At 53.7% G+C, this 63,079-nt stretch overlaps 1 protein-coding gene and 2 long non-coding RNA genes across 3 annotated transcripts; 2 read left to right on the top strand and 1 right to left on the bottom strand.

Moving 5' to 3' along the window:
• Positions 1-11,337: 11,337 nt before the first annotated feature.
• LOC144313462 (uncharacterized) lies at positions 11,338-13,926 on the top strand. Its single transcript, XR_013379109.1, has 2 exons — positions 11,338-12,282; positions 13,050-13,926. It is a non-coding gene; the product is annotated as an uncharacterized LOC144313462 (long non-coding RNA).
• A 575-nt stretch (positions 13,927-14,501) lies between these two features.
• Positions 14,502-17,120, bottom strand: LOC144314263 (uncharacterized). The gene is made up of 2 exons (XR_013380088.1): positions 16,058-17,120; positions 14,502-15,876 (listed from the first exon to the last, which is right to left on the bottom strand). It is a non-coding gene; the product is annotated as an uncharacterized LOC144314263 (long non-coding RNA).
• A 1,065-nt stretch (positions 17,121-18,185) lies between these two features.
• Positions 18,186-29,949, top strand: ENC1 (ectodermal-neural cortex 1). The gene is made up of 3 exons (XM_077898184.1): positions 18,186-18,337; positions 21,535-23,347; positions 27,421-29,949. Exon 2 carries the CDS (start codon positions 21,548-21,550, stop codon positions 23,315-23,317), a length of 1,770 nt encoding a protein of 589 aa, XP_077754310.1. The 5' UTR covers positions 18,186-18,337; positions 21,535-21,547; the 3' UTR covers positions 23,318-23,347; positions 27,421-29,949.
• Positions 29,950-63,079: the final 33,130 nt, after the last annotated feature.

Below are 63,079 nucleotides of genomic sequence, written 5' to 3'. Positions count from 1 at the left end.
GCGGGAGGCAAGACCTCGGGGGGGAGGAGGCTGCACTGGGTGGTGGCCACGGGCCCTGGCCCTGGATCTGCTTGTCCTGCTGTGTGTCCTGCTGTCACCCCTCTGCGGGGACCCCTGGGCTTGGGCACGGGCCTCTCGGGGGCTTCCAGGGCGCGGCGGGCATGGTGCATGGAGTGGGGCGCTGGCAGCCGGGCAGGGCCACTGCGGTGGTGGACCACGGACAAAGACCACGGACACGGACAAGGACCATGGACACGGATACGGACCGTGGACACGGATCGCAGACACGGACCGCGGACATGGACATGGACCACGGACATGGACATGGACCACGGACACAGACATGGACCTTGGACATGGACCGCGGACACGGACCACAGACACGGACCATGGACACAGACATGGACAAGGACCACAGACAAGGACCATGGACACGGACAAGGACCACAGACAAGGACCACGGACAAGGACCATGGACAAGGACCACCGACAAGGACCACGGACAAGGACCACGGACACGGACCACGGACACAGACCACGGATACGGACCACAGATACGGACCACGGACATGGACACGGACCACGGATACGGACCACGGACACGGACCATGGACATGGACATGGACCATGGACACGGACCATGGACATGGACACGGACCACGGACACGGACCGCGGACATGGACCACGGACACGGACCACGGACACGGACCGCGGACACGGACCACAGACATGGACCATGGACACAGACCATGGACCACGGACACGGGCCACGGACACAGACACGGACCACGGACATGGACCAGGGACACAGACCACGGACCACGGACACGGGCCACGGACACAGACACGGACCACGGACTGACAGACCACGGACATGGCCTCCAGGGGCTCAGGCTAAGGGGCCGGGGGGTGGGGCTGAGCAGAAAACTCATTTCTTTTTCTTACTATTTTAAAGATTTTACTTCTTTACCCAGGAGACACAGAGAGAGAGGCAGAGACCCAGGCAGAGGGAGAAGCAGGCTCCATGCAGGGAGCCCGACGCGGGACTGGATCTGGGGACCCGGGGTCACACCCTGGGCTGCAGTTGGACGCTCCCCCGCGGAGCCACCAGGTGCCCCAAGACATCTTCTTAGGACGGTCTTTAGCTCTGTGGCTGCCCTTGGCTACCGCGGGGAAGGGGGCACCCGGGGCGGCCCCCCTACAGCCTTTCAGGCCCGGGGCAGCCGCGGGCCGGGCTTCCAGCGTTAGCGGTGTGGCGGCTGGTGTCGCTGGTCGTGTGGCCCAGGCGGCAGGGCGGTCGCGCAGCTCCAGGTCTGGCCTGAGCTGGACCTAGCCTCATCCATCTCTTTTGACCGAAGGGCCAAACATTTTCCAGAAGCCTCCTCGCAGGCGCGCTTCTTCGGGTCATGGCTGGGGAGGAGTCGCAAGGCTGCGCTGCCCGCAGGCCCTGGAGTCCCCTCGGACGCGCATGGAGCGGCAGCCCCCCCACCCCGTGACCTTGTGGCCTGCCTCTTCTCCCCTCGCTCCCTGCTTCCCGGGGTGCAGCCCCCCTGCCCCCCTCCCCGCCCCTCCAGCCCCCTCCCTCCCGGCCCCCTCCCACCCCCTCCCACCCCCTCCCCTCGGCCCCTCCTTTCCCGCCGTGGATAAGGTCCTGGTGTCGAGTTGACTTCGGAGCCGTGATACTAAACCCCCGTGTTCGTCACACCTTTCGGGGTTAAATTCCCTTATTCTCCCCGAGACGCGACTGTGTGGGTCGCCGGTGGCAGAGCCGCGCTAGTTCCTGCTGGAAGCCCCCGTCGAGGTCGGGACGGATGTCGGGGGGAAGCCCGGGCACCCCTGGGCCGCCATAGGGTGGCAGCGACCCCCGCGCCCTCTCCCCTCGGCAGTCGCCCTCGGGTGCCCCTTCTCTGTGCCTTTCCTCGCCTCGCCCTCGTTCTTTCTGCTTCCTTGGCCCCAGCCGCCCGGGACCTGGTGGCTGATCTCATGATCCTGCAAGGTCAGCGCCACCCGAGGCCCCTCCGTCCTCCCCTCCATCACCCCTCTGTCCCCGCTCTGTTCTCCCCTCTATCCTCCCCTCCGCCCTCCCCTCCGTCCACCTCTCCGTCCTCCTCTCTGTCCACATCTCCGTGCCCCCTTCGTCCTTCCCTCCGCCCTCCCCTTTGTCCTCCCCTGCGGCCGGAAATCATTCTGAAATTCAGTATTTTAAAAGTCTCTTGGGACCTAACGACACAAAGATGAGTACTACCAATGACACGTTTTTCTCCCGTTTTAAAAGTCTGTTCCGGCTCTGAACGTTTTTAAATAGAACACAAAGAAGTATCAGGATGGAAGGCAAGCTAGACGGAGCAGGGCGGGCGCAGGCGCCCAGCTGGCTGAGCCCCGACTTAGGGCTCAGGTCGTGGTCCCGGGGTCGTGGGATCGAGCCTCACGCCGCTCGTGGTCGTGGGTGTCCGCCCGAGACTGTCTCTCCCTGCCCTCCGCCGCTCCGCTCCGCTCTCGCACTTTCTCAAGAAACAACCTTTGAAAGTAGGTAAATACACGAGTGGAGCAAGGAGCCGCACCGTCCGCAGGCGCCTCGCGTGGGGGCTGCTCCGGGCGCCCCGGCGCGGGGGGGGGGGGTGCTGAGGGCGCGGTCCCCAGGGACGTCTTCACCTCCCTCTCCGTCCTCACTGCCGCCCTCCGTCTGGCTAATGCCCCGCGGCAGCCGTCTACACCCGCGGAAAACTGCTGGGTGCACAGGCTCAGCCGCCGGGAGAGGGCGCAGTGCAGACTCGGCGCAAGGAAGAGCCGCGTGGCGCGCGGGGTGCGAGGGCCCCAGAGGCTCGGGCCTCCATGTCCTCCACGCGAGGTGGGCGGCCTGCGGGCGTCGGGGGCCGTCGGGGGGCCCGTGCCCGCAGCCCGCGGTCGGGGCCTCCAGGACGTCTCTGAAAGCCGGACCTGCCATCAGCCACCGCGGCGTTGGGGCCCCCGGGCTGCAGACTCAGGGGGTGAAGGCCTAGGGGATTGCGGGGGCGCGCGCTGCTGGCGTCGGAGCTCGGCCAGGAGCGCAGGACCCTGCGTGCGGCACCCGGGACAGCTCGGCAGGGACGTCTCCAGGGACAGCTCGGCTGGGGACGGTCTTCAGGGACAGCTTGGCTGGGAACGGTCTCCAGGGACAGCTCGGCCGGGGTCGGTCTCCAGGGACAGCTTGGCCAAAGACGATCTCCAGGGACAGCTTGGCCAAAGACGATCTCCAGGGACAGCTTGGCTGGGGGACGGTCTCCAGGGACAGCTCGGCCAAAGACGATCTCCAGGGACAGCTTGGCTGGGGGACGGTCTCCAGGGACAGCTCGGCCAGGGACGGTATCCAGGGGATGGTCTCTAGGGACAGCTCAGCTGGGGGACAGTCTCCAGGGACAGCTCGACCGGGGACGGTCTCCAGGGGACGGTCTCCAAGGACAGCTCGGCCGGGGATGGACTCCTGGGACAGCTTGGCTGGAGGACGGTCTCCAGGGACAGCTCACCCAGGGATGGTCTCCAGGGACAGCTTGTCCAGGGACCATCTCCACCTCGTGAGGTGCGGAGACGCCAGCCCCGAGGAGCACGGCAGAGACTCGCCCGCGTGTCACAAGGAGCACAGTGTCCACGGAGGGGAGGACTTCCCGCCCCAGCCCCGGTCTGCAGAGTTTGCTCTGTTCACTGAGTGCTTCCTGAGCTTCCTGAGCGTGAGCGAGCTGAGGACGCAGCAGAGACGGAAGGGGACAAAATCGCTCCCCTCGTGGAGCTTGCTTCCCCATGGAAGACGCGAGTGGTATGTGGACGCACAACGCAGGAGGAAGCAGGAGGAAGGGGGGGGACACAGGACAGCGAGCGCTCATCTCAGGCCACCCGGAGATGCCCGAGGAGACTCTGACCACGAGGAGGGCCCGTCACCTGGCATCCACGGACAGCGTTCCAGGAGACCAGGAGGTGCAAAGTGCCTGTGGCCGGGGCTGACCGAGGTCGCCAGAGTGGCCAAGCAGGGGCCACACCAGGTGAAGGGCCCCTGGGCTGCGGAAGGAGGTGGAGCCGCTGCAGGGGGACCACTGCCCGCGGGTGGACGGGCCGCACCTCCGGCGGCTCCTGGTGGCTCCCCCCTGAGCAGGGGTCACCCTGAGCCATAGGGCGGGTGACAGGCTCACAGACTGGCCCTGGCAGGGACGGGCGTGACCCTGGGGAGTCACGGGCTGCAGCCCAGGGCCTCGTCCTGCTCCTCCAGGAGGCCGCCTGCGGGAAGCGCAAGGCTCCTTGGAGCTGCCTTGGGTGTCATCTGAGTGTGACATTGGGGAGCCCCGCCCCAGGTGGCCCAGCCTCGCTGCCCTTGTGGTTCTGTGCAGTGTCCGTGAGGTGCTTGAGCAGCTATTTTATAGCCTTTTTCTATCAACTCAAAATATTTTCTTTTCCCTTGAACAATTAAAAACACCCCTTGGTTTCACTTCAGAATGTTTATGCAGCAGGTGACCTCAGCTGGAGGCTCAAATTTGCTGTTTCCAGCCCTGTGATCGCAGGCAAGTCACCTGATCTTTTTAAGCTCACGTACTCTTACCTGTAAGCGGCGGTCATTTTAAAAAAATTCTTATGAAGAGTCTCAAAAACGAAATGATACTCTGTGTATAAAAGTACTGTTTTGACTGATTGCTGTTTTTGGGTGGCCAATTTGGATGCTAACATGTGCTCACCAAATATATATGGAATAATTCAGTAATTAACGTGAATGATTATAGACCGTGTCAACTTAGTGCTGCGTAAATGTCACAAATGTGGGCTCATTTGGCCAGAGGAGACAAATGTGTGCCTCAGGGTGCAGTAAACTTTATTGAATTGCTAGAAATCTCTTTCCTGTCCTACACGAGTCAAGAGAGGCACAGCAAGTGCTGCTTCTCTTTTATATTTCACACTATGCCATCTGGAGAATTAATTTCCCTTATTGATAGTAAAAATAAATTCTCCCAAACTGTAACTTAGGTATCAGTGATATATAATCAATGGTTTGATTGATGATGTATCAATTATAAATTCATATAATCAATGAACTTATAATCAATGATCTTTGAAGTTACAACTTAAACATCAATTACATGTATATATGTTCATTATCTCTCTCTGTATATGAACAGGTTCTGGAAAATAACAGAGAGAAGCAAGAATAATCATTGGTTCAAAATTAACTTTGTCTCTGGGTCTCCCATAAGACCGATGAGCACCGATCTGTACCTCTGAAACCAATAATACATTATATGTAAATTAATTGAATTTAAGTAAAATTTAAAAAAATTTTTTAGACTGGCTTTGTTGTGAAAATATTTTGCCCCCTTAAATATAGTGAACTCTGATTTTTTTCATCACTTAAGTTATTTGCATTTAATAATAGGGCAGTAAGTGTGTGAAGTAGCATTAAGAATGACAGCGGACGAGTTCTAACTGGCTCTGCCGCACGGTAACGAACACAGGGTTTTACAGACTCTGAGAGATCGATGGTCAGCAGAGTAGGACTCTCCTCAAAGTCTAAAAACAAAAGTTCAATAATGTAATAGTACGTCTGTCCTTGTCGGAATGTTGGTTTGAACATTTTTTTTTAAGAGTTTATTTACTGATTCATGAGACCCAGAGAGAGGCAGAGACCCAGGCAGAGGGAGAAGCAGGCTCCATGCAGGGAGCCCAACGAGGGACTCGATCCCGGGACCCTGGGGTCACAGCCTGAGCCGAAGGCAGATGCTCAACCAGTGTGTCCCCCAAATTTATTTATTTATTTTACATTTTTTAATCCAATTAAGTAACATATAAAATACTATTAGTTTCAGAGGTGGAGGTTAGTGATCCATCAGTCTGCTATCACACCCAGTGCTCATCCCATCAAGTGCCCTCCTTCATGCCATCACCCAGTTACCCTGTCCCCCATCCCTGCTCCCCTTTCAGTGACCCTCAGTTTGTTTCCTAGAGGTAAGAGTCTCTTATGGTTTGTCTCATCTTGATTTTGTCTTGTTTTATTTTTCCCTCCCTTCCCTTATGATCCTGTTTTGTTTCTTAAATTCCACATGAGTGAGATCATATGATAATTGTCTTTCTCTGATCGACTTATTTCACTCAGCATAATACCCTCTAGGTCCATCTGTGTTGTTGCAAATGGCAAGATTTCCTTTTCTGACGGCCGAGTAGTGTTCCCGGGAGCGTGTGTGTGTAGCACATCTCCACCCATCATCTGTCGACGGACATCTGGGCTCTTTCCACAGTCTGGCTGTCGTGGACATGGCTGCTGTGAACACTGGGGTGCAGGTGCCCCCCTCTGGATCACTATGTTTGTATCTTTGTGGAGAAAAGCCCTTTCTCAATGTAAAAAAATTTGCAGAATGTCCTCAAGCATGAGAGCTGCTGTAATTTCAGCATCCACCGACTGAGGAAAGACATGAAGGCAAGAAGCTAGTCTGTTTTCAGGAGGTGCATACGTCTCGCACACTTAGATTTGCTGATCAGTAGGCCCACAAACTAGAGAGAGCACGGGTCCTGAAGAAGGAAGTCGGGGCTCCAGAGTCTGCCATTTACCAAGTGTGGGCTCCTGGAGAAGTTAAACTGTGCTGTCACTCCTGTTTCCTCATGAACAAAGTGGGGCTAATGATAGTACGTACCACCCAGGACGACGAGCGCATTCACCCACTCCGTAAGCCACGTGTGGTTGTAAGTGGACATTAATTATTGTTTATAGATGCTCCACGTATGTGTATGATCTACGGACATAAAAGTGAGCATTAGTTTAATATCCGTGTCCTTACTCCAGAGTTAAGTATTAAACCAGGCAAAATGATTTCGGGTTAGACTATTTAGGGAATTCCTAGCCTGTCTGGCATGAGGGGAATATTACACCGAGCTGGTGAAGACTCTGCCTGTCGGACCGCAGGCCCCGTGGGACGCCTTGTGCTGGCACGTTCAGGTTAACAACCCACCACTTGCCGTGGAGCTTTCCCACCAGGGAGACGCGCTCTGGGTTTCCATTGTCGAGTCTCATCGTCATTTCTAGCACCAAAGAATACAGACCAGTCAATCACCAGGGAGCAGAAATGCATGACCTCACCTCACCTTTGGGTGATTTAGTACTTCTTATGTTGAGAGGAAAAGCACGGCGACGCTGATTAGTCCACAACGGGAATGCCCGTGCTGCCAAGGAGACCCGAGCGATTGTGAGCACGCGTTGCTCGCGGGCTGGTGATGCTTCCTGTGTGGAGGTCTGCAGGAAGTTTCTACTGGTTCACACTCTGAATGTGGTCCTATTTCTTGAGGCATCCATGAAACTCTGATTACACAAAATATTGTGAAAATGGGGTTTTCCAGATAAGGTAAGGCAACCGTCTGAGTTTAGCCCAAGTTGAAAATGGATTTTCAAAGCTTCGTTAGACTTTCTTGCCTTAGCAAGTACAGCAATGAGTGTATTTCGGATATTTCTTTGTGAGATAGTTGAAAGAGTCATTCATTCATTTGTTAAACCATTCATTTATTCTTTCCACAAATATCTATTGTCTTACTACTGACTTCTGGGCTAGGGGTACTCACATGGCGCTGAAAGGACAGAGAAGGTCTAAGCGTCTGACGGAGGCCAGCAGAACCCGCGTTCAGACTGCAGCACCACCACGTAGCAACCATGGGATCCCGGGCAACTTCCTTCTTCTAACTCAGTTTCTCATCCGGGAAGTAGGGCCCAAGAACTCTAATATTAGCTTGCCAAAGACATTTGAAGATTATAAAGCATAAAACACTCTAAAAACTGCGGTTCTCTATGAATGGTTGTTGTATGTGATGACTGAGAATCCTGCCTGGCTGTATGAAAATCATCGTAAATGGCCCAAACCATTACATCGTCTTAAGGGATGAAGTCATTTCTATGTGGACTCTATCTTGTATTAATGGCTCTTGTGGGGAAGAAAACTATCTGGCTCAATTCCTTCCTTTTACAAATTAGAAAACCAAGGCCTCAAGAGGTGGACGGGTCTGCTCAAGGACTCTGTTAACAGATAAACTGAGGCATGTTAAAAATTTCAAGAGTTTTGGGACACCTGGGTGGCTCAGTGGTTGAGCATTTGCCTTCAGCTCAGGGCGTGACCCCGGAGCCCCGAGATCGGGTCCTCCATTGGGTTCCCCTGCAGGGAGCGTGCTTCTCCCTCTGCCTGTGTCTCTCTCTATTTCTCTCTGTATCTCATGAATAAATAAATACTATCTTTTTTTTAAAAAGTAAAACAATTTCAAGAGTTTATTTGGGCAAAAGTTGATTCAAACTGGGCAGCATCCAATCTCACTGATGGGAAAAAACCAGCTGTAAGAGACACTGTACAAAAAACAAAAGGCTTTCATAGACAAAAGGGACCAGGGATCAGGAAAATCCTATTAAGCAAAAAGCAGGATGGTTATTGCAAAGTTATTTTCCTTTAGGGGATGGCAGGTCTCTCTCAGGGAGATGACCTGGCTAGTGCTCGTCAGGAGATTCCTGATGGTTTCAGATTCCATTTCTGGGAGACTTGAAACTCTAAGTAAGTTAGGTCTTGGTTTGGTGACATGCGGTTTAACATAAGCAACTTCCTTCTGGGCCCGTTGTTTTGAACAACTCCCAGAGCTGTCACCAGAGCTCGGTAGGTCGTGTTCCTCCAACCTGGTCTTACAGCTCAGATTGTGTCTCAGACCTGTGGAACCTCAGGATGATACTAGCTGATGAGTAACAGCAGCCTGGCTGCCGAAATTGGGCTGTAGCTTCTCTCCACTTGAACCTGTCTTCAAGGAAGAATAAAGTTATTGTCTCTTCAATCCATTTCCAAGAACTGTTGATTTTATCTTCCTATTTGAGTGAGTCAGGCAGCATTTTGGGCCTCATTATCCCTGCCCTCCAATGTCATCCATGGTTATATTATATGGATAAAGGGTGCTGCAGATATAATCAAGGTCACTAACCAGCTGGCCTTAAGATAGGGAGATTATCTTGTATTATCCAGGTGGGTCTAGAGTAATCACAGGAGCCCCTAAAAGCAGAAAAGGAAGCCAGAAGAGGGCATCAGGTACATGTAGCAAAAGGCAAAGTTGAGACGCCAAGCACGAGAGGGGTTCCCTGTACCATCATTGGCGTGAATCTGAAGGGGGTCGAGTCAAGGAAATGGGGATCACAGAGCTCCCACCTCAAGGAACCGAACTCTGTCAACAACCTGAAATGCATCTGCAAGTGGAATCCTCCTCAGAGCCTCTAGAGGAGCCCCCAGACCCCGAGCCCAGACCTCAGCCTTGGGAGGCCCTGAGCAGAGAACCCAGTTGAGCTGCTCTTTGCTGGGACTTCTGACCTAGTGTGAGATACTCCATGGGTATCGCTTTACAATTTCTTTCTTTTATTTTTGTTACTGACTTTAAAATATTTCTAATATTAGGGGCACCTGGGGTGCTCATCGGTTGAGCGTCTGCCTTTGGCTCAGGATGTGACCCCGGGTTCCTGGGACCGAGTCCCATGTATGGCTCCCTGCATGGAACCTTCTCCCTTTGCCCGTGCCTCCGCCTCTCTCTCTGTACCTCTGATAAAATCTTAAATATATATATATTTCTAATGTTACTTGAAGTAGTGAATACAGATGGATACACAAATACTACAGAAAGATGAGAGGAAGGGCAGCCGTCCCCTGTTCAGTAAGCCCTCCCAGCGTGCCTGCCATGCAGAGACAGCCGCGTGGGGCAGTTGTTCTAGTCCACATCTGTCAGTACCATCCCTAAATTACTGCTTTTAAAAAAATATTAGATATTACTGATTGTTATGTAGGTGGGTATCGTTTACTTTTTAAAGAAAACTCCAACAAGGACATCTTTTCTTTTGTTTAGAATTTTTGCTTTAAAAGTTCAGGATAAGAAAAATGTTTTATTTATCGTTCTAGTGACTTGGCTTCTACGTGATTGAGATCTTACTGTGCTGGGCTTCTTCGAGGCCTGAAAAACACCATCACATGCTCCAGGAAGCTCCAGACCTCCTCACTGACGATATCCCTCCCATCTGCGAACTGTTGTGCAACACGAAGATTTCAAACTTTCGCATAATCTGTGTGTCTTGGGTTTTCACCCATCATGTCATGGTTGCTGCATGCAGCCAAGGGATTAAATACTTCCTTTATTTTCCATTGCATTTTCTCCCGAATCCTTCCAGGAGGACACCCGGAGCTCCCCCAGACGTTTGGACTGCAGACGCTGCGGCGGGCAGAAGATGAGACGCCGACATTTGGAGTTGAATCATGGCCGGGGAAACAGTGCTTCATTCCACGGTTAAGAAACTACATCTGCGCTAAACTTAAAAGGGAAAACCGGATTAGGACATGATTTTGCTTGGTTTTGCTTGAGCTGATGCGCAAGGTCCAGTGGGTATAGCGTGCCCGGATGAAAGGGTGATCCGGTGCGGCACTTCAACTATGGGTAGAGGCTAAAAATTGATTAAGAGGAACCCACATGATTTTAATCAGTTGATTTCAGCTTCTCACTTGCCACACCTTGATCAGACCGGTCAACACAAAGCAAACCAACCAAGTGATTCGTTTCCTCTTCTCTTGTAAATAGTCTGCTTGGGGGCCGGGTGCCCAGAGCGGGCCTTCCGGGGATGGGACAACAGAGGCCTAGTCAATCAGGGGCACCGAGGAGGCAGCGGGGGTCAGGGCTGGGGACTCAGCTCTGGTGGGTGCGAACCGCTTTGGGTTCCCGCTCCAGACCTTCAGTCTTTTAGGGTTGCTGTGGGATCAAGGCTACGGCCGCCCGCCGGGAGGACTAGATAAACGGCAGGTCTCCCGTCACCCTTATCGCTGCGAGAGCATCCCTGCCGCACGGGGCCCTGCACGGAGAACGCAGCGAGGATGCTCCCCGCAGGCCCAGGGCGCCGGCGCGTTCTGCGCACGCACCACGCTCCTCTTCTTCCACATGTTGGGACTTAAAACAACAATAACAAAAAAACCCTTTTTACTTAAAAAACAGCCCACTTCACTGAAGTGTGATTGACCTACAGAAAGCCTACGCATTTTACACATGCGACTTGGTGAGTCTGGGTAAGCGCTCGAGGGACCCACGGCCACATGGCGGCACAAGCGGAGCCCTCGGCTGCAGGTCCCCCTCCTTCCTCCTCTATTATCCCCGCGACACTACCGCCCGCAGTGGCCACGGGGCATGCGCGACCCTCGTCCCCTGGGCTCGGTCCTCCCACGCGGTGTCCCCCGGGCGTCGTTCCCAGCGCGGCCAGCAGGGGGCGCTGCGGGGTCACCCACCCTGCGCTGTGCCGCGGAGCTACAAGCTGGGGTCCCCGGGGCGTCGTTCCCAGCGCGGCCGGCAGGGGGCGCTGCGGGATCACCCTGCGCGGTGCCGCCGAGCTACAAGCTCCGACTCCTCCAGGCTGCTGGGGCCGCAGGGGAACAACCGACAGGAAACAGGAACAACCTTTTGTCTGCAGCGGGACACACACAAAAACTTGATACTGGACAAACTTTAGGCATTTTTGAGATCCTGCAAAATCGTGTATGGGATTTGAAAAAACACAGCAAGCGCAACAGAGAGCATGCGTTCTTTGAAACCGACCGGGGATTTTTCTGCAAGCACCATCTGAAAAATCAAAGTGCAACTTGGTGCTCGCTTTAGGCATCACGCGGGACCCCGAAAAACCAAGAGATGGGCGCCCGGTGTCGAGGAGCTGGGGTCCCCGTGACCTCCCGGGCACTCAAGTCTCTGCTGGGAGCAGAGGTGTGAGGCCTTTCCCTTGGCCAGTGTCATTAGGAGCCACTTTGCTGTTTTTTTTTTTAAACAGGTCAGCTTTTAATGAGGCAATAATGGCTTTATTTATAATCCTTGGGTGAAAAATGGCAATTGGAGACGACGTTTCACCACCCAGGCGGTCCACACCCCAGACTGGCACCTGCTAGGGTGACAGAAATTGAGCTCCGTTTTGGCCGGCAGATGTTCTTTCCCCTACTGCTCTCGAGTTTCTCTGTGTGTGATTTCTTTCCTTGGCTTCAGAGTCGGAACGACACATTCAAAATGCAAATACAAGGACGTGGACGGCAGGCCAGGCCCACAAAGTGTAAAATCACCGTGTGGGCTGAAAGCCTAGTGCGAGTGGAGGATGCCGCGGCCCGGGTACCAACAGGACGCCTGTAAATGAGTATCTGCTGCACAGCCCGATGCAACCACTAACTTCTCAAGATCACTGTGGGCGTGTAAACTGATTTGTGATTGTTTGAAGGTCCATTTCCTTCAGATATTTAAATATCTTCAGGTAGCCTCAGGTAAGGGAATAGTGAGTCTTTCAGCTCGTTTGTGTACTCAGGTGTATGTGAGTTCTTCAAAGTCACGAAGGGAACCAGTGGTGGGAGCTCTGGCGTCTGTCTGCTTTCATCCTTTCTTCATGCTGGTCATGTTAACTTGCAGCTTCTTGGGGTTTTTTTTCTTCTTCCAGACTCCTGTCCCAGCTGAACTGTATGTAAGTGACTAGAGCCTATGCTCACAGAGGGCCATAAAATCCTTTTAATATTCATTTGAAGGTACGAGCTCTTGGACCACAAAGGTCCCTTCTTCTGGTCCCGTCTTCGTGCCCGGGCTTGCTCGGGGCCTTGGCATCCTGCCCTGGAAGCAAGGCCTATAGGCCAAACAAAACCCTCATTTTCAGTGCTTGGAACAACGGTCAATTCTTTAATGTAATTACTTAGAACAAATTAAGAGTTTAGATCCAGGAGCCTTGGGGCACTCAAAGATTATGGAGAATAAGGGGGTGGGGAATGGGTTAAGATGCCCCTGGGCCGTGAAAAGCCACACATCACAGAGGCCGGGTGTGATTTTCATAGATATGAGAGAGCCTTTGTCAAGTGGCCCCACGAGATCTTCAGGGCAGGAAAAGGTAGGAGCCTGTATTCCACACAGGCTGTGTCTTGGATGGGCCACCCTCTTCTAAATATAGCTAGCTGCTGCTTTTTAAAAAATGTGTGACTTCTTAAATACTTTCCCCTTTGCAGCACTTTAGTTTCTTTCTTTCTTTCTTTTTTTTTTTTTTTTTAAGATTTTATTTATTTATTCATGAGGACCCAGAGAGAGGCAGAGACCCAGGCAGAGGGAGAAGCAGGCTCCCTGCGGGGAGCCCAACGTGGGACTCAATCCCGGGACCCCGGGGTCATGCCCTGGGCTGAAGGCAGGCACTCAACTGCTGAGCGCCCCCCCCCCCCCCCCCCCCCCCCCGGGGCCTGCAGCACCTTAGTTTCTTAAGCTGCTGGAGAGTAAAGGGTTGTTGCTGCATCATCCCCCGAAGCCCCAGGGCCCCGGTGTAAAGCGGGAAGACAGCAACCATCAACCATCAACGAGAGGTGGAAGGAGGCAAAGGCACATCCCAGACACTCCAAAGAGCGTCTGTAACTTCCTTCAGGACAGGAAGTGTCCCTTGAGCCACTGCCACTGGGCACGTGTGAGAACAGGATTCGAGTGACTCGAGGGGGAGGACACGCTGTGGGGCGGTCACACTAGCGCTCTGGGCTCTCCTCTCAGCTCGGCTCAGGAGGGAACCAGGAAAGCCGGCCTTGCACCTGCCAGCTCACTGATCAGCAAGACAATGCCCGAGCAGTGCTCCCGCCACCGCCACCGGCCTCCTGCCACCGCCACCGGAACCCGCCCCCAGACTGCTCAGGGCCCGGCCCCAGGCCTCCAGCGCTGCAGAAGCCGGAATCCAGCCCAACTCCAGTCTCTGCCCTTAACTGTTTAACTGCTAAAAATAAGACACTATGTGGCTATAAAAGACTGGAACCCAAATGCCAAACATCACTGTCTTCCAAATGGCAAGTTTGTGGTTAATTTTTTTCTTTTACTTTCCTGGGTTTCCTCCACATTACTACTATGTGTTGCTTTCATAATCAGAGAAAAAATAATAAATGCTGCTTTAAAAGTCTGACCCTAACGTGTGTCCCCGTGAAGGTGACTGTGCTGGGCCCCAGAGGCCCCAGCCCGCATAGCTCCGTGCCCCGGCGGCAGCTCCGAAGCACCCTCGGTGTCCCTGCAAGCCGGCCCGCACCGTTGGACGGGGGCATGGGGTGAGGGATGGGGTGCTCCTGCTGCAAGGACTCCGAGGGGGACTTCAGCAGGATGCGGGCTCGGCTCGGAAAGGACACAAATACACGTCCACGCACGATTTTCTATTAAAAGTCATCATGCAGGGGCGCCTGCAAGGCCCCGGCAGTTGAGCCACTGCCTCTCGGTTTCAGCTCAGGTCGTGATCTCAGGGGCATGGGATCCAGCCCTCACCCCTCCCGGCCACCCCCCCCCCTCGCACACCCTCTCTCTCAAATCAATCAATCTGGAAAAAAGTCATAATCCATTTTTTCCATATAGATAAGCCACGAACAACTGGAATTTGAAATTAAAAAGTAATAGGATAACCCAGAGTAACTCACAAAAACGCCTGAAACCCCTATCATGTGTGTAGGAAGCAACTGAAGTTTTAAAATACGACACGGTCACATTTCAAGAATATTCTCAAGGTTTATCACAAGAAACACTTAACACGAATACAGTTAAAAAGACAAATACAGAAGGTGGCAAATCAAAATTTAGAAAACGGTCTGTTCAGACTTCTTGTCTGTTCCCAGAGAAAGACACTGACTTACCTGATGCGGAGAGCTTCTCGCACCGACTGCCTTGCTCTTCAGTTTTCCTTGTTTTTTTTTTTTTTTTTAAGGTAAGAGGTGTGCTGGTAGGAGCTGAGGTCTCATTTCTCTAGGTTTGATTCTCTGTTAGAGGAAGTGTCGAAGGGGGCCCTGCGCCCATGGCCTCACTCCTCCAGGGAGACTAGACACCCCCCCGCCCAGCTGCTGGGGGTACGGGCAGTAGGAGGCCCTGGGCCCCTGTCCCTGGAGGGCTGAGGACTCTGTGGGATCGGGCCACTGGACCCAGGCCTTGGTCCCTCTCCTGGGGAGCCTGTACTGGGGAACTGGCCCAGGCAGCCTCATACAACCGGGCCTTCTCACTTTTCCTGGGGGCAACTCTGAGGGGTGTTTCGGCTCCAGCCAGGGCCTCAGCTGAGAGGCATCCCCGAGAAGCCCCCGCTCCTTCCGCTGGTGTTGATCCCAGGACAAGTGCAGCCAGGGGAGTCTGTCCCTGGCTCTGTGGCCATTTCCCCGCGGGAACCTGACACAGGAGGGAGAGCACCGGGCCTCCCTGCTGCACCGATTCTGCAGGCCACAGCCTTGACGACCGGCGGACATGACCCGAGGAAGGAAGGCAGTGCCATTTTCCTCACACAGATTCAGGAAGTGGATCAAAGAACAAAGAAGACACTTGGAAGGCGGGCAGGGCAGGGACGGGTGTGTGTGAAGTTCGGGTGGGGCCTCGGGGGGACCACAGGAGGCTGGACGGCAGCTGCCTGGCCCACTGTCTGCTCTAATCCCCTGAGCTGTCCTATCCCTGGTACCGTGGTCGCACTGTGTTAATTAAATCATTCTCATTAATTCAGCCCGAGTGTAAATTAGGAAGGAATGAAGATAAATTAGGTTTGAAGGCAGCTAATACATTTAACCCCATGCTGCTTATTTTGCAGCCAAACAAAATAACGTTGTTAAGGGAGATAACAAGGCCAAAGCCTTGGGCACAGCTTCTTAATAGCATTAAAAATGAGACCTTGGTTTGGTGTCACAAGGCAGAGGCGAAGACCAGCTCCCAGGGGTCCCCGGGACCGGCCTAACATCTTGAGTCAGGTGGTGGCCATCGTGCGACACGGACCCACAGCACTTCTTGACTTGCTTGCACCTCAAGACATCGGCCACGTGTCCGGCTGTCCGGCTTGGTCACAGCGCTGTCTAGAGACCTCTTCCTGTGCACGCTCACGACCTGCTCACCCTGTCACCCTGCAAGGAAGTGATAAGAGTCACTTTAGGACTGGCTAGCTGTGGGCGACGCTGGGCAGTTACAGTTTGAGTCGCTGTGATGGGAAGCACACTAACAGTAGGAGTGCACACGGGCCTGAAAGCCTGTCACACGTTGGTTCAAGGAAACCAGCGTGGTTTGTAGGTCATGGAGAGCACGCACCTTTCCCCCAAGATGCCAGTTTAGTCCCCATATCTCTCAGCAGGAAGAGATTTTCCATGTTTATGGCCTCCAGAAGCTAATTTCTCTCCCTTGCCTCCCATCGCTTATCTCCCTGAGGCAGACGAAGCAAACGTCTAAGGTCACTGAATACATTTCAAGATTTCCCAAAGCTACAACTTTTTTCCCCCCTTCTCTTCTCTCAAAGCCCAGAAAGATGGCAACGTGAGAGCAGACCAGGAAAAGGGCATCAGGAGCGATGGATGAGGAGCGAACGTGCTGAGCATCCCTGCGGCTTAGCAAGGTCCCGCAAGGAGCAGTGAACGCTGCTGTCCCCGTGGTCAGGGACACTCCGGTGTCCGGGTGGTGGAGATGTGAGTCGGATGCCCTGTTCCTGACTCAGGGGCTCCCGGAGACAAAATCCCCCCCGACCAGCGAGCTGGGACGGTGTTTTATTTCTCAGCAGAATCCTCTAGGTGCAGCTCCCCGGAGGTTTAGGAAAGAAATACTTCCTCCTAGAAGGACAAAGTCTTGATCTCTTCGTTTACACAGAACTTCCCCCAGAGGAAGCCCCGAATACCTGGCCTCCCAAGGCCCCACCGGGCCCAGGGCGCTTCCCCAGAGACGGGCCTGAAAGGCAGATGCGCGCTGGCTGCACAGAACCGGGTCCTCGGCCTCGTCCTCGGCCCCACACATCGGGCCTCCCGGGCATCCCCATCCCGTGTCCCCCAGCACAGGGCGCCCTGCGGGGGCCGCTCCTCTCCCGGCCGAGCCCCAGAGCCGCTGCCAGGATTCTCACCCAGGACCCAGCCCGCCGTCCCCTCCTTTGGGGGCTCCGCACGCAAAATAACACAAAACAGGCTCCAAGACCCCTGGGGAGGCTGCCAGCCGATGCGGACCAGGGCTTCAGAGGGCCCTGCGCTCCTTGGCGGGGCCGGGGTGGAAAGTAAAGTGGGGTCGGGAGATCCCACCCGCTCGGGGAGGGCCGCGTGGGGAGGGCCGCGTCTGGGGCGCAGCGGGGCCTCAGCAGCTTGAACCACTTTTGCACCTGGTCGCGGGAGCGAAGGGGGTGGGTGGGTGGGAGGGGGTGGGAGGGTGTGGGGGGGCCCGGGGCCGGTGGGAGGGGTGGGGGCGGGTGGGAGGGTGTGGGGGGGCCCGGGGCAGGTGGGAGGAGTGGGGGCGGGTGGGAGGTTGTGGGGGGGCCCAGCAGGTGGGAGGGGTGAGGGCAGGTGGGAGGGGTGAGGGCGGGTGGGAGGGTGTAGTGGGGCCCCGGGCAGGTGGGGGGGGGTCCGGGGACGCCTTGCGGAGCTGCAGACCCGCGCCTGCCCCGCGGCCTGGAGCTGGGCCTCGGCTCCCCCCACTCGTGTAGTAACCCCGAGCAGCCGTGGGCCGCGGGCAGCCCCGGCCTCGCTGCGAGGATCGCGCGCGGCCGCGCGGGGGCGCTCGCCTTGCGGGTCACGGGTCCCGTCGGGGCCTCCGCGCCGCACCACGGGCTCCGGGGCTCGGGGCTGCTCCGGGCGGCGGGCGGCGTGGCCGCGGCTGCGAGCGGGTCGCGGGGACTCCGGCCGCGGTCGGCTGCGGAGCACGTGGTGGGGCGCCCGGCGGCTCCCCGGCGGCTCCCCCGGCGGCTCCCCCTGCGCCCGGAGCGCCCCGAGAGCCCCCGCACAGTGCGGCCGCCGGAGCCCCGGGTGGGTACCGAGGTCGCGCCCCCCGCCCCCGGCCCTCCAGGTGCCCCGCGTCCCCTCCCCCGGGCCGCCCCTCTCCCCCCTCTCCCGGGCGCACCCTGGGCTCCGGCCGCGCCAGGCCTCCCCCCGCGGCCCCGGGGAGCGCAGCTGCGAGCTGCGGGGCCGCTTTGTCTCCCCCCGCCCCCGCCCCCGCCCCCGCTTCCTCTCCCGGCGCGCTCGGCTCGGCCCCCCCTCCTCCCCCTCCTCCCCCTCCCCTCCCTTCCTCCTCCTCCTCCTCCTCCTCCTCCTCCTCCGCCCCGGCGGCCGGCATTCACTGGCTTCCTCCCTCGCCGGGTGTCACTCCGGCATCCGCGCCCTCCCCCCTCCCCCCTCCCCCTCCCTCCGCCCCGCCCCGCCCCTCCCCTCCCCTCCCCGCCGCTTATAGGCGGGCGCGCGGCCGCGGGGCGCACACTGCTCGCAGCCGGATAGGAGGCGGCGCGGCCCAGGCGCTGCGCACCCCGAGTCCAGCCGCCGGCGCTGCGCCCCCCGCGCCCCCCGCGCCCCCGCGCCCCCGCGCCCGTGACCCAGGCGAGGACCCGGCTGGCCGCGCGCCGCCGCCGTAAGTTCGCCCCCGCCCCGCGGACCTGTTGCCGCGGCCGCCGGGCTGTGCGCCCGGAGCTCGGGGGGTCGGGGGGGTCGGGGTCGGGGGTCCTGCCCCGGGGTCCCTCGCGGCCCGCGCAGGTCGCGCCCCCAGGCCGGAGCGCGGGGTGTGGGCACTGGAGGGCGCGGGGTGTGGGCGCGGGGGGCGCGGGGCCTGGGCACTGGGGGGCGCGCACCCGCCCGTGAGGGCGCCCTCCCCGCGGGGAATGAACGGGGCCTCGCCCGGGACCGGCGTCCGCTCCGCAGCCGCGCGTGGCCGTGGGCGCCCCCAAGGCGCGGGTCGCCGGCTGAGGCCTCGCGCCGCCTGCAGGTCCGCCCCGGGGCCGGGCGGGTCCCCGGTGTCCCGGCCGCGATGCCCGCGATGCCCGATGCCCGGGCCGTGGCCGGTCCGCAGGCGGGGAGCCGCGCCCGAGCCGGGAGCCCCGAGTGACCCCAGGTCACTGTGCAGAAGCCCCCTCGATGCTGGGGCACCGGCAGCCCTTGCCCCGTGTCCTCTGCGGACGCGGTGAAGTGTGCGTGTGCATTTGGGGGAGGCTGTCTCCCCGGCACGCAAATATTATTCCTCTGGGGGCTTAAGAAATGCCAGAGGAGGATTCCTTTTCGCCCGAAGGTGTGTTCAGGGACTGCCTAAAGGGCTCCTGCCGATATTTTGATGTCTGCATAGCTTCAAACCGGAAGGCAAGTTGTGTCCCTTGGGTCTCTAAGTTTTCCTTTCATTTTAAGCAAATATTGCCGCGAGAAGGTTGGATTTCGCCCGTGACACGCTTCTCTATCGGGGCGGTGTCCAGGATGACAGGGTAACCAGCCTCTCTTCCTCCTGGTTTTGTGGGACAACCTGCAAAGTACAGGAGCTCAGACACAGGGTGCATAGGGATGCAGATCCTGTATCCTGAGGTCTTCTTAACAAACTGTTTCAGTGTAAGCCAGGCCGCCCCCCCCCCCCCCCCCCCCCCAGTGAATGTTGTTTCACTCTGTCTGGAGTTCGATGCTCTGGGAAACATGTTCTGGGCCCCACTGTGGTTCACACTCTCTGCGGGCACTTTGGTGCTCACGTGCCCTGTGCCAGGAGCCTCATGCTTCAGTTAGAGGCGTGTCCTCTCTTAGCTTGAGACAAGGCAGCTTTGGAGAGAAGCAGCTCGGGAGGGAAGCGTTAGCTTGAAAAAGAAAGCAGAACTCATTTGGAGTGATTGAAGTTTCTAGGTAAGACATCAGAGGATGTAAAAGACCTCTTGTGAGGTTTAGGCTTAAAATCTTCCTCGAGTACCTCAGATTGAATGTATGACTTCACAGCTCTCAAGGTGGGGTGTCAGGGATGCTAATAGGTGCGCTAAGGCTTTGGAAACTTGGTGCACTCCCCTGGTGTCAGGTCGACGGTTCTGGGCCTCGTAAACACACACCGGACGGTAGAGGCCTTGTCTGAGATAAGGGGGATGCCTGGCTCCTCACCGCCCGTCTATCTGTCCTGAAGTAGCCGCAGTGGACACTGGTGTTGTCTTCTAAGGACATTGTTACTTACTTTCTTCCACTAAAGCCATGTTTACTCCTAATGAAAAGTTACATTCCCCAAATAAAAGAAAACAAGTTGCATCACCTAATGTTGTGTGGCTAGTGTGTCACGGGCCCATCTGGCACCCGCCTTTGTTGTGCGCCGTGCTGTGCCACAGCTGGTCGGGAAGTGCCGCTTGGTATCTAGCCCTTGAATTTGTGGAGAGTCACTCATTTCTGTTTATTAGCAATTACTGCAATATAGATTGAAAAGAAATAACTAAGGGAATGTTGAAGGAAACAACAAGGAGGCCCGCTTGGAAGAACTAGCTGTTCTGAGTTTGGAACAGATACTGTAACTTATACAGTTTAGCCTCTTGGCATAAACAGCTTCCTTAGGAACCCTTTGACGGGCAGGTTCTTGAAGGCTTTATTCTTTTGAAGTAACAGAAGGATAGAAAAGAAAAAAAAAAAAAAAAGCATGTGATTCAGTGTTTGAAGATGGGTGACAGGTATTTCCCAGATCCTGAACCTACAGCTGACTTACTGAGGAAAGCCAAAGACAGCATTAGATTTTGCTATGATTTTAGTAATTCGGAGGAAAGGACTTTACTTGGCAAATAAAGACGAGGGTGGCCCTAGCACAAGAGCACAAATGCGTGTGCTTTTGACTTACATAAAACAGTGTTTGCATTTTGAACCCCCCCTGCACGTGGCGGTGTTTGCAGGTCCGTGAGAATGAGCCTGGTGATGCACTCACTGTTCAATCCGAAGAGGGGGACGGATAGATCCTTTGTTCTTGCAACTGGTTTTCCAAGAATTGATATAAAGCAGGAAGAACAGAAAAACAGCAGTGATGAGTAGGCTGCTCAAAATATTCTTCCTTTTATGTGTGCAAATCCTCATTTTGGAAGCTGTCCAGAGCCAAGACACATGGGTGGTGATTGTGGCCAGAGTCTGTTCTGTGTTTTCACAAAAGCCTGCTAATCAATATATGGTAATGTTTATGTTGGTGCTGTTTGAGGGCCCTGTCCTGGTGGCGTTGTCGGCCAGAAGTTATTTGTAAGGTTTTAATAAAGATCTGATCTTGGAAGGAGTTGGCCTAAGCCTATGACCCTAATATTACGTCTCCCATGTACCGTGGTACACAGAGACACCGGCTCTTACTAAAGGAATTCTTGATGGAATTAATTAGTAGGTATTTGTTTTACACATGGCTTTATGTTGCATAGGGCATGAGAGCTGGTGCCCATGCCGGCGTTACGAGAGCTGGAAGGCTGGCATTCTAAGTGGCCTGCAGTGAATCAGCTGGACGAGGACCGGGAGCCCTGCGAGTCAGACCTCCCTCCTCTGGGGTTTTGCCGTCTTACATTCTCAAGGACTTCAGTCTCCTCAAAGTTGGCAGTCAGGTTTTCCAAGATGAACCTGCTTCCGAGCCGTGATTTTTTTTTTTTTTAAACAGTGCTCGAGCAGCTCAACAGCATTACAGGGAGATGCTTTGGCTGCTGGGTGGTGTCTGTGGCTCTGCGGGAAGGGCTGCCCATTACTGCAGGCTAACGGCAAAGCCCTGTGTTTTCTCCGGTCACAGCCATTTGTTTGCTTTGCTGTGCTGTTCTGAACGTCGAGAGCGTCCCCCGTTCAATGGCCTGTTTTGCTGTGTCTTGGTTTTAGGAGAGGAAACACAATGTCGGTCAGCGTGCACGAGAACCGCAAGTCCAGGGCCAGCTCCGGCTCCATCAACATCTACCTGTTCCACAAGTCTTCCTACGCCGACAGCGTCCTCACGCATCTGAACCTTCTGCGCCAGCAGCGCCTCTTCACTGACGTCCTCCTCCACGCGGGGAACAGGACCTTCCCCTGCCACCGGGCCGTGCTGGCCGCGTGCAGCCGCTACTTTGAGGCCATGTTCAGCGGCGGCCTGAAGGAGAGCCAGGACAGCGAGGTCAACTTCGACAACTCCATCCACCCGGAGGTCCTGGAGCTGCTCCTTGACTACGCCTACTCCTCGCGGGTCATCATCAATGAAGAAAACGCAGAGTCGCTCCTGGAAGCCGGCGACATGCTGGAGTTTCAGGACATCCGGGATGCGTGCGCCGAGTTCCTAGAAAAGAATCTGCATCCCACCAACTGCCTGGGCATGCTGCTGCTCTCCGACGCACACCAGTGCACGAAGCTCTATGAACTCTCCTGGCGAATGTGTCTCAGCAATTTCCAGACCATCAGGAAGAACGAAGATTTCCTCCAGCTGCCCCAGGACATGGTGGTGCAGCTCTTGTCCAGCGAAGAGCTGGAGACAGAAGATGAAAGGCTCGTGTACGAGTCTGCAATTAACTGGATCAGCTACGACCTGAAGAAGCGCTACTGCTACCTCCCAGAGCTGCTGCAGACGGTGAGGCTGGCCCTCCTCCCCGCCATTTACCTCATGGAGAACGTGGCCATGGAGGAACTCATTACCAAGCAGAGAAAGAGCAAGGAGATAGTGGAAGAGGCCATCAGGTGCAAACTAAAAATCCTGCAGAACGATGGCGTGGTGACCAGCCTCTGTGCCCGGCCTCGGAAAACCGGCCACGCTCTGTTCCTCTTGGGAGGGCAGACCTTCATGTGCGATAAGCTGTATCTGGTAGACCAGAAGGCCAAAGAGATCATCCCCAAGGCCGACATTCCCAGCCCAAGAAAAGAATTCAGCGCGTGTGCAATTGGCTGCAAAGTATACATCACCGGGGGCCGGGGGTCTGAGAACGGAGTCTCGAAAGACGTCTGGGTGTATGATACCCTGCACGAGGAGTGGTCCAAAGCCGCCCCCATGTTGGTGGCCAGGTTTGGCCACGGCTCTGCCGAACTGAAGCACTGCCTGTATGTGGTTGGGGGGCACACGGCCGCAACGGGCTGCCTCCCGGCCTCCCCCTCCGTCTCTCTAAAGCAAGTAGAACACTATGACCCCACGACCAACAAGTGGACCATGGTGGCCCCACTCCGAGAAGGTGTCAGCAACGCGGCGGTGGTGAGCGCCAAGCTCAAGCTGTTCGCTTTCGGAGGTACCAGCGTCAGTCATGACAAGCTCCCTAAGGTTCAGTGTTACGATCAGTGTGAGAACAGGTGGACGGTGCCCGCCACCTGCCCCCAGCCCTGGCGTTACACGGCTGCAGCTGTGCTGGGCAACCAGATCTTCATCATGGGTGGGGACACCGAGTTCTCGGCCTGCTCCGCCTACAAATTCAACAGCGAGACGTACCAGTGGACCAAGGTGGGAGACGTGACCGCAAAGCGCATGAGCTGCCACGCTGTGGCCTCCGGAAACAAACTCTACGTGGTCGGGGGATACTTTGGCATCCAGCGGTGCAAGACTCTGGACTGCTACGACCCCACGTTAGATGTGTGGAACAGCATAACCACGGTCCCGTACTCGCTGATCCCCACTGCGTTCGTCAGCACCTGGAAGCACCTGCCTTCCTAAGCGCGGCGCCCTTCGGGGGATGAGCGTGAGGTAAGGAGTGGTCCCGGGTGAGTATGCGGGGAATTGAGCGGCGCGAGTCCCTCCAAGAGTGAGAGTGACCGGTGCAGAGGTAGTCCCCGAACTATTCAAGTCAAACACCCTGCTCCCCAGAATGGAAAGCACCGGGGTCGACCGCAGCTGCCCGGCCCTGCCCCTAACTGGAGCCGGGGGTCCCAGCCTTGGCTGAGCCCCCGCGTCTCCCAACCAGCATCTCAAAACTGCCCGTCCCAGAGGTGGGATCTGGGACGGGCATCGCCAGGGGGTTCTCTCATGATGCTGTTGTGCGGCCCAGTTGGGAGCCCCTGCCTTGTGCCTTAGGTTAATAATGCCAGCCAGGCTCTGCTGGGCCTCCCTGCACACCTGGGGCCGGGGGCTCCGTGGGTCACTTCGTCTGATCCTGACAACAGCCTTGCGAGATACTATTCCTAGAGCACTGTAGGGATGGGAACAACCGGTGCACAGAGGTTGAGCGACTTGCCCAAAGTCCTAGAGCTTCGTAGGTGGAGGAGCGGGTCGAGAAACCAACCCGGGGGCTCAGGCTCCAGAGTGGAAGCGCTTGAGCGTTTGCTGAACTGCTTCTTAACAAACTTGAGCTTCCTACAGGTTATCACCCCAGGAGATATTGGTTGATACTCAAATTTCGATTCCTCAATGCTTTCTGGAATGAAGGAGGGTGTAAGAACCGGAATGCTTAAGTTTTTTTCCTAGTTTGTTTTCTCTCCAATTATTTATCGCTTATTTAAAAATTTTTTCCTCAACAAAAAAAATAGCCCCCTTTAGGGCATTTATTAACTTCAGAAGGAAACCGGGGTCTCTGCTCGTAAAAGGTTACACCTGCGTTGTTTAAATTTGTCTGATGCGTGGACACACTGAGCCATCCAGACTGCCTTACACTGCAGCCTTTCAGAGTTAATCAGACAGGCTGACCCTTTTGTCAGGGCGAACAAAAGTCGTCTTTCTGTGTCATATATCTGAGTCCATAATGGTCGTCTTGTGTGCTTAAGAGTATATAATACTCTTGGCTCAAATAATTAATAGGCCGACGCAGTTCAGTGTTCGCGAAGCTAATGGCCGCTTTGCTGCCGTTAAGCATCCTTGCTCTTGGCCCCAGGAAGCACTTAAGCATGTCTTGAGGGCAGCACGAGCACGTGGAACGTGTTGATTGGCTTTGGTAATTCGCGGGCTTGTTATTAATAATAAGAGAATAAAGTTAAAACTCTGCTTTGGAGGAAGCACAACGAAAACTAACCCATTGCCTGGGAAGCTTTGGCTCTGTGATCCGAGTATGTGTCACACTTTTCTTTTTTCTGCCTTTTTTTTTTTTTAAGACTTATTTATTTATTTATGATAGACATAGAGAGAGAGACAGAGACACAGGCAGAGGGAGAGGCAGGCTCCATGCAGGGAGCTGGATGCAGGACTCGATCCCGGGACTCCAGGATCACGCCCTGGGCTGAAGGTGGCGCTAAACCGCTGAGCCACCCGGGGATTCCCTGTGTCACACTTTTTCAAGAGGACTTTCAGAGGGGAAAACGGAAATCTAGGGATCTTTGTGAGCTGAGCAAAGAGGGATTTCGACTCATTGGTCTTTCCTTTCCACCTTTCTTATAGCTCATTTTCGAACATCACTAAAATTGGCCTCATTTTGACAATGAATCTTTGTTTTTGTTTTTGTTTTTTCCATTGGTTCAGTTGTCTCCTCCAGCCTGTTAGAGTTAGCACAGCTTGCTAATAGGATGTAACCTTGGAATGAAACTCCTTCAGAGGAGCTGGAACAGTCAGAAACCTCCTGTGGGGAGTGACTGTGCTGACGGCGTCCCACACCAAACTGGTTTTTGCAGCCTTGCTGGCATCTCAGTAATCCTGAGTAAACAAATGCTCTGAACGTGGTTATTTCATCTGCGATATGAGTGCATGACTCACCTCTAAAGCAGGTTTAAAGAACCTTCTGGGCAAAAGCATCAATTAAAAGCACACTGAGTTCGGTGTTAGCCCAGAACTGACTATATTTGCAGAGGAGAGCCAAGCCCTTGGCGCGATGGTGGCCGTGGACAGGCTGGCATCTTTGGACTGAAGGAAGGAAGGAAGGAGGAAGGAAGCCGAGGCAGGGAAAGACCACGGTGCATCCCGGTCTGGGTTCCCGGGGTGCCGTCTGGAACCCTCTGGACTCAGACCCCTCCTTTGTCCCGTGACTGTGCTGCACTAGGGCTTCTGCAAGCTCTGTCCCCACTCAGGCCCGGGCTCATTGATAAATGAGGGAAGAAAAGGGGAGAGAACACGCTGCCCAGCATCTGGCCCATGTTAAGTGTTCGACACTCTTAGGTTTCTTCCCTTCTTCAGCTGAGACCTCGGCCTGCCACGGAATTAGCTTCGCGTGTGGTGGGGAAGTGCGGTTCCTCTGACTGCCACCCACTTGTTACCTCTAGTCTTCGTTTTTTTTAGTGCCTCCCCACGCAGCCCAGGGGATGTTGTCTGGTGCTCGAATTCGCCCCATCCTGGCTATTTGATCCTAATCACATACTTCTGGGCCCTGGGAACCGAGCAGATCAAGTGTTAGGTCGTAGGTGCAGCAGCCCCAGCCCCGGTGCCGCCCGTCGGAGTCCAGCCCCGAACAGGGCAGTTTGACAGGGTCGCATTGGCCTCTTTAAGGGCGGTGTGGGCCTCATCAAAGCCACCCTTGCGGTCTCCCATAGGGAGAATGTTGGTGTAAATTTCTGAAGTTTTCTACACACAATATAGTGTTAAAACACTTAAGCTGGATAGGGTGACTTAAAAGAGGTGCTGTGCAGGTTTCAGCCGTAAGCTGCAGAGACTTCCGGAACGTCTCTTTGATCTCAGACGTGGGTGCTAACCGAATTAATACGTGTTAACAAGAGGTTTCCCTGGGTCTAAAAGCTCATTCACCAGGAGGGATTTTAACTGTCTCCTGCTGCTGTGTCGGTGGGAAGGACAAGAAGGAAATCACTCTTGAGGACGCTCCCATTTTTGTGGTGCCGTGTGGCCCCAACCTGACGGCCCTCGGATTTCCCTGTGCTCTGCCTCTTCCCTTTTTTTAGAGTCCCCCCCCCTCCGTTGGAGGATGCACTGCTGTGAACGCTGATACTGTTCCAGTTATCAAACGCGTCCTCTGGCCTGCTGGTGAGCCCTAGGTGCCCGAGGCGGGGCTGGGGGCGGACACAGGCCTGAGGAATGCCTCCGGAGCCTTGAGTCGCCGTCAGGAAGCTGCCAAAGGAACCAACTAATGAAATGAATCCGACTCTGAACACACAAAAGGGAGGAGAACTGCGAGTGACCGGCGGCCCCTCCTGAACGCCCTTTGTCTGCACTCGCAGCGGCGCCGGGCTGGGGGCCTGCGCGGGGCCTGGACGGGGTCTGTGGGCGGCTGGTGCGTGAGTGGGGGGCGGAGGCGGCTGCACTTACCCGTGGAAAATCAGGTCCACGGGATGGGCAGGGGCCGCGTGGGGAAGCTGGTCCCACGCAACGCGCAGGCCTGTGGCTCCACTTGATGCTCGTGCTCGCTTGACGGCGGTGGATCCCGCAGGTTGGCAGTCGTGCCTTGGCCGGCACGTCCCGAGTGTGGACAGGCTTCAGCCGTGGGCTGGGGCGGCCTGTGGTGTCGCTGGAAGGGAGCGAGATGGACTTGTGGCACTTGGACAGCAGAGATGTGCTTCGGTGGGCGGGTTACTGTGCCTTGTACAAGTGGGGGATCTGCACTCGGAGCCCTTTGCGGGGTGGCCAAGGGGGGCCTGCCCCTCAGGGGGCTGCACGGTGCTCTGCTCAGCCACAGACGAAGCAGGGGTGTTGGAAGCAGAAGCTGGCACCTCGGAGCCGCACCGTTGGCACACTTGTGCTCTGGCGCGGAGCAGAGACGGGCCGGTCCTCCCGGGGCCACGCTCGTGTGTGCACGCGGCTCGGGGACGCACCCGGTCTGTGCACGCTTGCTCGTGAACCTGTAGTCTGGGCTTGCACGAGCCAGTTGGCCAGCTCTGTCCTGATTGTCATGGTCTCTTTCCCTTTGGTGTCCAGGGTCCTAACGAGACTCTGTCTCTCCCCCTCCATTCTAGGTTGTTCCGTCGCTCGGTGAGACAGAAGGAGATTTGTACTTTGGAGACGCCAAAGGTAATGAAGAAAGAAGGAGGAGGAGGAGGAGGAGGAGGAGGAGGAGTTGCTCCAGGACCCCAGAGCAACACCCCCACCTGTACATTCCCTGGCTGGATGTGGGGGGCGGGGCTCGCCAGGAGCCGCCGTTAACATGAACGAGTGAACCTGTGATCTAGTCCTTGTCCTGTAATTGTGGATTAATGTCCGCGTTAATCGGCCCCTCACGGGCGGAGGAAAGCCGGGCCTTTCCCTTGCTGTACTATATTCAGCTTTTGATTTCCATGGGCTCCACCATTTATGTGTAAAATTTGCAACGGTTGTCACCTCTCCGAGGAGCGAGCCCGAGCCTCCTGCCAGCTGCTGTCGCCCGGTGAGGCCCGGCTGCGGGCCCAGACGGAGGCCTGGCGCCCCGAGGCTCCGAACAACGCCGACGTTCGCGCATAGGTGTTCTTTCTCTATTTATAAGTGACTTTAAACTCTCCCTCGGCTGTTAAGAAACTTGTTATAGATTTAGCTATTTATTGTCCGACGCCTGCATGCTGAAACAATGCTTACGATTGTCTTCGCGTGTACGGGAGCGTGTGAATGGTTGTATGTTTTGCACAATTTCGTGGCTGTTGTGAAGTGCTTTGCTGCACGAAAATGAGAACTCGGGAGTTAAAATTTGGAGTTTAACTGGAGGGTGGGTTGGGACGGGGGGGTGGGTTGTAGATGTCAAGACAGGGAAGGAGTATAAGTCGGAAACGAATGACATCGTAGACGTAGAGAAAGCATGAAGGACACTTTTTAAAGACTCACGGACTTCTAACTAATGGGGTTTCATGGGCTCTGGTCATGCTGATGGCTCATGGGGTGGGGCACGTCTTCAGTTGACCGTGTTCCTTCCCATCTGATTCACCTACTTCCATCTCAGCTACTGAAATTTAGGAAGGACCAAGTCGCTCTGCAGTTTTTTTTTCCCCTTTGTGTAAAAATCCTAAAATCCTGGAAAATTCTATGGACTAGTTCTGTATATAGGGCACAGGTAAAGGCATTGTCCAAAGTTTATTTATTTATTTATTACCCCGTGAGAATGCTTTGCCAAACCCACAGTTCAACAGGAAAAAGCTGAGCTGCCACAGACGTACATTAACTCCCTCGCCAGATCGGTTGGCCCTGGACTCATCGTTCCCTCTTCTTGATGTGCGATCCAGCAAGCGGTAGAAGTTTTCCGAGGCCACGTTCACGTTGGTACAATGTACACTTGCGTGCTCACCCTTGGGTAAGTCTCTAGAACAGAACTCTTCGGTGCACAAGAGTGACGCGTTTGGCCAGGTGAACACCGAAGAATGGCGAGCCGGTGGCCCCTGGTGAGGGGTTTCCCGGGACGGACGGTCGGGGACCTGTTGTGAATACATTCTTTGCTAGTTCGTGTGCTTGTTTACTAACTCGTGCCGTGGTAGGTATTAGTGCTAGACCCAGCTTGGTGCTTGCCCAGAGGTGCCTGGGGAACACCGGAGTTTGCAACTCGCACCGCTTTCGTCGATGTTTCTCACGTTGCTGTAGTTTTAGAAAATAGGGCTTTAGACTGATGATAACCTTCTACATCGTGAGTGTGTTTGCATTGTCTAGTGACCGATGAATCCTTAACATTTCTCTTTACCTGGACACTTCAGACTAACTGCACATGTCCGTTCGTGCCATGAATAAGTGGGCTACAGTTGGACCAGAATAAATGAGCCCTTGGAATGAAAGCGCCACAATACTCTTCCAGCAGTCAGTTCCCCGCTCCTGGATGTGTTCTAAGCAATGCAGATGTCCGATTGTGCCCTGGCGGCGGCGCGGCGGCGGCGGCGTCACATTGTGGCAGCCACGGCGCTCTAGTTTATGATGCAAATCTGCCGAGATGTGTGTGTCGCTGCGTGACTTCTGAAAGCAGGATGAATTTTCTGCAGCTGTTTCAAAGTTGTGGCGTGTCCTTGAATCCTGTATTAATTACTGTGTGCGAGCCGGAGGGAGCCGTGGCCGGGGTGGGCCTCCAGCCTGCAGGGAACTTTCTGGACTCCCGCTCTTTGAATTGATGTAGGCATTTGGGCTCGCTACTTGACCATTCTCACCCTGTGAAACGTCCCCCACTTTGAAGCAAATACGATTCACGGCGCAGCGCGCACAAAAACCTTGGCGTAAGACGGAGAAGGTTCTTCTTATTCTGTGGACTGGTTGCTGTGGAAACCGATAACAAAGGGCAGCCTTCCACTTCTGGTATAATTGTGTAGCCCCCTTTTCTCTGGGCTTGACACCTGTCTGAATAAGAGTGATTAGAGCTGAATAATATCCCTCGCTTGGCTATTGAATATGTGGTTCACGTACAGAACTCTGTGTAAGTTGAAGTGTTCATGTTCATGTGTGCTTGTCTGCTACTACGTTTTTGAAGTTTTGTAAAACTGTTGTTTTTTTTTTTTTTCACAATGTGAAACTGAAGGTCAAATAAATTATTAGAGATTTTCTCTTCATTGTGTGTGTGAGTCTTTATTTTAACGCCACATGATTTAATCTACTGGAAACGTGTGCCTCTTGCAGTTTGATGAAAGTGAGGATCGTTTCACACGACGTGTTTCTTTCACTGTCCAGGCATGTCCATTCAGGAAAGCAGTTTTGCGTGTTGAGCTATTAAGATTTTTGGCCTTGTAGGATATTTCTTTCTTTCTTTCTTTTTTTTTTTTTTTTGTAAGATATTTCTTGCGACAGTGCAAAACACCTCCATTCTGGGTTATTCCTAGCGTAGGATATAAAAAGCCACGTACCAGGTGACGATGAGACAGCGCGGGGACTAGATGGAGGGAATAGTTCTTAGAGTCCTCCTGCGGGTTATATTTTGACAGGAAAGCTGTAAGAGGAGGAGCTGGAGTTTAGTCCCCTTTTCATCGGACGTGCCTTAGAAGTCATCAAACTAAGTAGAGATACGTGCATATTATTTCCCTGTAACGGCACAGGAAACCGCACGTGGAGCCCCTTGATGCACTTAGCTCCTGGTTGGAAGCCACCCGGAGGCTCTGTGTAAACACATGATCCTTACGCCTCAGCCTCGGCCTTGGCCTCGGCCTCGTTTCCTGTCACAGTAAGTTGCCCCTTTATCACTGGGGTTGGGCCCCCTGCTGTTTTAATGTGCAGAGCAACGCGAGGCATAATCCTTTCTGGTTTTGCTTCTTTTTAAAGAGTTTTATTTATTAGAGAACACGAGTAGGGGCAGAGGGAGAGGGAGAAGCAGACCCCCTCTTCCCGCCCCCGAGCACGGAGCCTGACGTGGGGCTCGATCCCAGGACCCGGGATCGTGACCCCGGCCAAAGGCAGATGTTTAACCGACTGAGCCACCTAGGCGCCCTGGCATAATCTTTTTTGGATGGAAAATAAATGCTACCTAATTAGAGCTCTAGGAGCCCACAAGTACGCAGGATGCAATTACAGCCCTTGGACTTTGCCCAAGATGCCGGAGCAGATGCCTCAGGTTTCACAGGAGGGGCGTCCAGTTCCACGCTGGGGAGCCTGGTCTAGGGCCAAGCCCAAGGGCACAGTGCTGACGACCACACAAACCCTGCTGCTGACACCGGACACGCCATCCGAAAGGGAAGACGGGGCAGTTAGCAGCTAGGAGTTGACACGTGGGGCTTGGACGTTCAGCAAAAGCCTAGATGTTAATCTTCGGAGGCGTTGAGAGCGATTCCTAGAGAGATGGCTGCGTTACCTGTCATCCCCTGCGGTTCCTTTACCATCTCCGTGGGGATGTGTAGACAGGTTGCAGCAAAGAAGAGACTCCGGATCTTTAATTTGGAAATTTCATTTCACCCGGACATCAGATGGATCGGCTTGGAAGACCCTGGGTGGCAGCGAGGTCGGGTAGGCCAGGGGATGAAGCCGTTGGGTCCAGGGCTGGAAGGCTGGGTTGCGGGGCTGCTCCGGCGTGGCCGTCCTGGGCACGGGCTTCGGTTCTCGCGCCCCAGGGGGGCGGCTGTAGCTCAAGGCCCCACATGGGCTTCCCAGTCAGTGGCAACTGGCGGGAGTCCGTGCCCGACGATGCTCTTCCCTTTTCTTGAGACAGTAAGTTTCCCCGAAAGACCCCCCTGGGAGATTTACACCCGCTTCTTGACCACAAGCAGGTCACGTGGGCTTCCAAAGAAACCAGGGGGGGCTGAGAAAGGTGATTTTGTGGGTAAGGATGAAAGGAAGGGTAGGTGGTTGGCAACTGCACAGCATCCGTTCTGGTGAATAATCAAAGGGTCACTTCATCTTTAAAAAATCTTAAAAGATTTTATTTATGTATTTATGTGGCAGAGAGAAAGAGGGAGAGCATGAACAGGGGGACAGCCAAGGGAGAAGCAGGCTCCCTGCTGGGCAGGGAGCCCGACGCAGGACTTGATCCCGGGACCCTGGGGTCACGCCCTGGGCCGAAGGCAGATGCTCAACCATGGAGCCCCCCAGAGGCCCCCAAGGGTCCCTTTATTATTTAAAAAAATTTTTTTTTAATGAAGCAGACCTTTTTTTTTAAGATTTATTTATTTATTTATTTATTTATTTATTTATTTATTTATTTGTAATAGACATATAGAGAGAGAGAGAGGCAGAGACACAGGGGGAGGGTGAAGAAGGTTCCATGCAGGGATCCCGATGCGGGACTCGATCCCGGGACTCCAGGATCACGCCCTGGGCCAAAGGCAGGCGCCAAACCGCTGAGCCACCCAGGGATCCCCCCAAGGGTCCCTTTAAACCACAGTCCCATCGATGGAGTGTTACGCTGTGCTTGGCCAACGCTAAGGACGTGCTTAGCGTTTCTTAGTCCTCACAGCCAGTGTGGGGAATGCGGAGCTTTCTCAACATCTCTGAGCCTCAGCTCCTCTACTTACAAAATAAGGGTTCGTACTCGCTAAGAGGACTATTCAATAACCCCATGAATCCAGGAGAAGGCACTGAGGTCTGGGCCTCGCTTACAGCAGCCTCCCAGTGGCTTGCGCCATCATTAGCCAGCACCACTGGGAGACCTACATCTGCTGACTCTGGACATGAGTGTGTGTTCCCTGCACGGGGTCGTGGTAAAGGTCCGCGTGCCCATTGCCTGGCTCCGTCCCCACAGCAGCCCTGCGAGGAGGCACTATTAGCACCTGCACCTTATAGCTGAAGAAACAGGTTTGGAGAGATTATCTAACTTGCCCAAGGGAGTGGCGGGGCCTGGGTTTCAAGGCATGCCCTCCGACCTGCTCCGTGTGTCCAGGAATGTGGAGGAGAAGTGAGTCACGGGGCTGAGCCCACCAGCTGCCAACCGGGCCCCTCGTGTCCATCGTGTCCCGGAAGCTGGACCTGCTCGGACGAGCCCAGGAGGCTGCAGCTGCTGATCCCGCCCTGCGACACAGGAACGGAAGAGCACGTGGAAGGGCTCCATGGGCGACTCCAAGTTCTTCCTCGACAGCATGTCCTGAAGATAAGATTGTGGAGAATTTAAAAATAAACGGGTACCCCCCCGGGGGGTGTGTGTTACATTGGATGATTCACTGAGCTCTATATGCCTATAATGTGTGTACTCTTCTATATTTTTAAAAGATTTTATTTTATTTATGAGAGACAGAGAGAGAGAGAGAGGCAGAGACACAGGCAGAGGGAGAAGCAGGCTCCATGCAGGGAGCCCGACGCAGGACTTGATCCCGGGACCCCGGGGTCACAACCTGGGCTGAAGGCAGACCGCTGAGCCCCCCGGGGATCCTGTACTTTTCTATTTGTGCAATTGGTATCTTCTGAGAGATTGACCACACCGTGGGCTGTGGCCAGAGCCTAACAAGGGGAGAACTCTGCCCCACGATGTGCGGCAACCAGCTCAGGAAACCAAAATCTGCAGTGGCTGGCCGGCAGTTTAGGAGGCCGGCTCGCGGGAGGTCAGACCACCATCTCCAGCGACTGGCTCAGCAAGCCCAACAGCAACTCAGAATGGCCAGGATTTGGGTAGATGACAGATACGTTCCCTGAGCTCCGGCCCTGGTCCAACCTAGGGCCAGCCAGAGAAAGCCGACTGCGCCCTAACGGTCGCACGGACGCCCCACTTTTAATGAGCTGGCCGACCACTTCCCCAAGCCGTGGCCTCCATCAGGGCCCATCCGGAGCCTCCCCATTTCTCCACCTACCCCCCCCAACCCCGCCCCCCGGCCTGCCTTTGAGTATCTGCCAAAATGCAGCTGACGGGGCCCGACTCTCCTCGGCCCGGAGTAACAGCCTTCGCCGCTGTCATGCGGCCGGCCTTTGTGTACGTCCACAGACACAGGTTTGCTCAATAAAATAATTAAATATTTCAACAAAAAGCTTCGTGGAAATGAAGTGCAGACCAACGCCGAGGGTTCTGGGCAAACGGGGTTTTTGGGAGGGTGCTGTTGATCCCGAACGTCGGAATGGGACAAAATGTGCACAATACACACAGCCCAAGAAAACGGGATGTCGAGTTAATGGGGTTGAGGTGCAGACATCTGGTTTGCCAAAAGGAGAGCAGTTGCCTTGTTTGGGGATATTTTGAACGAAGCGAGAACACTTACGTGAGTTTTACAGCCAGATCCGTGGTGCACACGAACGCATGAATAAATGCAAAATCTTAGCAGTTAATTCCCGGCCGTGCCTGTCACAAATCTTAAGTGCTTCGCCCGTCTGACACATACTCAGACGAGCCATCTGTCCTGCATTTGAGTTTAATCGTAGACAATGAATTGTAAAGCTCTGTTATTTGTCAGACGTTGGACCACGAAGTTTAAGACCTAACTTGCGGGGGGATAAAAAATTGCCCGGCGAGGCATGACCATGAATTACAAGCAATTTGACTAAGTAAATTATGAATCTCCCATAATCTTGTCCAGCTCGGTTTACAGCCCAGCTTGCTTTGTGAGTCCAGGGGAACCGAAGGGACAAAGTTTCTCTCTCTCGCTCTCTCTCTGTCTCTTCCTCGCTTTCTGGTCCTGTTTCCTTGGCAACCTAATCTTTATCTGAGGAAGGATGGAGCTTGCGTGGAGGACATGCAGTTGCAATTTCCGCAGAGTCTCCCCCTAACCCCCTCCTGCCGCAGCAAACGCTGTGTTCTGTTGCCCAAAGTGACTTCACGGCCACGTCTTAGCCGGTCCCGGGGGTGTCGTTGCGCGGATTTCCCACAACAGGCCGAGGGCCCATCCCCACCGATGGCCGCGGCCGCAGGGAGCAGGGAGCAGCCTCCCGGGGACGGGCCAGGGAGCTGCCAAGTCCGCGGACCTCTGGCTGCCGCTTGACCTCTGCGCCCTCACTTCAGGCCCCGCCTGGGCAGAGAGGTCACTTAAAAAAAATTAAAAAAAAAGTGACTTAAAAAAATTAAAAAAAAATGTGACTTAAAAATGTCTTAAAAAATGACTTAAAAAATGTCTCTGTCTCCGAGGCTCGAACGAGCATACACCAAGCTCTGAGCGGCCAACAGCCCTGGTCCTACTCGGCCACCCACGCATGTCGCGGCCAAGGCCTTGCTGCCGGGAGGACCTTTCGGAGAGAACGCATCTTGGCATTTTGGGCTCGTTTGTGGTCTATGAAGGAAAGGAAGGGAGAAAGGGGACGAAGCAGGGACGCCCTCAGGGAGGTACCTCCTGCCAGCACACCTGCTCAGGAGCCACCCTCTTTCTTTTTTATTTTATTTTTTTAGGATTTTTAAAATTTATTTATTCATGAGAGACCCAGAGAGAGGCAGAGCCCCAGGCAGAGGGAGGAGCAGGCTCCCTGCGGGGGGCCCAATGGGGACTCGATCCCGGGACCCGGGGTCACGCCCTGGGCCGAGGGCAGAGACCCAACCATGGAGCGCCCCTGGCGCCCCGGCCTCTTCCAGCATGAGGATACCTAGGCCTGTTGGGCGCCGACCGCCATTCACACGCTCCTGGGACTCGGGCCGTCGAAGGCGGGTGCCGGTCGGAAGCTGAGCAGCTGCTTCGGGGAGCCTGGGGGGGGCCCTCACCTGCGTGGGACTCGGACTCCACGGCGACCCAGGGGAGCAGTGAGGAAGCCTGTAGGTGTGGGGGGCAGGCGGGAGGACAAGGACGAAGATGGCATTTCAGTCCCCAGGGATGTGGGGACAGAGGAGGGGAAGGTGGCACCTGGAGCAGAGGGTGTTTAAGGCCAAAAGAGAGGCCGTATGGGGCAGGCCTGGGCCGCGGCTCCACCGGGCTGGGCAGGTCCCTAACAGCCGGGCAGGTGGGGACCCCGGGGAGAGGGTGCCCACCCAGAGCACCCACTGCTCTTGGTTTCGCTGGGAACCTGAAGCTGCTCTACGAAGTGTTTATTAAAGGTTAAAAGGGGACACTAGAAGGAAAAGGAGCCTTTCCGGGGAGGCACGGAAGCTGTCCGACGGCCCGAAGCGCAGGGACCAGAAGCAGGCGGCGCCCGTGGGGGCTGTGATGGGGACCCGAGCGCCTCGTCCCCAGCGCCGTGGTGGCCTGGGAGGGGCCGCGGGGCAGCTCCCTCCAAGCCATCCCCTGGGCGCTGGCGGGTCCCTGTGCGTCTCTGCTCACGGCAGCGCCATCCGGAGCCGTATCTCCTCCTCAATACCTGACGTCCCGACCTCAGTTACCGTGATGTGGCTTCAGTTCCCTTCCAGTTGTTTCTCCGGAGCAGAAAACCGCCTCTGTGAAAGGCTGCGTGGGTGATCAGGACCCACAGGTCACTTGTCGCTGGTCTCTGCCGGGAAGACAAAAGTCGGTTCCATTTGCTGGGAGTGTGGAAAGGTTCAGAGAGAAACCAAGCCGTTAGGGAAGAAAAGTGGGTGTTTCAAAAGCTTCCGTGGAGCTGGTTTCAGAGGGAGGTGGAGCGCTCCTCTGGGTGAGCGGTGCTGCCTCGACGCCAGGCACAGGCACTTCCCGGCCTCAGCATCCCCGAGGGAGGAGTGGGGGGGAGGGGCGAGGCCCCAGGGTGGGGAGGCATCTAGGGGGGCCATGCCCCCGGAGCCCGGGTGATGCAGAGAGCGAGGTCCTGAGGCCGCTGGGCGGGCCTGCTGGGGCTCGGGTGCAGCGCTCGCTGGGGCTATCACCGCAGGCGCAGAGCTCGAGGACAGGGCACGGCCTCCGTCCTCTGTAGCATCGCTGAGTGGGGGGGTCAGACCGAGAGGAGGGGTGGCCTCGAGGCGGGGACGGGGTGCTGGGGTGGAGCTGGAAACCAGGGCCAGGCACGGGGGGCACGGGGAGGAAGGGGGGCACGGGGAGTATGGGGGAGCAGAGGGGGACAGGGAGCGTGAGGAGGATGGGGGCCATGGGGTCCACGAAGACCATGGTAGGCACAGGGGGCACGGGGAGCACGGGGGGCCCAGGGCAATGTGTGTGGACACAGGAGGCCCCACCAAGGCGGTAACAGAAGGAGGTGGACAGACGGCGCAGCCCATGGCCAACATGGAGGTGCCGCCAACACCGCGGGGCACAGCAGTGTTCAGAGGAGTCCCTGCATCCCCCCACCTCCCGGGGAGCACCGAGATCTAAGCACCGTTAATTAATTAATTAATTAAATATATATATAGAGAGAGGCTGTGGGCAGGTGAGTGGGTGAAGCACAGGCTCAGGGGCGGGACTCGGGCCTTGGAGCCTCGGGTACACCTCGGGCCTCGGGCCTCGGAGCCTCGGGTGCACTGTTGGCCTCGGGACACGGGCCTCGGGTGCGCCGTGGGTACACACTCAGTCCCGTGGCCGGGCCGAAGCCCCAGGCGGGCCGCCGTCACCACGCAGCTGGACGCGAAGGCTCCGGAGCCCACAGTCTGCCGACAACATGCTCGGGCCCAGCCCGGCTCAAGGCCCTGTCGCCTCCCGGCGCTGCCGGCGTCTCCGGGGACCCAGCAGATCTCGGCTGATGCCTGCTGGGGGCTGCGGCACCAGCGGCTTGGGCCCTGGGACATAGGGACGTGCCCTTGGCTGGAGGGGGCGGTGCGGGGCTCGTGCTCCGTGTCCCCGGGGTTAGCGGGGCCGCAGCTCGGCCTCCAGCTTTGCCCGCAGCTCGCGTGCTTCTGGAGAAGCTCTCTGAGCAGGGCACGGGCCCCGGAGCAAAAGGATGTGCCGGTCATCCTTCAGCTCGCTCTGCCTGTGAACCAGGTGACGGCCACGTCTGTTTGCCGATGACACGAAAGCCAAGTGGACAAGGCATTTCGTTCTAAGCTGATGCCTTTCTTGGGGGCTAAGGTTTCGGTTTTGCTCATTTTTGTTTCAATAGTGTGGGAGGGAGGGGGCACTGTCACGCGGCGGTGGGGCCATGGCCCTGACCCCACTTCCCAGCCGGCGGTTACAGCCCCAACGTCGCGGGCTGCAGACTGCACTCGGGACGCCGCGTCTCTAATCTGTAGCATTGCAGCAGCACCCGCCAGCCGCTGCCGCCCAGCACCCCGGGGACACGGGAGGGCCCTGCTGGGACTCGCCACGCCTGCCTGCGTCCCTGCGCGGAAGGCCCGCTGGCGCCGTCACCTGTCAGCCGTGGGCGTGAGCATAGTTGGCACCCGGGGTCGCCATCGTCCCTCTGGCTTCCTGAGGGGAAAGGAGCGGATCGGGGTGCGGGGAACTGGGGGTCACCGGGGGTGCCGTCCCTGGGCAGAAGGTCAGTCCCTGGGCAGAAGGTCAGGGCTTGCCGGGCTCCTGGTGCCGCTTCGGGTTGAACCCTGGGGTGCCTCCAGCCTCACTCTCCGGGTGCTCCCTGCGCGTGCGGCGCACACACACGGACAGATGTGCACATGTGCACGCACACTCGCACACACACATACGTGCACACACCCCAGCTCTCCTCGACAGTTCAAGAAGAACCAGGACACTATGATCCTAACAATTAGATGAAAATCTTATCACCTAAGAAACATGCCGGAGGCCGAAGTGTCCAGCCGGGCGGGGTGGAGGTGACGGGAAGGCGGGTCCGGGCGGGAGGGTGACCCTGTCACTCCCTGGAGCAGGGCCTGCCCCAGGGGTGGGTGGGGGGAGGCCCGGAAAGGCAGGGAGGCCCTGCCTTTTTTTTTTTTTTACTACAAATATTTTATAATTTGCCTGTTTACTACCCTCGATGGAAATTGCCAGTTCACAGACCACCTAATGTGCAGAACCCACTGTAACGCCCTGGGTCAGGGTCCCTGGGAAGTGGCGCTGAGGTGGCTGTCAGGGGCCAGGAGGCGACGTCTGCAGGGTCTCGGTCAGCACCTTCTGGAGAGAGGGCAGCAGGCCGGGCCGAGGGACAGCTGGCGCCACGCTTCGGGGTAGGAGGCTCGGCAGATCCCGCAGGGAGCTGTGCCGCTGGGGGAGCCTAAAGCCCCCCTAGTGCAGGTGGCGCCCAGGGAGGAGCCCCTGGAGACCGCCGGGTGCTGGGAACGGGGTGGTGCTGAGATCTCGTGGCTGCGGAAGCACCCGGGGCCCTGGAGGAGGGGCCCCCGGCCCGGCACAGGCCGTCCCAGAAAGGAAAGTAATAGGACGGTGATTCATGATACGAGCACACGTATTTCCGGCCTGACTAAACCAGAAGATGTTGTGAAGTCGTCCGATACTTACAACTATTTGGTTTTTATTTTGTTTTTTAAGATTTTATATATTTATCCATGAGAGACACAGAGAGAGGCAGAGACCCAGGCAGAGGGAGAAGCAGGCTCCGTGCGGGGAGCCCGATGCAGGACTTGATTCCGGGACCCGGGGTCACGCCCTGGGCCGGAGGCAGGTGCTCCACCGCGGAGCCCCTGGGGGCCCCGACTTACGACTATTTCTAATGAACTAGTCTGCGCTTATGAGAAGACAGTGCTCAGCTGCGTATTGTCACCACTTCCTCCTCCCACGTGGGACTTCGAGATCCTTGGTGGGTAAGCGTAGCCGAATCTGCGCTTGCACAGCGACAGTGATGCAGGCAGGCGGACACCCTGGCGTTGGAAGTTCACCGAAAAGGTGGTCAGGTCTTGGCCGAGCTCCCAATGCGCCAGTATGTGCATACGGTGGCTGCGTTCTTGGGAAACCTAATGTGTGTTAAAGCCGTGAAAAAATATTTTGTGTTTATATGTTAAACGGAGTAGATATGAGGCTCAGGTAATTTTATCAACTTTCCCGCTTACGTAATCAGACACTTGGACTTGTGCGTATGGGAAAATTCATTGTCACGGGAACCACACTGCACATACTTGGTGGGGTGCTTACCGTGCCGGCCCCACCCACTAAATGCTCGGGTGCCTCCCAATCAAAAACACCAATTTCCATAATTCCATATGCCAATTAACTAATTGAGGACTCAATTACTTAATCTGCTTCTAGCCTAAACAGAATTGTTTTCCCTTCTCAAGTTTTATTTATTTATTTTTTTGACTTTTCTTTTTTAAGACTTTTATTTATTTACTTATTTTTGAGAGAGAGAGAGAGCATGTACAAGACAGAGACAGAGAGACAGAGAGACAGACACATAGCCTGAGCAGAGGGAGGGGCGGAGAGAGAAGCGGACTGCGCTGCGCAGGGAGCCCGACCAGGGCTCGATCCCAGGGCCCTGGGGTCATGACCGGAGCTGAAGGCAGGTGCGCACACGCAGCCAAGAGCAACGTCAAGCCTGGGGTCCTGCAGCCTTGGCTATCATCTCCCATGAGCCCGGGGACATCACCCTCAAATGTGTGAACCCCGAGGAGCGTGTCCAAGGCACAGTCTTGTTTCTCCGCGACTGACCCACAGAGTAACAACTGGGAGGGGTCGTACGCGTCCTGGGTTCCCTTTCCTTAGGAGGACTTTTACTGCCCACTGTGTTCCCTCGATTACCTCTTGCTTCGGCAAAGCCGAATCTCAGGGGAAGACAGCAGGTTCTCGGGGGGACGTACGTGATCTATCCTACCTGTTGACAGACGAGCAGGAGAAACGGCGGCTTTCTCACGAGCTTGATTCCACCCTTAGGGGGGCAGACCCCGTATTCCTTCCCTCCTGCATCAAGCAGTTGGCCTCGGCAATTGCAGCAGAAGCAGCTTGCCCGAGGCAGTGGATGAGGGTGTCGGGACCAGGACGCGGCCAGGGGAGGGAATTCGAGTGGGTGGCTCAGTGAGCTAAGCGACCGACTCTGATTCTTGATTTCGGCTTGAGCGAGAGATCCAGCCCCACGCGGGGCTCGGGGCTGGGCGTGGAGCCGCTTACATTCTCTCCCCCCGCCCTGCCCTGCCCTCCCCTTGCTCACATGCCACTCTCTCTCTCTCTCTAAGGAAAAACAAAACCATGAGAAAGACTCCCAGGCTGATTTGAAATATAGGCAACAGCAGCACCAATTGGGAAACTAAAAAGGAACGTCTTTAATATGAATTATCTTATGCAGAATGTTTTATGTTAACTCAGATGTTGGGATTTAGTTGTAAAGCGCTTATGCGGCAGAGCTGCTGACACCAATGACCGTTCAGGGCGTGCACAGAATTACAAGGCTCTGGAAGCGACTGTCAGAGCCTTGAGCAATTTGCATCCAGAAGAGTCAATGTTGAGGAGATGGATGTGTTTTATCTGCGCACCTGAATAACATGCAGAACAGTGTTAGTCATTTGTTTATGAATATTTTCCACTACCACTCATCTCTCAACATATGGCAAACATTTCCAATTGTTTTATTCTCTCCCCTTTTCTACGGGCTGCCGGAAACAGCTGGCACATATCTTTTTATAATTTTGCCGATGACTTTTCTGATGCACTGGGTTTCTTCTCGTCATTAGAAAAATTATTCATCTTCTACAGACTTGAGTTCATTGTTGCTGGGAGGCCAAGAGTGTGTTTTATTTTTTATTTTATTTTTTCAAGAGTGTGTTTTAAATGAATAATCGATCACACTGCTGATTCTACCTCAAAATGGGAGCATCTTAGGAATTTCCGAACGAATGTATATTGGCGTACGTGCCATTCTGTACTCAAAGGACTGTGGTGTGATAATTCTCTGAATCATGGCATGACACTTTTGTAGACTTGACTAGTTCCGTTTCATTAGGAAAAGTAGTGCTCAAAATTGTGTGCACAGTTAATGGTGGCAAAACCTTGTTAAATCCAATATGAGGCAGCCTAATTTTAGTCTTTCCTTGGTCTTCTGCAGCTTTTCTTAGTTTTTGAAAAAATAATGAAAGCAATTCTGAGTATCTGAGCTTCACGGTAGGATGCAAAATGGACTTTCCAAATGCACATTCGGGAAGCAGAGCCATCGCGTTTGCTGATCCTGGTTGCCCAGGGCGCACCTGCTCTTGGAATCTCTACCAGGAGCCACGTCTGCAGATGACCTGGGACCTGGTCGAAGCTGACACCTTCAGATGCCATGTGCTTACTAGAAGGATGTTCTGTTTCCCAAACCTGCTCCCTATTTTGGTTTTTGATGTGCACTTAGGTGCTTGGGAGTAGGGGCTGAAATGGACAGATGCATCGTGGCGATTCTCTGGTCCCTGAGATGACGGGACTTCACCAGCGGAAACCCCCAAAGTAGGTTAAATCAGAATCGGTGAAAAAGAATTGTAACCAACCTGTGTGATACTGTTTGTGGTAAAATGAAGGAGACTCAGAAGCTAATTCTGAAGGCAATTGCAAAGGAAGATTCTAAAAGGATTTTTCAGGGATATCAACACATAACCTTTCAAATATTTTATTTTTTTATTTTTATTTTTTTTAAATTTTTATTTATTCATGATAGGCACACAGTGAGAGAGAGAGAGGCAGAGACACAGGCAGAGGGAGAAGCAGGCTTCATGCACCGGGAGCCTGACGTGGGATTCGATCCCAGATCTCCAGGATCGCGCCCTGGGCCAAAGGCAGGCGCCAAACCGCTGCACCACCCAGGGATCTCCCTTTCAAATATTTTAAATGAATTACACGCTTGCTTTTTTAAAAAAAAAAAAAAGTTCTCATTACTTAATATTTTTATTTTACATTGATTCATCAACTTTTTCGCTTCTAAGGACAAGGATATCATACATAATTGATACCTATGACTTCACCGAATATTTTATTGAACTGGTGACTACAGCAAAAGAGAGCAAATGCAGGTTTATCCCCTCTTTTTGTCTCTGCCTCACATTGTACTTTTATATAAAAAATATAATACACGTACACACCAGGTGTATTATTTTAAGGTAAGGAGGCAAGCTATACGAATGTAAGAAAAGACATAAGTCCAGTAGAAAGATACATCGTAGAATCTGTCTCAGGGTAGTTGAGTTAATTTGAAATAAAAAGTAGCTAAAAAAAAAAAAAAAGGAGCTGCCTTTAAATAGCATCTCAAACGGAAGTCATATTATACATCATGCATAATTGAGAGAATTGAGAATTGAGAATTGAGGTGCAGAATTGAGAGCAAAAGAATGAAAAGGTTTTATATGCTAAAAAGTTTCAAGGGGAAAACTGAACAACTTTTCCCCTAAAAGCATAAAAGAGGGCTAATTGAAAACGGACAAAGAACGTGATAGTGTACGAAAGATAAAAGGAAACTAATAAAAAATATGGGAAAAAGATCAATCACATACAAATTCAAATTAAGGCATCTTCTCCCCCCAATAAATTAATAAAAGTTAATACAGAGAGAGAAAGAGCGAGAACTGACAAAGATGAGGTGGGACAAGTACTTTTACACATTGTCAACCGGAGTACAAATCGACACACTATTTTAAGACGCGATCTAGACTATAAATTTTTAAGAATCCTGACATGTTGATATCTTTGACCCAGTTATGCCACATCCAAGAGTCTTCAGTATGGAAATAATCTTCATTATCGTTTTTTAAAATTTATTTATTCATTTTAAGTCAGTTGGAGAAGGACAAACATTATATGGTCTCATTCATTCGGGGAATATAAAAATAGTGAAAGGGAATAAAGGGGAAAGGAGAAAAAATGAGTGGGAAATGTCAGAAAGGGAGACAGAACATGAGAGACTCCTAACTCTGGGAAACTAACTAGGGGTGGGGAAAGGGGAGGTGGGCGGGGGTGGGGGTGACTGGGTGGCGGGCACTGAGGGGGGCACTGGATGGGATGAGCACTGGGTATTATGCTGTAAGTTGGCAAATTGAACACCAATAAAAAATAAATTTATAACAAAATAAAATTTATTCATTTTAGAAAGAGAGAGAGACAGAGGGAGGAAGGGCAGGGAGAGAGGAGAGAGACCCCCCAGCAGGCTCCTCTCTGAGCGCAGAGCCCGACGTGGGGCTCAGCCCCTCACCCCCGGGGTCACGACCTGCTCTGAAACCAAGAGATGGGAGTTCCACCAACTGAGCCACCCAGGGGCCCCGGAGGAAATCTCAGAATTGGAAAAAGTTTCAGGTTAAGATGAACGCTCCTCATGCCCTGGTCGTCCAGCGAGAGACTGGTGGACGGTAAACGGTGGCATCAACTTGATGAGCATTGAGCGTCATTAAGTGTAACGTCTCCAGAAGTTGTGTCGTGACGGCAGGAAGTGTTTGTGAGAGTATTACAGGAGAATAACACGGCGTCGTGGGGTGAGGGGTACAGCCCGGGGGTAGTCCGCGGGGCCGTGATGCGGCAGGTGTTGGGCGGCAGGTCGGAGAGGGTGAGCACAGCGTGCGTGTCAGCTGCACTCAGAGAAACAGAAAGATAAAGACAAAACAGCTCTCGGAGTCAGATGCGGAATATCAAATTAGTTACATTAAGAAGAAGGAAGGAGAAAAAAGAAAAAAAAAAGGAAGGAAGGAGAAAAAAGAAAAATAGAAGAAGGACGGAGGTGTCGGGTGGCTCAGTCGGTCCTGATTTGGGCTCCGGTCACGATCTCAGGGTCCTGAGGTTAAGCCCCGTGTCAGGCTCTGCACTGAGCATGGAACCTGCTTAAAATTCTCTTTCTCCTTCTGCTCTTCGCACTCTCTCTCTCAAAAAAAAAAAAAGAAAAAAAAAAAAAAGAAAAGAAAAGAAAAAAGAAAAAGAAAAGAAAAAAGCAAAACCCCAAAATGATATATAAGAAAAATGGTTAACAAAATAATAAACCCAAATATAAACTCTGGTTTTATTTGGATGATGATATAGCCCATGTATCACGAGTTTCCTTTTTTTTTCTTACTTTTCTAATTTCCTTTAAAAAAAAACAAACCTGCTTCAGAAATTAGGAATTCATGGACTATAAACAGCATGTTTCGCTACCGTACACTAAGAGTGAGGCTCCTAGTCTGGTGTCAGATGGGAAATCTTACCATTAAGGGAAATGGGTGTTTTTCCAAAAATCCTGGGCGTTGACGGGGTTGAGGCTGTGTCTTGCCGGAAACCATGGGGTGTAGAAGTGGCGGTGACCAGGCTGCCACCTGCACGCGTGAGCGTCCCAGGGCCGCAGTCACCCGTCACAACCCGCGGGCTCCGCACCTGCAGGGGCCGTGGCCTCGCTGGCCTGCGCCCCTGTCCGGGGGGCCGGCTCGTTGTCCATGGGTCACGCCAGCAGCCGCCGGGCCGCCGGGCCGCCGGGAGCCGAGCCAGGATGAGGCCGAGCCGTGAGCGGCAAGTGCGCGGCGGCGAGAGCGCCAGGACGCCCACAGCCCGGAGGCCCCTTGTGCCCGGAGAAGGACGGGCTTTGCTTGCCACCTGCTGTGCTCACGCCCCGCATCGCCCAGGTCCCAGCTGAGTCCCGGGTCACAGGTGCCTGAGCGGGACAGACCCTGCGCCGTCGGGGGGGCCCTGCTCCTCTCTCCTGGGACGCGCGGGCGGTGCTCGTAGGCCCCATGGCCTCGCCTTCCTGCCGACGCTGGCTCCGCGGGAGCACAAACCTCTTATCTTTGTCACCGTGTCGCCGGAGCTGGGAGCGGGCGCCCGCTGAGCACTGGTGCTGCTGAATACTGTCTATCGAGCGCGTTTTCCGCCCCGGGTGCCTGGCGGTCACGCCTATGTCGAGCGTGCACCGTCACCGGTACTGACCTCGAGGTCGGTCGCAGCTCCTTGGTCGTCGAAAGGGAGGCCGCGGTGTGCGTGGGTCCTGTGCTGTGGGAGGAGCGGGCGTGGGGCTCTCCTCCCGGGGCCGTTTCCTCCTTAGGTCACGGGCCAGCAGCAGCGCCTCCGTGGGGACCGAGTCTAGGCCGCCCGAGGGACGCACGACGGGCGAGCTGGGCTCCAGCGGCCCCGAAGCCCGTCTCTCCTGAAGTTCTCGAGGAATCTCTCCACTGGGCACGCCTGTTACTTGCCATCTCCACTTCCTTGCCCTTGGTGAAAGCAAAATTCTTGGAATTTATCTCACGAGCACAAATCACCTGTGATTAATTCTTTGCACTTAGTAGCTATCGAGCGTGTAACTACGGAGCTTAACGCTTGCCGTGTCTGTAATCACGCCGAGGTCTTACTCTTTCCGATTAGACCCCACCTGCACCCTGGGAAGGGCAAGGAAGCTCCCGGGGTAAGCAGCGCGCAGGCGGCCTGGCACTTCTGGCTGCGGCAGGAAGTCATGGGCACGAACAGCCTTAACATATTATTTTTCACTGAGCGCCTTTCATTAACGCTGCCCTGCATGCTCTGTATTGGAGAAACCAGAGAAAAATGCATTTTGCGAGGGAGGCCGGCCCTTTTCCACTTCGGCGGGGCGAGGGAGGGTGGATATCTCGTAGTGGCTGCTGCCCTGGCGGTGAATGGCTGGGCCTTCGTGTGGAACGAGGGAATCCGGCCAAATTCTAAAGGTGAGATGTCAAAAAAAAAACCCCCAAAAGTGCCAAATTGATGCTTACCCTTTGAGTTGGTTCACAGGCACTTCGGGGAAGAAGAGTTTGGAGTCGCAGAGCTTCCTCCTCCTATGGGGGCCGGAGCCCGCTGCCCCCGCTCTCTCGTCACCTCCGACCAGCGGAGTCGCGTCCAGGGCTTGCAAGCAGCCACGGGGCCCATTGGACCGCGACCCCTGCCAGCACCCCAGGACGCCCGCCCCGGACCGGCACCAGCATGTCACTTTCCCAGATGGAGTCGGGAAGGGGAGAAGGGCGGGAGGAGGGTGAGGAGCTCTGGGAAGATGTGCGCACCTGCAACGGGCATTGGAGCGCCCGACGGCAGGAGCTCGTGGGCACAGGTCCTCTGGGCCGCACAGATGAGGGGAGCGGCTTGCGCGGTCAGCAGGGCAGCGTGTGGGCACGGGCGGGTGCGGGTCACCGTGCCAACCGCTCTCTCTTCCTTGCTACATGTGGCATCTCTGGGGGCTGGCCCACGAAGGTGAGCAGGCTGGAGGGTGGCGGCAGGAAAACGTGGGTGCGGGGAGGACAGACAGCCTCTGCCCTGGCCCGGCCCCGAGAGCAGGGCTGCGGGGAGCAGGGAGTCCCCGGGGAATCTGCTGGGCGCCCAGGGACTGTTGAGGTTTGGAGCAATTTCTTTTCCAGAACCAGAAAAGAAAAGGATACTGAGCTTAGTGATTTTTCCACTTTTCAACTCATTAGGAGTCCTAAGCCGCCCCTTATGCACCCGCAAGGGAGCCATGCGGATGAGGTTGTGTTGCGAATCAGAAAATGTTAACAAGGCGCACCTGGGTGCCCAGGTTAAGGGTCTGACTCTTGATTTCAGCTTGGGTCATGACCTCAGGGTTGTGGGATCGAGTCCTGCCTTGTGCGGTGCTCCAGGCCAGGGCAGGGGGGCGGGTAGTCGGCTTGAGCTTCTCTCCCTCTGCCCCTACCCCCTCAAACAAATACATAAATAAATCGTTTTTTTTTTTTTTTTTTTTTTAAAGCGTAATGAGAACTTCTCTGTGGGAACCTTGCAAGAGCCCGTGAAGGATCAGGGGCACTAATCTCGTCTGCATCGGTTCCGAATCCAGAACCTCCCTCAAAGGTCACATTTCCTTGCTAATGGAGGGAGTGAGACGGGAAGGCCAAGCCCATGGTCTCAGGGGCCCTGGTGCGGGACTTGCCCACCACAGAAGGGTTTGGCTTAGGACAGGGAGGCCATGGCTTTCTTTTTCAGGTGTGATTTGGGGTACGGGGCGGTTTTAGAGAAGGACACAGACCATTTAGGACGCGTAAGAGCCGAGGGTCTAAAAACGGGTTCTCTTCAAATGTCTTACTTGCACGTGTGCCCCTGCAGAGGCCGTGGGGGCCCGGGCGGAGGAGGCCCAGCATCTGAGGATCTCTCGCCCTGGGGCCAGTGTCCAGCAGGCACCCGAACTGCCCCTCGAGCCCCCCCTTCCCTGGCACTTGCTCCTCCCAAGACCCTTTCCACATAGAACGAAGCACATCCCTGACCGGGTGGGAAAGCTCCTCCGAACCAGGGTGTTTGCTGACCTCATGCTCTCTCCCTCCCCCCAGCCCCAGGCCCCCATGCTGAGCTCCCGGCCAGGGCCTTTGGGGCTCCTCCCTGAATGTGCGACGCCCTTTTCTGCCGCTGCATCCTTGTTCTCCTGGTTATGGAGTGTTATCCTCCCGGCAGCAGCCTCCCGCCACTGCCTATTAGGAAAGAGCTCGACTCCCGCCTTCAGGGAAGGAGCACTTCCCCCATTCTGTCTTCGGTGTCTGTACGTCTTGCGTTAGCTTTGCCTAGACCAGTGTTTGGCTTCTTTTTTTTTTTTTTTTTTTTTGCACTCCCCCAGCACAGCACAGGGCTGGTTACGTGGTGGTCAAATGATCCGTCTAAATAGTTCGAACCCATTGGGAATGGGAGACGCACACGGAAGCTCCAAGAAGGAACATTGTCCTCCCCGTGCCTGGAGAGCCCGACCCTCCCGCTGTGCCTGGGAAACCAAGGGAACAAGACACGTGTGCTCTCCACTTACCCTAACTGCTGTGGCAGTGGCCTGCGGTGATCTCAGGCGGGCTTCTGGTGGCCAAGCAGCTGTAAAATCCGCAGGGCTACCCTCAAATTATCCTTATTGACAAAGGCAAATAAGTATCTCCTTTTGTTAAAAGAAAAAAAAAAAGTTTGCATACCCAAAGCGTTTTTAGGTAAATGAAGACCTTACTTTTTTTTCTTTCCCCCAAAGGACCTAAGGAAGAATTTGGGTCACCATTGTCAGTAGGTCTTTGTGGCAGGTCCCTAATCTTTCTTTTTCAAATTTCCTTCAAAGGATGGTTAAGGAGTCTTTAATTAACTATTAAAACGGGTGTTCTAACACGGAGGACGAGATTTAGAAAATCCCTTTAATTACTGGAACCAGATTTTCTCCTGATTTGTAAATACCAGTTTACTCCTCAACCAAATTGGGCTTTCATTAAACCGGGGGGTTAGGGGGTTGGAAGCCCAAATACCGGGAAGTGCTTTAATTTGCATCAGCCCCAGTTTCAATGAAGTTGGTTTAAGGGTGGGGATGAGAGACTCTTACCGTTTATTGTTTAAACTGGAAAATCAAGCAAAATGGGATTTGCTTTCCATGCAGGAACTCATGGAAATTAGACACACCCTCGCCACCTCCGATTTATTCAAATGCCATTGCTATAGGATTACCACGGGGTCCCTCCATGGGATGAGTTTATGAAGCAGCCGTGCGGTTCTTTCTTTCTTTCTTTCTTTCTTTCTTTCTTTCTTTCTTTCTTTCTTTCTTTCTTTCTTTTTTTCTGTTTTCCCCCTCTGTATACATTAATTAGGCAAAACTCGGCTTATGGTTCCAGTGACAAGGAAAGAAAAACCAGAGCTTGCCCCACACCTCCCTCAATGCAACGTTGAACATCCAATATGGTGCACAGTTTGTTGAGAAAATAAGGTGCATGTTTTGTCATCCCCCTTATGGATTTCAGTCAACACATGGAGGTGTTTGAAATGATCTGCTAATCCAGTTTCCTTTCCTTGAGCCATCTGGTTCGAATTCTGTCTACCTGCTCGGAGTGCTCCAGCCTCGTCCGTGCGTGTACGTACCAGGAAGTCACAACTCATTAACAGTTTAGGGGAAATCTCCGTGGAAAGACACAACTTTACTATTGTGGTAGGTTTCCCCTTGGGAGAAAATTAGATAGGACTTTGATGTAAACCAAAGACACTTGAGGCTCTGGGGAAGGCATGAGGGGTCCTGAAAAAAAATCAAGCCACTTTAAAAGCTTTTTTTTTTTTTTTTTAAATGAGAGCGAAGTTATTAGCCCGCCCATACGGTAGCTCAGCTATCGGTGCGCAGGCGACGTGACGTGCAGGATGTGGCCTTCCTAGTTCCTGGAGGGGCTCCTTGATCTGATTTTAGGAATGAGCATCCAGCTGTAGTGAAATTACTGGGCAGCTGGCTGAGCCAACAGACCGGCTCAATCTTCTTGTGGCTTCCATCCTGGAGGCTGGGAAAACTCAACACCCTGTTATCCAGCCTCCTTGATGTGGGGCGTGTCTGTGTCACATGGTTTTGGTCAATGAGCTATAATTCGAAACTTGTTTGGTGCTTCTGGGAAGTCTTTGTTTCCTGATTAGAAAAAAGAAAGAAAGAAAGAAAAGGGGAAGATATCATTGGGCCTACTTTCTTCTCTTTCTGAGACCCCATATCACTGGGCCCACTTCCTTCTCTTTCTGAGACCCCATATCATTGCCATATCATTGGGCCCACTTCCTTTTCTTTCCAAGACCCCATATCATTGGGCCCACTTCCTTCTCTTTCCAAGACCCCAAAGGTAAGACTGAATGCAGATGTGATGTCTACAACAGAGGCACCCGTTTTATGACCCTAAGAGAAAGTCTGAACATTGCAGGCATCAGACTGATTTTAAGACAAAGACCCAAACCAGCAGCTGCCTCCCTCTGGATCTCTTTGCACCTAACGCCCGTAATTTTTACTCGAAGCCGAGGGCAGTCCTACCCGATCAATGTGAATCCCATACACTCGCTCGTTTGTGCCCAGAGAAAGGTCTTCCTGGGATGAGGGACTCAGTCAACCTCCCCTTCTCATTTTTTAAAAGCACTTTCTCCAGCCCCGCCGGTCTCGTGTTACATGGCGCTGGTTCAGAGGTACACGCGAGTCTATAGAGTTTGACGTTTTAGCCAAAATTGAAAATCTGTGGCGAAGGGGAAATAAAAAGAGAATCCTCAGGAACAGATGCAGATGTGCATTTCCTGATGTGAAATAGAATATCTAAGAGAATAAAAGCTGTCATAAACATTTTCACTTTTCCTGAACTGGATTTTGCTTTGGCTTTTGTTTTTTGTTTTTGTTTTTTGTTTTTTTTCCCTTCAAGAGCACTTCTCACTGACCTCATATGTGGGATAAAATAGAAAATAAGGCCGCACAGATCTGCCTGTGTTCTTTTTTTTTTTTTTTTTTTTTCCCTAGAGGTGCGCTGCTCAAGGACAAAGACTCTTTTCTGAGACGAGCCTTTGCTCTGTCCTGGAAAAATCCCAGAGACAGACCCCGATGGAGCAGGTCAAAGGCCCACTTCAGCAGAGGCGCTGCAGGGGCAGGAAACGCTGCATTTCCTCTTCCCGGATCCGGATCTGGATCGGGGGCAGCTGTGGGGCCTCTCCCTTGGCCTGGAGGTGGGGGCACAAGCCCTGGAGACCAGGCTTCCCTGCTGAGCTTCTGGTGCTTTCTAAGGCCCTGCAGTGACCCAAGAGCATCCCCTAATGCAGTTTCCTGGGGGGATAGGGGTGGACAAGTATCCGGGGAAACGCAGACCATGCTGCTTGGCTCCTGTGAGCATCTCAGCGAGGATTTCGTGTCCAGGGTCCCCTGCCTACTTGGCGGCACGCTGGACTGTCTGGGGTCTTCCTTTTGGCTCAGAGAGGCCTCCAAGGGCGGAAAGCAGTTCTGGGGGAGTGGGCGGTGTGTGGGCCGAGAGGGGTTCGGGGTGCAGCCACCTGCACCTGCCCGCCTGGGCAAGTCCTTAACCCCGCGCTCCGGGACGTCGTTCGGCATCTGCAGACCCTTCTGGAAGGACTCGGAGGCGGAGGGCACTGTCCACCCCTCCTCACCGGCAAAGCGAAGTCTACCTTTGGGAAGATTGACAATGCCTCGGAGGGTCTGGCGCCGTCTACGCGGGCACAGAGAGCCCTGGCGACCCTGCAGCTGTGTTTTCCAGAGCCTCACGAATTACCCGTCGCGTTCACGTAGACAGATGATCGCTTCCCCTTTTCTGTTTGGTCTTGAAACAGACCCTTGGCTGAGTCCTTTGTTGGGAGAGAAAAGAATTTGAAAATGATTGTTTGATTGTTCTTTTTTTTTTTTTTTTAAAGAAATTTCTTTTTCTGCTGCTTCCTTTTTATTTTATTTTATTTTTTTATTTTTCTGCCAGCTGGGATGATCCATGATTAGGATCCCCATTCTTTTCAATGGCCCGAAAGCACTGCATATGCTGACAGCTTGCAAATTAGACTCTCAGCCTGGAACTTTCTTTCTGAGCTCCAAGCCAGTGTGTACACCTCCCATCCCGGGGTGTCCCGGAGGCCCCGCGGACTCATCACCGTTACTCGTGCTCCCCCTCCCGTACTTCGATCCCCAACAGGGCTGCTGTCCACCTCGACACACATCTGTTACCCCCCTCCCCCGACTTTCCCATCCAGCTGTCAAGCCTGCTTCACACTAGTTCCCAAAGTGTCTCCCTTTCCCCACCGTCTTTCCCTCAGTTCAGCAAAGAACTTGGCTTCTCTCACCGTCTCTCAAGATGGGATTTTCCCAACGTCGCCCGTGTTATTGGCCACCTGTGAACCTGCCCGAGCAGGTCCCCAAACCCCCTCTGTTGTTTCCATTGCTCTGTTCCTGTCCCTTCGGACGTGCTGTCCCGCTGGCGTCCTTGCCTGATGAGCTTGAGCCCGGGTCTGGGGCCAGAGACCTCCGTCAAGGCTCCTCTCCTCGGAGCCTCCCCCAAGCAGACACGGCTGCTCTTACCCTGTAGCCGTGCAAGCCCCTCATCAGGATCTCTGATTTTCAGGATGTCTGAGGGGCTCAGTGTTGAGCATCTGCCTTGGGCTCTATTCCTGACCCTGGGGTCCCAGGATCGAGTCCTGCTTCGGGCTCCCTGCATGGACCCTGTTTCTCCCTCTGCCTGTGTCTCTGCCTCTCTCTCTGTGTCTCATGAATAAATAAATAAAATCTTTAAAATAAAGCAATTGCTGATTTTCATCTGGGCATGCAGATCATGAGGAATCACGCACGCTTGCTGGTTTGGGGCAAGTCGTTATGCAGCAAAAGCAAACCGATGCAGCCTGGCATGTAACAGCTACTTCATGAGTATTCGGTGAATCAGCCAGTCGTGACGACGTGCGGGTATTTTATTTTCCTCCACAAGATGAAAGAAAAGAAGATAATATTTTGTGATCAAGTTGCCTGACTTAGAAGTTGACTTAGGGAGAGGGAGGTCACTGGGGGACTGCCTGGGACCTAGTCATTCTCTGCTGGGCCCTCCTGGAGCGGCCGGTGTGCAGATGGCAGTGGGTGGATGGCACCGCCAGGCCCTTCCCCACAAGCATCTGTGATGCCCTGGACGCCAGCCTCACAGAACTGTGACCAGATGTCACCCGGCTGGCATCTCACCTCCGAGTCAGCTGAGCATCTGAGACGGTTTATGATGATCGAGTGTCAAATTATCCAGCACAAAGCCCGACACAGACTACGTACTCACCGGCTGTGAGTCTTGTCATCCAGTGGTTTTTTAAAAGGCGAAAATACAAAATTAATGTTTTCTTGAAAATCCGTGCACGGGGTACAGAAGAGGGCGGTGGCCACGGTGCCGGATATTTTGCATGCGTGCTGTTGCCTCTCTCCGAGGCAAGTCACCCTCTGCCCACCCACGCGGTTCCTCTTTCTCCTGCACCCCCCTCCTCTCCCACTCCTTGGGCTCCTGCCCCTTCGCCGATGAAGAAGCTCTAGTTTCTTGTATTGTGCGGAGCCCTCCTTGGTTCTGCTCTGCGACCACTCAGGCTACTTTCGCCACGTGAGCTGAAGGCAGGTGTCCTCTGACCATATCCCTGTTCTCACTGCCGTCGGGCTCCCATCCTCACCGCTGCTGCGGCTCCTGCGAAGGTCAACGCTGGCCTCCCAGCTGCTGCATTCAATGGAAAGTTCACTCCTTGTGTAATTTACCGCATCTGTTGCCATCAAACGTCCTCCAGTTCCCTCTCTGAGGCCCTACCTCCTCCTCGCTGCTGTGACATCACTCTGTCCTTGTTCTCTTCCTCCCCTTCGGACAGTATCTTCTCACTCTTTGTCCTTTCTCCTACCCAGATATTGATATAAAATCTTACCCACCCTTTGCAACCCAGCGGAATTTCTACTTCTTCCAAGGAAATCAAATCCCATTTCTATACTTACGGATCGTAACTTACTCTATTATTCTATGTTAATATTATTAGTCTAATATTATTTGCAGAAGGCAGCAGGATCTTTTGCTCATCGTGCTGAAATGGGCAATTCGCTCTGGATCGAGAGATCCCAAGTTGGCTGGGGAGTTGAGGAGAGCAGTTGATTTACTCATTTTTTTGCAATGTGGTCAGTTCACTGAAACCAAGCTGAGCTGTGCGCGGAGCATGAGGCATTGCATCGGGCCTAGAGACGCACGGGTGAATAAGGCTCAATCCTTACGTAACCTCAAGGAGCTCTTAGTTGGGCTAGAACCAGCTGGGGTGTGAACTACCGAAACCCCATACTTGATGCTCACATGGCTGGTCTGGTGATCTTTGGTTGGTTGAAGCGATAATTCCACGTGTGGCCATAGTTACACAATTTGAAACTACGGCGGCCTGAATCTTTGGGGTGACTGTTCTGCTTGTGCTGGTGAGAGCGTTCCCAGATGCTTTGTGTCCTAACACCTCCTGCTTCTTCGTGGGCACAAGGCTGGTTTTGTCGGCCAGATTTCCGCAGCTACCGGGTTTGCTCTTCTAGGAAGTTTGGAGAACGTGTCTCCAGATGTCGCTTTCCTGAGCAACCAGGTGACCTCTACATAGAGAGAGAGATTGAGGCAGAGACACAGGCAGAGGAAGAAGCAGGCCCCATGCAGGGAGCCCGATGCGGGACTCGATCCCGGAACTCCAGGATCACACCCTGGGCCCAAGGCAGGTGCTAAACTGCTGAGCCCCCCGGGGATCCCCGAAGAGAGTATATTTTGAGGAGAACAGTAGTTACAGGGACACATCAAATAAATCTGGTTTAAGCCCCACTTTTTCCTGGAAGAGTTTCAACGCTCGATGGGCCTTTCTGTCGCTCCCGTGGCCCACGGGCTACTGTAAAACATTCTGCTCTTGGGCTCCGATGAACCTCTGACCACACGGATTCGCTGTCTCTCTCTTCCTGCCCCACCCCCATTCCTTCTCCTTTTCTGTCCCTCCCTCCCTCTCTCAGAAAATGATATGTATTTGTTTTGTAGCCTCCCCTCCCCCCCCACCGAGGAGATTTTAATGGGTTTGAGCTTAGGGACCATGCGTTACAGATTTTTGGGAAATGCTCCATTTCTCGCAGTGCCTCACCTGTGCTGGACGCAGAGTCTGTGTTTCATAAGAAATTGATCGATTGCATGAAAGGGAGAGTCGGCAAGGCTTGTAGCGTCAGCCTCCTGTGCTGTGCCGGCAGGGGAGGTTCAAGGCTCTCTGCTCAGTACGAGCCTCTGAGAAGATTCTTACAGATGACCGGTGCTCTGGTTAGGTGATCACAGTGTGGTTTCCCCCAAAACTTGGCCACCGGATCTGTCGCTACTGTGAGCGGAGGTCTTTCGTGGCTGGGTTTGGGAAGAATCAACAAGCACAGAAGAGGACGACAGACTGCCTTTAGAGCACAGGTGGGGCTAGCTTCCCATTGTGCTGGGGTAGCAAGTACTTTATGTCCCCAACACCGATTTCCCCCCTTTTTGCCCGGTTCCTAAAGCTCTCTGGGGTCCAAGGATGGCCACAAGGGTAACAGAAGCATCACTATTCAAAATTTCAAGCAACTCGGTGATGATGTACAATTTTTTCCTGGAGAATGAGTCCATGGCTTTATGTTCTTCAAAATGCTAAGAAACACTACTTTAGCCACATTTCTGCTACGCACGCTTTCTTGGGGCTGGTTTGTATCGGAACACGCACGGATCTTACAAGAGACATGGGAACGAGCAGGCCATTTGGCTTAGGACCTCAAGCTCAAGAGCAGAGGTCAGATTTTGATCTCTTAAGAGAAGACTTAACTTTTTTAAGGGCAGTTTCAGGTTCGCGGGAAAAATAGGAGAAAGGTATGGAGGGTCTCCGGCTCGTGCACACAGGCATAGCCTCTCCCATCACCGACACCCCCGCCGCAGCGGCACGTCCGCTATAGCTGATGAACCCACAGTGACGCACCATTATCACCTAAAGCTCCCAGCTTGTATTAGGGTTCACCCTTAGGGCTGTGCATTCTACGGGTTTGGACAAACGTGTCCCCCGTTACAATATTATCCACAGTGTGCTTAATTCCCCAAAGGTCCTTTGTGCTCTGTCTGTCCGTCCCCCCAAACCCCCACCTTTCCATTAACTCCTAGCAACCATCGATCCTTTTAGTGTCTCCAGAGTTTCTGTTTTGTTTTGGGTGTTTTTTTTTTTTTTTTTTTTTTGTGTGTGTGTTTTCCAGGATGACATATGCTTGGAATCATATAGTATGCAGACTTTTCAGATTGTTTTCTTTCACTTGGTAATATGCGTTTCAGTTTTCCATTATACATCTCTTCATGGCCTGATAGCTCATTTCCTTTTAGCACTGAATAATATTCCATTGTCTGCTTCTACCCCAGCTTGATCTATTCCCCCACGGAAGGGCATCCTAGTTGCTTCCAAGCTTTGACAATCCTGAACAAAGCTGTTACAAATGTCTGTGTCAGGTTTTTGTGCAGTCCTATGTGGTCGATACCTTTGCATAATAACCAAGGATTATGATCGTTGCGTCCCAGGACAAGAGAATGCCTAGTTTTGTAAGAAACCGCCAAACTGTCTTCCGAGTGGCTGCACCATTTTGTGCTCCCACCAGTGATGAATGAGAGTGGGCGCGCTCCCCGTCCTCACCAGCCTTCGGGGGGGTCCGGGTTCTACATTTCGCCCATGCTAGTTCACGTGCAGTGGTAGCTCATCGGGGTATTTTTTTTAAATTTTTATTTATTTATTTATTTATTTATGATAGTCATCAGAAAGAGAGAGAGAGAGAGGCAGAGACACAGGCAGAGAGAGAAGCAGGCTCCATGCACCGGGAGCCTGACGTGGGATTCGATCCCGGGTCTCCAGGATCGCGCCCTGGGCCAAAGGCAGGCGCCAAACCGCTGCGCCACCCAGGGATTCCCCTCATCGGGGTATTTACATTTCTCTGGTGACCATCGTTTTATGTGCCTACTTGGCATCCACCAACGTTCTTTGGTGAGGCGTCTGTTAAGGTCTCGGGCCTATTTTATAATCAGGTTGTTTGTTTTCTTATTGTTGAACCATAAGAGTTCTTTGTGTATTTTGCCAAATAGTTCTTTACCAGATATATCTTTTGGAAATATTTTCTTCCAGTCTGTGGCTTATCTTTCCATTCTTAGAGCATAAGTTTTTAATTTTTTTTTTAAAGATTTTATTTATTTATTCATGAGAGACACAGAGAGAGGCAGAGACGCAGGCAGAGGGAGAAACAGGCTCTCTGCAGGGAGCCCTATGCAGGACTCGATCCCAGGACCCCGGGATCCTTCCCTAAGCCAAAGGCCCAGAAAAATAAAATTGTGACATCCCAGTCCTGTGGCTAGAAGGATCTCCGACAGAGCTCTAGAGGTCATGGGAGCCAATCTTGGCACAATTAGAGATTTTCTCTTTGCTTCCACCTTAAGCCAGAAATTCTTTCTTACTAAAGAGGGATTGAACTGCCCACCCCTTCCCTTTGCTGAATAACATAAGAGAGTGCTTAGCCGGGGAGCAGGAACTATAACATTATCCAGCTGCTCTTGGGGTTAACAAGCAACAAAACCTAAGAACTCCATGTGCTTGGAAACTAGAGCCCCCAAGCAGGTGGGATATACCAGGCAGCACCATCATCAACTTGGGAAACACAGAAGAGGCTCCATGTGGGGACCAGTCCTGGTTAACGCTGGTTAACACGAGGAGAGAGTTTGTTACTGGTTTTGCACGAACGAGAAATTGAAACTGCAACCATAAACCCGAGCACTTCCATATCCTTAATGCTTCTATTAAATACACACAAATCTCTAATACCTAAACTGTACATGATTCTTATAGACAGTGGGTTCTTTTGCTCCCCCCAAAAGTATTTTGTTGTCCTCATAAAATCATGAGTTAAGGAGCTCTTAGGTAATACTACGTTGAGGTGTCGGATTTGCTAGATCCTCCAGGATGATGAAAGCCAACTTCAGATTTGAGAGGGGGCAGGGGTGCCTGGGTGGCTCAGTCCATTGGCGTCGCATTTGGCTCAGCTCATGATCTCCGGGTTCTGGGATCGAGCCCCGAATCAGGGTCCCCGCTCAGCAGGGAGTCTGCTTCTCCCTCTCCCGCTCTCCTCCGCTTGTGTTCTCTCTGTCTTTGTCAAATAAATAAATAAAATCTTAAAGAAAAGAACTCAGAGTGGGCAAATGCAGGGATGTGTATCTCCTTTCAGAACTCCACCTTAGCAAGGCTCGTTTCTGTCTGGGTTCACTTCTGTTACGCAGCTTTAAGGTTGTGGCTACCACGTTGACTATTTCTGTGAGCTCAGAAATCTTATTTTTTTTCTCTACTACTATCTTTTTGAGTTTTAGTCCCTTTGGTTAGAGAGATAGGAGAGGGAATTTTTTTTTTTTGGTATTATTATTAAGCAGTATATTTTTCTTTTTCTTTTTTAAAAGATTTATTTATTTATTTATTTATTTATTTATTTATTTATTTATTATTTATTATTTATTTATTTTCTTATTTATGATAGACAGAGAGAGAGAGAGAGAGAGAGAGGCAGAGACACAGGCAGAGGGAGAGGCAGGCTCCATGCAGGAAGCCCGACTTGGGACTCGATCCCGGGACCCCGGGGTCATGCCATGGGTCAAAGGCAGGCGCTAAACCGCTGAGCCCCCCAGGCATCCCCTGCAGTATATTTTTCTAATAGTAACAAGAATAAGTTACGGTTATTGAACATTTACTATTGCCTAGGTACTGTTTTGATAGTTTTGCTGTTTTCTAGAGAGAGAATGTGAGCTGGGCGGGGGAAAGAGAAGGGGCAAAGGGAGAGGGAGAGAGAAAAGCATAAGCAGCCTCCATGCCCAGCACAGAGGAGCCCACCTCATGACTCTGAGACCAAGACCCTGAGCTCATGACCTGAGCCAAAATCAAGAGCCCGACGTTTCACCACTGAGCCCCCCAGGAGCCCCAGGTACTGTTTAATTGCTTTACAAGTATGAAAAAAAACAAAAAAAAAACAAAAAACAAGTATGAAATCAGCGACTCCTCACAACCACATTAAAAAAACAAAAACAAAAAAAACAAACCTTGATTGTTCCCCATTTACAGAGGGAGAAACTGAGGTCCCGAGAGAGTAAGAGCTTGCCTGAGGGTAATAGCTAGTCAGGGGCAACTAGGACTCAAACACAAATAAGCAGTTGCCTTACTGATGCTGTGTTTCTCTTCAGAGTGTTCAGCCGTCCAGTAAGGTTGTCGGGATGGTCGAAATGGTAACGTGGGCCCTGCTCTGGCACCGCTGGGTGACTGGGCCGCCTCTCGCCCCCTGCTGAGTCAACGAGGGTTTTGGGGAGAAACCAGGGTCTCCTTCGTCCATGCACACACCTCCGTTTAGATCCTACAGCATCTGTGTGGGGCACACAGTGTTGGATGCGTAACGACAGAGAGTCAGTGCCTGGTGATCCGACTTATTTCCCCTTGTCCTCTATGTTCCCGGGCAAGATGACGTCTATGGCACGAGGGCAAAGTGGAAGTCAAGGAAACATGAGTGTGGCCCACAGTCCTACAAGCAGAATGTGCCAGAACTGGAAATATGATTTACCTAGGGGCCTACTGCTTCCAAATGAAGGTTTTATTTTGTATTAAAAATAGAGTATTTGGAGTGAACCATTATTTGAAATAATTTGAGGGACCCCTGCACACACACCCGTGCTTGCAACCTACCCTCCTCCTGCTACACAAACAGATGAACACAAAACACAAAGGCACACAGATACCCAAGCAAGAAGCTAGCCCAGGCGGTTGGCAAGGTGAGCAAGCTGCCCGCTAATCCATCTAATGTCTCAGAGGCTTGGAGCGGAGGCCTGCTGTGGTGACGCCGGCTCTCCTGATGCTGGTAATGCTCTCAGGCCACGGGCTGCCGCGGATTGCTCCAAGTCCCATGGCCCAAAGGCTGGGCTTTGCCATCGGACCCTTGCCAAAGACAGTAGAGCTGAGGACTGAATCAGCGGCGGGCTCGGGCTCACACTGATCTGATGTCTGAGGAAGGTTCTGAGACTTTTTGTCCTGGCTGAGGATATTTCCACTGAGCTGGAAACCAATCCCCCCTCTTCTCCCCTCGCTCTTCCTCGCTCCCCTTTCCTCCCGCCACCCCCCCCCCCCCAGATCTGTGGCATTCTCCCAGAGATCTCTGTGGGGTGGAAACCCTGCAAGAGTCTGGTGCAGCCTCCCCCTGCTTGGCTCGGTTCTGGTTTCTGTATTTGGACATTTGGACCAATGGAATATCAGAGCAAGACTAAGAGCAGATTGCATGACAGCAAAATGACTAAACCATTTCTCATAAAAGATAATTTCAAAAAAAAACAAAAACAAAAACAAAAAACAAAAAACAACCCCGAGGAAGGCCGCGTTGCCTGAAATAATTGTTATATTAAGGCGTGTTTGGAATATAATATTGTCTGTTGCTCTGGGAAAGTGTGGCGATTAGCATGCACTTGGGATGGAAGGTGGTGGAACATGCATAGCTGGTGAGCTCCTCCTCCTGCAGACCCCATGGCCCCCCACGAGTGCATCTCACATCATCCTTGCACCACCCCGCAGACGGGACTGTCCCGGGCGGGGACCTCACTGAGGTGCAGAACCCGTGCATGGAGACTCCACTCCGGTCCGCTGCGGTCGCCTGTTCTTCCTGAGTCGCGGCTCTGACCGGGTGCATCGTGGACAGACGGTCGCTGTTCTGGTCTCCTCCAGGACCCTCCTACCGCAGAGTCGTGCAGGGCTGCTCCTTCGTAGTTTACAAGGTAAACTGAGCCTGCTTCGGTCGCAAGCTTTCAGGAGGCGGTGGACGGGCAGGGGTGCCTCGCGTCCCCCTTGGATGCAGCCCTGCTCCCAGTCATTGTTGTCTAGTGAAGACTGGTGTGCAGGGTGCAGGCCGCCTCCCGGGCCAGTAATGTCCCAGTCCTAAGCCAGGAGCTTAAATAATTGAAATGAATGATGTGATGTTAGATGTAAGTAATTATAGTCATCGCTGCCCTTGGTAACCTTCTTGACCTTTTGGTATTTCCCGACCCCGACATCCTTTGGTGTGATCCTATCTACCAGCTGGGATGATGACTAATCCCCTTGAGCCGTTTCCTGCCTGCTCGTTCTGATTCGTGATGGGGGGCGATGGCCGTGGGGATCCCGACCAAGCACCCAAGTACTATTATTACTTGTTAGAGACGTAGCTTCCCGCAGATCCTGGGACGCTGCGCCCAACAGCCAGTGGGTGTCAGGAGTCAGGGTGCGCCTGGGAGCGGCTGGGTGGTGGATTCCTGGGGCCCCGCAGTCACATCGGCCCGGGGAAGCCGTCACACTTTCCAGAAGTAGCTGCACGAGAAGCCCAAGGAAGGGCAGCCAAGAAGCGGTTTCCACCCCGTCTTCTCCTTTGTCCCTTTCAATTCCTCTTCGGTGAAAGAGAGAGAAGAGGGCATCCCCGAGGTAGCTCTGGCTTTACGAATGGCCACAGCCGGGAGGAGCGATGGGAACGTGCCGGCTCGATCGCAGGAGCCCGGGTGGTCCCCGCTCACCCCTGGCGGTGCTAGGAGCCCTCCCGAGGGGCCACCCCGCGCCGCTCCCCCCGCCTCAGCCCTTGACTCCAGATCAGAGACCGGTCCTGCGCCCGGGCCTGAGCCCTCTGGACCAGACGGGCTGAAAACCCAAGCACCTCATTCCGAGGAGCAGGTAAGGAGTGGACTCAGTCTTGAGGGCCCAGCAGGTGGTGACTACCACCTCTGTTGTGCGGGTCCAGCTTCGGATCCAGATTCCATGCCCCTCGTCTTTACGTCACCTGCCCATTCCTGTGGCTGCGCTTCTCTCACCAGGATGGACAACGCAGGCCAGCTGGGGCCTGCACGCTCGCCCCTAAGGGCAGGGCCGCGGGATCAGTTCCCCGAGGGTGCGAAAAATAAGGTACGTTTTCCAAGTTCTAAACAACTGATTTTTTAAAAAGATTTATTTATTTATTTATGATAGACACAGAGGGAGAGAGCGAGCGAGAGAGACAGGCAGAGGGAGAAGCAGGTTCCATGCAGGGGGCCTGACGCGGGACTCCATCCCGGGACCCCGGGGTCATGCCTTGGGCCGAAGGTGACGCTAAACCGCTGAGCCCCCTGGGCCGCCCTTTTAGTTGATTTACTTATTTATTTATTTATTTATTATTTTTTTACTTGCTTTAAATAAGCTTTAAACAGTGAAGCAGCATGAACCATGAGGTTCATTAACGTAATGGACTGTAATAGAGCCGTGGGTACTTAGGAGTTTCTCTTTTTCCAAAAAACATGCTAATGTAAACTAGGCGATATTAACCCATTTGTTTCCCCCCTCTTATATACTTTCATGTCTTTTATTATGATATTTATTTATTTATTTATTTATTATTATGATTTTTATTTATTTATTTTTATTTATTTTTATTATGATTTTTAGAGGCACAATTATACACACATAGCTCAATGACAACATTATTACCGTCTTTGCTTCTTTTCTGGCTGTTGTTATTTTGCCGTTTGTTTTTTCATGATTGCTAAAAAGAATTTAAAACATTTTTTTAAAAGATTTTATTTATTTATTCATTAGACACACACAGAGAGAGAGGCAGAGACCCAGGCAGAGGGAGACGCAGGCTCCATGCAGGGAGCCCGACGCGGGACTCGATCCTGGGACCCCAGGGTCACGCCCTGGGCCGCAGGTGGATGCTCCTCCCTCCCCAGCTGAGCCCCCCGGGTGTCCCAGATCTGTGCATTTGTGACGCAGAATGAGGAAAATGGATAGAGGGCTGGAGAGAGGTAATGGAAGAGCCAGGAAACCAAGGGAGAAGAGAACCAAGGGACCAGCTGGGTGGGGGAGAGGTTTTGGTTGCTGGTATTGGTGTTTTTTTCTGGTCCGGAGCCCAAAGTGAGAAGAGCCAGCCGGCGAGGGGGCCGCCCCCTTTCGGCAAAGCGCCACGAGGGGCTGAAGTGGACCGACCTTAAGCGTGGCTTTTAAAAAAAAAAAAAAAAAAAGCGTGGCTTTTCCTCCGTCCGCCCGTAGTGTCTCCAGGCCTAAGTTAAAAATGAGCTTCTGTTAGTTTTATCTTTCTGTTAAGCTGCCATTTCTTTGAACCACCGTAAGAGTGAGCCCCACGCGGCCCCGATATAATCAAGTCATCCTGGAAACCAGTGGTGGCAAAGCAAAATGCAAATAAGATCGTGTGGCCGTGGCAGCGACAGGCCCGGTCCACACGGGGACTCGTCCTTATGGCCAGCACTGCCCGTTCTTACCCGCTGGGAAGAGCGGCCCCACGGGACCGCTGCCCCGAGATGCCCTCCGGCCGTGAGCATCTCCTCACGCTGGTAAAAGGCTTCCGCAGCCAGGTGTCTGCCTCCGCGTGAACGGAAGGTCTAGACGATTAACGGGAATTTCCTTTTCGTCTGGACGTTTGCTCTGAGGGGGACGTGGCCGTTGCCATTTCAGGGGTCGA

The sequence above is a fragment of the Canis aureus genome, chromosome 5 (genome assembly GCF_053574225.1).
Source record: "Canis aureus isolate CA01 chromosome 5, VMU_Caureus_v.1.0, whole genome shotgun sequence".
NCBI classification, from domain to species: domain Eukaryota; kingdom Metazoa; phylum Chordata; class Mammalia; order Carnivora; family Canidae; genus Canis; species Canis aureus.
This window is presented reverse-complemented; position numbering and strand designations above follow the sequence as displayed.

Excerpts from the sequence above, each read along its gene's own strand:
- ENC1 (XM_077898184.1), top strand. The coding sequence starts at position 21,548 with ATGTCGGTCAGCGTGCACGAGAACCGCAAGTCCAGGGCCAGCTCCGGC.